General features: G+C 43.1%; 1 protein-coding gene across 2 annotated transcripts; it reads right to left on the reverse strand.

Moving 5' to 3' along the window:
* Positions 1-10,906: 10,906 nt before the first annotated feature.
* On the reverse strand, positions 10,907-48,560 carry chst15 (carbohydrate (N-acetylgalactosamine 4-sulfate 6-O) sulfotransferase 15). Of its 2 annotated transcripts, none has more exons than XM_063002737.1 (9): positions 48,388-48,560; positions 27,571-27,801; positions 24,982-25,323; positions 23,593-23,932; positions 20,217-20,360; positions 15,556-15,712; positions 14,747-14,903; positions 12,667-12,814; positions 10,907-11,337 (listed from the first exon to the last, which is right to left on the reverse strand). In XM_063002737.1, the coding sequence occupies exons 2-9, from the start codon at positions 27,643-27,645 to the stop codon at positions 11,135-11,137; spliced, it is 1,566 nt and encodes a 521-aa protein (XP_062858807.1). In that variant the 5' UTR covers positions 27,646-27,801; positions 48,388-48,560; the 3' UTR covers positions 10,907-11,134. The 2 variants fall into 2 exon arrangements, with proteins under 2 accessions (XP_062858807.1, XP_062858808.1); XM_063002738.1 differs by lacking the exon at positions 48,388-48,560 and adding an exon at positions 28,395-28,544.
* Between the last annotated feature and the right edge of the window lie 23,529 nt (positions 48,561-72,089).

Consider the following 72,089-nt stretch of genomic DNA (forward strand, 5'->3'; position numbering starts at 1 on the left):
CCAGGGTGTTACTGTGTGCCTTGGGCCCATTGAAAAGCTGGGATAGGCTCCAGCACCCCCTGCGTGTAAGTGAGTGGGTGTGGTCAGCCTAGGACTGTGACCTTGCAATTTAAGAATACATTCTGGGTGGCACAGCACGATATTCCACTAGCGCACCGCTCTCAGAGTCCCAGCTCTGCGGCCGGTCGGCTGGGTGCCCCCTAGCGGGCACAATCAGCAGCCCTTGCAGCAGACAAAATTGGCCACTAGTCTGCTGGGTGGGAAAAGAACGGACTAAAAAGGAGGTTTTAGAGCTCCATTTGCAACCCACAACCCTCAGGACCAAATGCTTTGGGCTCCTTTTTATTTATTAAAAAAATGCTTTTCCTCTTTAAGAACATCTGTATGGCTGACACAATGGCCTTCATAGCCAGCTTTGATGAATAATCACCATCGTATGCGTGTGCATATGCATAACAACTTCCACTCTTCACTGAAACAGATTTACAAGCGTAAACGTGCATATTTCACTTCAACGGCTGCCAAAAGCAAAATAAAAAAATAAATAAAACTGATGTTCAAAGGGTTCGGGTTCAAATTCATTCTGATTAATTCTGGTTGGCAAAACACATCAACGTTATCGGCTGATCTAGCACAACAAAAGTTCCACATTAAACTTTTATACATCGAATCAAAAATGCTCCTCAGACACATCTGGGCTGAGATGAAACCAAACGTGGTTTGGTTCGCGTCAGTGATTCTCCCTGAAGATTCGTGCATCTGACCTGCCTGAACACGGAGGCAATTTACACATTAGAAGAGTAGCAAGGTAGAACAGTGTGTGTGTGTGTGTGTGTGTGTGTGTGTGTGTGTGTGTGTGGTGTCAGAACATAACACATCAATTACTGCCAAAGAGTCGGTTCAACTGCCAACTCAACATGAAGTTGCAGAAGCAGAGCCAGCGGGGTGGGCATGGGTGGCACTGAGATTTCTGCCTAAAATAGCCAATTAGCTAACTCGTATCCAAAGCGACTCACAACTGACCAAGGCTCCTCTTGCCCAGATGCCCAACTGCCCTGTATCTCTACAATCAGTACAATATAATGTACTCACTCACTTTCTTAACCACTTATCCAATTAGGGTTGTGGGTGGGGGGTGCTGGAGCCTATCCCTGCTTTTCAATGGGCGCAGGGCACACAGTAACACCCTGGACGGGGTGCCAGTTCATCGCAGGGCAGACAAACACACACACACACACACACACACACATTCACCTACAGGGCAATTCAGCATCTCCAATTAACCTGACTGCATGTTTTTGGACTGTGGGAGGAAACCGGAGCTCCCGGAGGAAACCCACACAAACACTGGGGAGAACATGCACATGAACTCTACACAGAAAGGACCCGGACCGCCCCGCCTGGGGATCGAACCCAGGACCTTCTTGCTGTGAGGCGACAGTGCTCAATATAATGTATTTATTTATAATTGTATCTATCTAGAGTCTATTGGAGATCTTACATGGCAGAGCATCAATGGAGAATTTCGCTCAGTTGAACCTGGACGTTAGAGCTCCGAACCTCAGCACTGTTCATCTCCAAAGTCCAAAACCGTCAGTGTAGAGTCTAGCAAACATAAATCTTTCCACAAACAAACAGGAATGTGTTTTATTGCAGAGCTGTGCATGTGTGCATGTGAAATCAGTCTTTCAGAAGTCCAAAATCCCCCAGAGATTCGCCTTTGAACGTCCTCACATTCATAATCTGCACGACAGACCCCGGCGTGTTCCTGTTTAACACACTGAACATGTATTGAAAGCTAATTCGGTCTGAAGATTGATGAAAGCCATGAAGTTTAGGGTTCAGACCAGAGAGCGAGGTTCACGCAGGAATGCGCTCGGACGTGTGTGTCTGATTAGACGGAGATTTTTAAAGAGGAGCGCGTATACGAGTTGTATTAAGGACCTTCGCGTTATCTCAGAGAGTGACGAGCATCAAGAGCACCTGACTGACTGTCAGACTGGATCATCATGATTTAATACCAGTGAGATCACAGATTTAAGGTACAGGTGCCCGACTGCCGAGCAAATACGTCACTGTGCAGCTTTAAAAGGATTTTGGATCTCATTCCTCTTCCATACGCTCACTTGATGTCTGATACAGTCAGTTATAGAATAACCAGCTCCCTCAGAGAAGCCAGCGCTGGGTAAGTAGGTACTGTAAATTCGGTATAAACACTGACAGATTTACTCACCCACAGCTAGAAGTAATCTACAGCAACCAGTCCACCTTCTGCATGCTCAGTACAGTGCTTACGAGTGCTTAATTTAGAGCTGCCAATACATCTACTGACCAGTTTTTGGGGCTGTATATGGACTGGCATGGATTGACTGGAGGACAGTAACTAGAGACAGGAGTCAAACCCAGGTCCTCAGAATCTTGGGTTTGTGCGGCACCCACACACCCAGGGTTCAAATCCCCAGTGGTGCTATTGGCAGGTCAGACGTCCGCATACAGACAGGATTGGACCCAATGGTTCTTTAATGGTTCTTTAATGTTTCTTCAATGGTTCTTCAATGGTCAGGACCACCACAGAGCAGGTATTATTTGAGTGGTGGGTGATTCTCAGCACTGCAGTGTGTTGTGCTGGTATGAGTGTATCAGACACAGCAATTCTGAGGGAGTTTTTAAACACCTCACTGTGACTGCTGGACTGAGAATAGTCCAACAACCAAAAATTTCCAGCCAACAGCGCCCCGTGGGCAGTGTTCTGTGACCACTGATGAAGGTCTAGAAGATGACCGACTCAAACAGCAGCGATAGATGAGCGATCGTCTCTGACTTTACATCTACAAGGTGGACCAACTAGGTAGGAGTGTCTAATAGAGTGGACAGTGAGTGGACACGGTGTTTAAAAACTCCAGCAGAGCTGCTGTGTCTGATCCACTCATACCAGCACAACACACACTAACACACCACCACCATGTCAGTGTCACTGCAGTGCTGAGAATCATCCACCACCTAAATAATACCTGCTCTGTGGGGGTCCTGACCATTGAAGAACAGTGGCCCAACAGTGCAAACTCGTCAACCAGTCCAGTACCTTACCCACCAGGCTACCCTTGAGTGTGTGGCTTGGAAGTGTTGTGGATGTTCAGGTCTGATATCAGAGTGATGCTTCATGCTTACATGTTACATACTGACTCGATTCTTTCATTCTCAGTCACGCTGAGTTCAGAATAACTTCTGTAATCATTCAGAATTTCTCTCGTCGTCGTGCCCAAATCGATCAACATCGCTCGACAAGTTGAAGCTGGCAGATTCTGTGAAATGCCGACCAAAGCAAAGACTCTGGGTTTTCTTACATTTTTTTTTATGAACTTTAGCCCATCTTTGCTTGTAAACAACTAAGCGTTTTACATCAAGAATCATCAACATCAATAAAATCACTTGTTTTAAATATTTCTTGGTGCATTTCTCACTATTTCTGGTCCTAATTTGCCTTAATTTCTCAACTTTTATTGAATATGTTGCAGGCATCAATGCATCAGATTTCAAATCAGCAGCCCACTCAGGTGGCACAGCGGTAAAACAGGCTAACACACCAGAGCTGATAGTTCGAACTCGTTGAAATGCCATCCGGCTGGGACGAGGCGGCTATATGAACAATGTTGTTCATACAGGGAGGGAAGCCGGATAGGGACTCCGGCTGGCTGATTGATGGCGCCCGCAATAACGCGAGGAATAATGAGGAATAATGCGTCAATCAGGGTGTGGCTCTCCATGCACAAGGCTGATCCACATATGAACTCACCTCACGCAGGTGAAAAGATGCAGTCGGTACTGCTCACGTGTCAGTTTGCGGGGCGGGGGTCAGCACCAGTAAAGAGGAAGAATAATGCAATTGGGTAAAAGATCAGGGGGAAAAGGGGAGAAAAAAATCAGCAAAACTCAGTTACAAGCCCCTGCTTTCTGTTTTGTTTGTATTGACTTCTGCTCCAACTGTTTGAAATGGGGTTTTATTATTCAGCTGAGGAGAGAAACGGGGTAAGCAAGGCCGAAGGAAAGATAAAAACATTCCTGCGTACAGCTGAATAAATGCATCCACCTGGTTCGTATCACAGGGACCGGACCAGATGAGGCATAAAATGTCTTTTTATTTCTGACGGTGCATCCTGCAGCAGGGGTAATGAGCGTCCTTATATCTGTAAAAGTGCTTTCGCATCTGCTCGAAGTCATGAAATCGAAGAGGAGACGAGCAGTGACGAGCAGGACTGCGATCATTTAATTTTGTACGACATAAAAGAATTATCTGGAGACTTCTCTTATATAAATGGATTCCTTCAGGCCATTAGGGGTGCTTTCATTGTTTAGGTATTTATCAGTGGATACAGAATGTTCAAATGTACAATTAAACAGTTAGGCTGCGTCCATTTGGACATTTTTGGCTCCTTGTTTATGGTGGGTGAATTTATTTTACCCCACATCACTAGAAAACTAATGCTACAAACCACACGACATGCTAAATAGTATCGAATAGAGTAATGACGCCAATGGTGTATGAATTTGCCAAGTATTTATTACAGAATAGTGTGATTTGGGACACAGCCATAGATATTTGTAAGCTAACAGCTTTCCTGTATACTGGATATAAGCATTATAAATAACATGATTTACATTTTTGGCATTTAGCAGACGTCTTTATCCAAAGCAACTTACAGCACTGTGACAGTCTGAGCAATTAAGGGTCAAGGGCCTCCCTCAGACACGGCCGGACAGCTTGGTGGCCTGGGTTTTAGTTTTAGTGGCGGCCACCCAGTCATCTTTAATCAGCAAATCAGCTCATCATCATGGGCAGTTGTAGCATGGTGGTTAAGGTACTGGACTAGTAATCAGTTTAAGCCTCACCACTGCCAGGTTGCTGCTGTTGGGCCTCAAACCAGTGACTTTCTGATTACTAGTCCAGTACCTTAACCACTAGGCTACAACTGCCCATGATGATGAGCTGATTTGCTGATTAAAGATTTCTAGGTGCTTGGGTGGACGCCACTTAAACTCAATCCCAGGTCACCAAGCTGTTCGGGCGCTCTACCCAAAATAACAAGTCTCTAAACAGTTGGCTGTGTCTGAGGGAGGGAAGGCTGGATGAAGTATTGGTTCATTACCAGTGCAGCAGTGAATCTGACACAATTTCTGGTCCTTCTTGGACAGCATGGATAGCTCAGGTAGCTCAGCGATTAGGGCACTGGACTAGTACTCAGGAGGTCAATAGTTCAAGCGCTCCCACCAGCAGCTACTGTGGCTCTTAACCATCAATTCCTCACATTGTATTTGGTCACATTTTGGATAAAAGGGCAGCAGGGTGGCTCGTGGGTAGCACTGTCGCCTCACAGCAAGAAAGTCCTGGGTTCGATTCCCCGGTGGAGCGGTCCGGGTCCCTGTGTCTGTGTGGGTTTCCTCCGGGAGATCCGGTTTCCTCCCACAGTCCAAAAACATGCAAGTGAGTGACTATAATTTTAGATAGAATCAAGTCAAAGCTGTAGAGGAAAAATTGACGTTACTTCTGGATTGGGCTGTTTTGGATGAGCTGACAGGAGGAAACTTCCTGAAATGCATGAAGTAGAAGCATTGAAAGGAACCATGTTCATCTGGGCAACACTTGATGGTGAGGGTAAGTTCTTGGTCCCACCAAGCAGCCACTGTTGGTCCTCTTGCCTTGGTTACACCAGGGGCCGGTATGATGACCCACACTCTTATTGAGCTTCCATTTATACACATTGTTCCTCTTTGCTGGTGCTGCTGATCCATGATTGACCCTCATGATCATGATTTTCAGTTTTTGTTACTGAGATTCAGGTCTGGCAATTTTGACCTGTGCTGAACTTCTTCACAGACGGGCTGGAGTTGCTCCCCTAAAGCTGAAATCAGATCTGTCTGATTAGATGAAGGTGGGAATTAAATATTTCAAAACCTTTTGTTCAGGTCAAGCGCTAAAATGTGAAATTTAATTAAAAAAACCTCAAGTGCGTGAGCGTTTTCATTCCTTCAGGCTGAGCGAGGTTCTCCGGTACGGTGCAGCTTCACTCCAGACTGTTTTGTCTCCGTGCAATGATGGAAATATCAGTCGCTTCATCCAACCTGGTATTGAATCATCGCGAGCGTAGATTTTTCACTATTATTCTGATGGTATTTTGACACTTGGCGCTGGAATATTGCACCAGACGGTTTCCAGAGACGTCCAAAGAAAATAAAAAGCAGAGGTAGAAGCAAATTTGGAAAACTGTGAAAGAGAGAGAGAGAGAGAGAGAGAGAGAGAGAGAGAGAGAGAGAGAGAGTTCTGGGGAAGGATGGTGAATTATAATAATAATAATAAAAAACGTTTTTTGTGTTTTTACTCTTCGGTTTGGTCTGTGTTTGGTGTGTTACTGCAGATCATCCATCACAACGTAGAGAGAAATCACCTCTGGAAATGCTAGATGTGCTGACAGACTGATTAAAGTGCCGTTACTAATCCTGCAGAGAATTCGAGAAATACACACAGCTGACAGTAATGGAGCATTAAAAATAATAAAGGTTATATTTTAGTATTTTTGGAACTGGTTCTGCATAATGGTGATACCAGTGAAGTCAGAACTCTTCAGTGTTCACAATTTGAGCTATTTTATCATTTTGTTGTTTGATTTCTGAAAATCTGCTGTATTAGAAATACACAACATGGACAAAAGTATTGGGACACCACTTCTTATTATTAAATGTATGTGTTTCATCCACAACCAATGTTATAAATCAGTTATATGAAGGCAATTATACAATTTTTAGAAAAGGCCATTTCCTGTTCCAGCATGGCTAACTCACTACCATCCAGAGTTCAATTCCCCGGTAGCGTAATCGGCCAGACGATGGACATTAAATTTCACATTTTAGAGCTTACCACCTTCATCCCACCTTCAGATCTCGATTTCAGCTTTAGGGGAGCAATTTCAGCCCGTCTGTGAAGAAGTTCAGCAAAGATCAACTGTTCCAGCATGACTAACCCACTACCATCCAGGGTTTAGCGTCATTGGCCAGTCGATGGCCATTAAATTTCACATTTTAGCGCTTGACCTGAACAAAAGGCTTTCAAATATTTAATTACCCACCTTCATCCCACCGTCAGATCTCGATTTCAGCTTTAGGGGAGTAACCAGCTACCATCCAGGGTTCAATTCCTCGGTCGTGACATCGGCCATTCGGGCGTCTACATACAGACGACTGGCTAGGTGGGATGGCCAAGGCTGTAACTGCCCAGCGTCCAGTGATTCCAAGAAAGCCAGACCCACCACAAATCGAACCAAGATGTATTGACCAGGATGGAGATGCTATTTTTTATTTACCATAGTATGTCCAGCTAAATAGTAACGACCTAGCAACTGTGATCCTGTCCCCAAACAGGCAAAATTACAAGATGGTCAAACAGAACAACACAATCCGTACTGCTAATTATGGTGGAGGATCTGTGAGGATTTGGGATTGTTCACACATGACACATGGACTCCTTAAAGTACCAGGAGATTTTCCATAAACCACGACACTACACCAGATAATCACAACCGATCCATATTTAAAAGTGATTGTTTTATTATTTGTCACACTTCCATAAGAGCTTCATTGATGTATAAGGTCTGGACTGCAGGCAAATCAGTCTAGCAGCTGTTGTAACACTTGGAACATGGATTGGCGTCATTATGTTGATATGACCATCAGATCCTGGTTCGAGGGCTCAACAGTGGCAGCTTGGCAGAACCAGGATTCAAACCTTTAACTTGCAAATTGATAGTTCAGAGCTCTATCTGAACCTTTCGGTTATTTTAGCAACTGAAGAGAGTGATCGATCTAAAATTCTTGTAATCACTCATTGAGGAATGTTGTTATTGATCTGTTATCGGTTATTACAGGTCGAATAACCTAATAAGTATTCAGAATAAATATTTATAATTATTATAAAAAAGTGGATCAGGTAAAACTAATGTCTTGCATTGTTTTGCTGCATGTCCCAACTATTTTTGGAACTCAGGTTTGCACTTTTATTTTACTTTTCTACCTACCAGTTCACCTGACCTTGGGCCACCACACAGAAAATTGTTGTGCTGGAGAACAGCTGGCTCGGGCGTGTTCTACACCTGTATTTACAGACGCAAACTACCACCCACGGTACTCCGTGCTAACCGGTGTTTTTGACGGTTAGCATTAAGGAGGTAAGAGTTAGCATTAGGGAGGCGCACCAGGTCTTTCCTGCCGAAACGCCTGACAGCTAACGTCAGAAATTCAGCACATAATGCGAGCGGCCGTGAGCTTTGTTGTGCTGGTACAGAGGTGTCGGAGAGGAACGCCGCCGAGTCCTAATTAAAACTCGGGCTTTGCAGAGCAATTAGACTGGAATCGTGACGAACGCCTACGCGGTGAAGCTGAGGACGTTTCTCTCAGTCCTCAAGGATTAAACAGAGCAAATCATCCACTCACACACTTCGTCCACTGAGTCTGAGCTAATTGGCTAAAATTGTTGGATTTAGGTATTTACTGTGCTGTGCATAACTCCAGCTCCAGTCCTGATTCCTATAGTTCCTGTAGTTCAGATCCCAAACCGTGACATTACATAAAAAACCTAAATAAATAAATGAATGAACGATTCTTTCTGGCTGCTTTTATTAGGGGAGCCAAAGTGGAGTATTCGTGAGCCCTGGATTCTAAACCCCAAATATTAAAGAATATATAATTAATGAATGAACGATTCTAAAAAATATATAATATTGCCCAGGTGGCGCAGCGGGATATTCCGCTAGAACACCGGCACCGGGATTCTAAACTCCTCGGTTCGAAACTCGGCGTTGCCACCGGTCGGCTGGGCGCCATCTAGCGGGCATAATTGGCAGTGCCTGCCAGGAGGGATGACCGGACTATGTGGGTGGGGTCTTCAAACGCTGTGTAAGGACCCTGATTTGCTGATAGAGGCGCCTGTGCAGAGTGCATGGGTGGAAAAGGGTTCCGTTAAGGGCTGCGTGCGGGTCGGAGGCGTGAGCAGCAATATACCCACCTCGACTGCAAAAAATCGGGGATCCCCCCAGCAGCGGAAGACAAACTGACTACACTAAACTGAGAGAAAATGAGAGAAAAACGCATAAAATAGTCCAGCTGATAATACAGTCGACCTCACCAGTGCAGGCATGAGCAGAATTTGAGCGGCCCAGTTTCTCTTCAGCTGGGTTTCTTCTCATTTCCTTCCCAGGTTTTACGGCACAGGAAATCAGTCTGGAGTGAAATGAGAGAGACGTTCAGCCAGACTTTCTGTTCATGTAAAGAGCTTTTTTAAAACTCCAGTAAGCCTTCAGTGTGTGATGGATTTTTGTGCATTTTCTCCAATTCCCTTCTGCACCCTTACTGCCTGAGGAAGGGTCACAGGGTAGGGTACAACTCCACCAACACGTGAGAAGCTGTTGAGCAGCAGATTCGGACAATGACAGTTCGAGTCTCTGCAGCAGCTAGGAAATGATTCTTCTTCCAGTCCTCCCTCCCTCAGACACGCCCAGCTGAGTCTGTAGAGCACCCGACCAAACTTCTGGACGTTTTCAGGACCTCGTTCCAAACAGCTTCCTTCGTGCGATATCATATTTTGTTTATTACTGTGAGGTGAAAAGGAAAGAAATATCCATGATAAATATATTGAGGAACGTTATGAATTCATCTGCGAAATGAGGACCTGCATTCCTGTGTGGGGTCATTTGTGCGTGACTCTTTTAAATTCCAGCTATGGTATTAGCATTGTGTAGGCTAACAAGCAGCATGGCAAAACAGGGCCAATAAAATCATCAGGAAAAGCTGTAATGGAAATCCAATCCAATCCTAATCTGATCCTAAATGAGAAAGATGGAAGTTTAGTAAAGTCTCACCATCATTTAATTTTTAATATCCGTATAAAAACTGGCAGAACAAACAGTTGGCATCGCATTGAGCGCTTTAACAGCGGGTCAGAGAAGTGATTTTCCAGACCTGGACGGAGGAAATATGCAGACACTAGCATGCACAATATGTCTAAAAGTATGTAGACACCTGGCAATGTACATGCCAAACAAGATTATTTAAATACAGTTTATTTCTACCCAAGTGTATAGACTCAAAGTGGCTCACAGAAAAAAGGTCCTGCGTTCGATCCTGTCCTTTCTGTGTGCAGAGTTTGCATGTTCTCCCCGTGTCTGTGTGGGTTTCCTTTGGGAGCTTCGGTTTCCTCCCACAGTCCAAAAACATGCAGCCAGGTTGATTGGAGACACTGAATTGACCTGTAGGTGAATGTGTGTGTGTGTGTGTGTGTTGACTGGCGCCCAGGGTGTTACTGTGTGCCTTGCGCCCGTTGAAAAGCTGGGATAGGCTCCAGCCCCCGTGACCATGATTGGATAAGCAGTTAAGAAAGTGAGTGAGGTGTTCGATTTTAGGTGTGATTCCGCCCCCTAGTGGAAAACTAGTCAAATTACAGCAACAAAACACACACCCGCAAGTCTACACACTCACTGTAAAGATCACATAAAAGGTGTCCAAATACTTTTGGCCATATAGTGAACGCTGCTGGGTGGTACCATGTCCAGCCACTGTGCCCCCCCTTAATTTAACACACAGGAGTTTCCTGTCTGTCCCAAACCTGAAGTAAGTCACATTTTCGGCATTTACATTTTCAGTATTTAGCAGACACTTTTATCCAGTGACATACAGTACTGTGACAAAATACTGTCTAAGCAATTGAGGGTTTAGGGCCTTGCTTAAGGGCCCAACAGTGGCAACCTGGCATTTGTGAGGCTTGAACCAGCGACCTTTCTATTACTAGTCCAGTACCTTAACCGCTAGGCTACAACTGCCCATAACTACAAAATGCAAAGAAATCTGAGACAAAATTGTTTGATCCTTTCAAGTTTTTGTTTATATATTTTATTTACGTTTTTCCTGTTTAAAAAAAAAGCTATAAAATGAAACCTCGTATAAAACAGTGCGCGAGTCTCTTGGCTTTGATCCCCACTCATAATTTAATAAAATAAATCTTATTTACATGGTGCGACTCCTCACAGGAAGCTGATTGGATCTGTCAGTATCAGTCGTAGTGCAGGACGTGTGTGCGTGTGTGTGTGTGTGTGTGTTAAGTGTGTGTAGGGTGCGTGTCCCACAGGAAGGAGTCGTCGTGCAGCACAGTAGCCAGTTCCCTGTTGAACAGAGAGTAGAACTGGGTGAGAACGCGGCGGGTGAGCGGAAGCATGGGACCCAGGTTCTTATCGGCCAGTCTGCGAGTGTTGGACGCCGGTCGCTCGGTGATCTCGGCCTCCTTCTGCTCCGATAGAGGACCTGTCGCACACAGAGCTGGGTTAGATCTCACACACACACACTATATACGTATATATCTGCGTGTGAAAAGTAAGCGCCCCCTTTCCTATTACTTCTGTTACTGCATAGGTCACATTGAAAGATTTCAGACTGGGTGGTGCAGCAGTGAAACACACTAGCCTACTACCACTAAGATCTGAGATCTCGGGTTCGAATCTAAGCGGTGCTATCAGCCAGGCGGTCGTCTGCACAGAAATGACTGGCTACGTCTAGGGAGGGAAGATTGGCCGAAGTCTTGTGGTGTTCCTCCCTTGTGCCCAGTGTTTCCCAGTAAAACCGGATCCACCGCAACCCTGACCATGATTAAGCGGTTGATAAAAAGAGCGATTCGACAGTTTAGAGCAGCCAATCCTTTTTCTGCAGTACCCAGAGAAAAACCCGAACCTACATGGTGAGAACATGCAAAACTCCTCACGTGTAGTGACTAAACCGGGGGGATCAAACTCAGCTCCTTAGGAATAACGTCCCTGTGCGGAACTCACTATGGTGCAGCACCAGCTTCATTAACACCGAAGCTGAATGGAAATATGAGGAGCTGCTGCCCCCTTGTGGTCTCAGAGAGTAAATACACACACGATTACACAGACCGCGTTGTGAAAAAGTAAATGCCCCCTCTGACACTGCATATTTATCCCAGACATCTTTACAGAGCTGCTCATTTCCTTTAGTTTCCTGCTGTATAACCCGATTACACCTCAGCTTCAGCTAACAGACGGATGACCTTACATTTGGGAATTATTCATTTCCGGCTCCTCTCACGGCACCTGTTCCTCCTCGATCCGGTCCGGTTTTCTGCTTCATCTTCTCCTTGGAAGCCACTTTTCAGCTACAGAACAGAACCACCCTGGACCGGAGAGTTGCTTCCAGGAGCGACATGATGCCCCTCTCGAATTTGGATCCATTCTGTGAAGTGGTTTCTGGTCATTTTATTGCTTTGTTCTGGGTGTCCTTTCTTTACACTTTATCCGGGAACTCGGTTCTTGCGGGCATCCATAATGGGACAGCTGGTTTTCATTTCTGCTCTTTGGTACCTTGTTTGTTTCTGTTATTTTGGGCATTCATTTATTTTCCTGTTACCTTCTTTGTTTGGGGATTTTTATCCACAGTAATGTTCTACCCTGATTAAGCATCCTGCACTTGGGTTCAATTCTAATTCTTGCAAGTGTGGGGCTACACCTGCCACCCCAGTGGATGTGACCCGCCCCAGACTGAATTGATTTCCGATGTGATTGTTAAATGTGACATAAAACGGGCTTGCTGGCTGACAGCGACTGAAAACCACTGTCGTACCCAGCTGTAGGAAGTGGAAGACTCTGTTCATGGAGATGGTCTTGTTGGCCGCGTGATCCTCCAGCCTCAGGACCAACAGCTGATCACGTCTGAAGACCGACAACCAGTCCAGGACGTAGACGGCGTACAGACCCACGTGTAGCCGGACCTACCGGGGTACACAGACAGGCAGATGTGGAGTGAGATGATCTGATAATCTGATAAACACTACACAATTCTAATTCCCCTCTACGATTTATCCGTCACTTATTAATACACAATTAACCCTAAGCTGCTAGAGGAAGGACGCAGACTCGCACTCGCCCCTATGCACCTCGACCAGAAAGCAGTGACAGTATATTGTCTAAGCAATTGAGGGTTAAGGCCCTTGCTCAAGGGCCCCAACAGTGGCTGACTGGCAGTGGTGGGGCTTGAACCAGCAACCTTTGGTTCTACTAATCTAGTACCTTAACCGCTAGGCCACAACCACCAAGCACTTTGTAGTTCTACAATTACTGACTGCAGTCCATCTGTTTCTCTGCATGCTCTGTTAGCCCCCTTTCCAAATCATTCTCAGCAGGGTGGACCAACTAGGTAGGAGTGTTTTATAGAGTGTGTCTGATCCACTCATACCAGCACAACACACACTAACACACCACCACCATGTCAGTGTCACTGCAGTGCTGAGAATGATCCACCACCTAAATAATACCTGCTCTGTGGGGGTCCTGACCATTGAAGAACAGCATGAAAGGGGGCTAACGAAGCATGCACAGAAACAGATGGACTACAGTCAGTAATTGTAGAACTACAAAGTGCTTCTATATGGTAAGTGGAGCTGATAAAATAGACAGTGAGAGTAGAAACAAGGAGGTGGTTTTAATGTTATGGCTGATCGGTGTATACACAGATGGGTCAAATACTTTCACCAGATATTTAATCTGGCCCCACCTGAGTGTGAACATTCAGTCACAGCATCGCCTGTAGGTTACAGTCTGAATCTGAGCACAAATGAAAAGACAGAATCCATTCACGAGCTGTAATTACACATTGATTTCCTGCCTCGTCAGTGACATCCTGTCTAACCAGAAACCTGCCGGCCAGCTAAATCCCTTCCAATCCTTCTGTTTGCGCTGTCGTTTTAATATAACAGCTCAGACGCTGGATTCCTAATCTTTTATATATTTATTTATTTATTTATTTATTTTCCCATTCACCTGAGAAATCTAATCTTTCTTTCATTTTATTTTCTTGTTATTTTATTAGGATTTTAACGTCATGTTTTACGCACTTTGGTCACATTCATGACAAAACACAAGATTCATCAGTTCAGGTTTTTAATATCGAACACAGTCATGGACAATTCTGTATCTCCAGTTCACCTCACTTGCACGTCTTTGTACTGTGGGAGGAAACCCACCCAGACACGGGGAGAACATGCAAACTCCACACAGAAAGGACCCCAAACTCTCCACCCGGGATTCAAACCCAGGACCTTCTTGCTGTGAGGAGACGATGCTACCCACCCAGCCACCGTGCCGCCTGACTGTAATGTTATTTCATGCAGCACACAGTTTGATGCCACCCTCCTTGTTTAATCCAGGCTTGGGATCGGCACTGAGAGCGCACTGACAGCTGCACCTCAGAATGGCTAGACTGTCCAGCCACCAGTCAGATCTGGATCACACGCTGCTCTGTATCCTCACTGGATCCTGACCAGCACAAGCCAGAGATGGGGACTCGAGTCTGCGACTCACACGGTTGCTAATCTGTTGTTGTTTTTTATCTGAACTTACATATTATTTGTTTATTTCTACGCTACATTTACAGTATATGACTCGTGACTTGACTCGGACTCTAGTCTAACTAGACTAGACTTTTGTGACTTGTGAACATCTCTGGCTTGCGAACATCTCTGGCACAAGCTGTTGTTTATTGTTGGTGAAGAACTGTATCACAGTCTCTTACACCATTAAAGCCCAAGAAGACTAGCGCCTGCGCTCCAGCACAACCTAGTAGAGACAATTTTTTTTTGAAGAGACAATGCTAACGTTCTTCTGTAAGGTGTGTGTGTGTGTGTGTGTGTGTGTGTGTTACTCACAGGCATGGCGTTGTTCAGGGTGCTGTTGTACACACAGGCTCTGATGCTGAAATCTTGCAGACAGGCATCGAAGAGCTGAAGAGACTCCCACACCTTCTCGTGGAAATCCTCCAATGATTTATTAGCGATCCCAAAGTACAGATAGTCTGAGTACAACCTGCACACAACACACACACACACACACACAACACTGTAACAAACACTAACTACACCCGGACTGGGGGGGTGCACTATGTGGCCATAAGTATGTGCACACCTAAGCATGAGGCTGCCAGTGATACCACAGCCGATGATATGGAGTCGCTCCCCAATTGCTGCATGTGGCTGTTGTGCCATTTATACAAAAAAAGCATTTTTTTTTATTTATTTCTGCATTTTCACCTTTCACCTTTTTCTCAATTTAGTGTAGCAGTGTTGTTGGGATTTTTAAACGCTGTTGAGACTCCCTGGCCTCTTTATTAGGAACACATACGCTGTCTGCTGGTTTTACATTTAACCTTTGGATTACTAGTCCAGTACCTTAACCACTAGGCTACAACTGCCCTACATGCCTTTACATCCATTACTGAGGTGTTAAAAATCCCAACAACACAGCTGCACCTGCTTTTACCCCAAACAAGCTATTTTTTACAGATGTTCTTGATTTATCAACAGCATTAAATAAATGTTGATGATGATAAATGACTAAAACAATTTTACCTTGCTAACATCACATATTTATACCTCAGCGAAACAAAAATCCATGGAGTTGAAATGTAATGTAAGAGTGCCAGGGATTCATTACACTGTAGAAATATCCGAACTCTGACCTTTCGACAGGGTCCCTCAGGATGGTGATGAAGCGAGCTTCAGGCTGGAGGGCGTGGATGAAGTCCTGAATGAGGAAGGGAGGTTCTGCATCAGAGGTGTTGGTGTAGAAATTGCCCCAAGCATTGTTGTCCCACATAGTGGAAGCACTGGCCTCGCCTGTCAATCGAAAGCTTACAGTGAGCCTGAGCACAAGCAACAAAAAATCAATTCCCCCAGCCTGTAAATACAGGGGTATGAAAAAGTAATCACCCCCTGTCTTATTACCTGTCAATAATCATGTTATTCAAACATGACACTGAAAACTCAAGACCTCAAAGCAAAAAAGTTTAATTTATTTAAAGAACTAAGTGATCCAAGTTTTGTTTACATTAAGTTTTGTTCACGTTAGGCCGCTCAGGTGGCGCAGCAGTAAAATACGCTAGCACACCAGAGCTGGGATTTCGAATACATCGTATCGAATCTCAGCTCTGCCATCCGGCTGGGCTGGGTGGCTATATGAACAACGTTTGGTTGCTGTTTATCCAGATAGGGAGCCGGATAGGGAGCTCATAACTGCTGCAATTACGACCTCTGCTGGCTGATTGATGGCGTCTGCACAGAGTCGAGGAATAATGCTCTCCGTGCACAAGCCTGATTGGCATGAGAACTCGCCTCGTGCAGGTGAAAAGATGCAGTCGGGTACTGCTCACGTGTCGGAGGGGGTGTGTGTCAGTTCGCTCTCCTCGATCAGGGCCAGGGTGTCAGCACCAGTAGAGAGGAAGCGTAATGCGATCGGTTAAAAAAAAAATTGGATGAGCTAAAATGCATTAAAAAAAGTTTTGTTCACGTTAAGCGTTGTTCGTACGTCCCGAGGCGCTTTTACTGCCTCATATCAAACAGTTCGTCTCATTGGAGGTGCCTCGAAAAGGTCAGCGGCAAACTGGGCCAAAGTTCAAGTCAGCCAATGTATGACAGCCCTGGGTTAAGGACCTTGCTCAACGGTCTAACCAGGGCTGCATGGCAGAGACAGGATTTGAACCCACAACCTTTTAACTGATAGCCCAAAACTCTACCCACAAGGGTTCCACTGTCCCTGTTAGTTGAGTCTCTCCTCCATTCTGTAGCTACAAAGGTAATGAACGTATTGATTCAGCAACATGATCGATGCGACACCTGAACCTGCATTTCTTAATCCTCACTGTCTGAAAAATGAGGAACTAGAGGAACAAAACATCTGAGCTTCAAGCAAAAAAGCACCTGGTTTGCTTATATCATTTCTTTTTTAATTAAGGTTTGTTTTATTCATTAAATCTCAATCAACCACTTTATCCTGGTCAGCATTGTGGTTGGTCCTTCTCCCGCATGAACCACCACGAGCCAACCAAAAAAAATCCTGTCCAGCTGGCCGATAGCACTGCTGGGATTTGAACACAGATCTTACTGTTGATGGGCTTTTGCAATAGACAGCTGCACCACTAATTATGTTCACATTATGTTTGCCACAGGGTTTTTTTTTTTGCAGGATTATTTCTTTTGTTTTGATGGCCACTAACGCTGGCACTAATCAGGCGATAGCCGTGCGTGAGCTTCAAGACAACGAGTGAATCACAGCAGGAAATCCTGTAAATATCTGGAGGATGTTTCTGTCAAAAGCATCCAAAATAAACACAATGAGAGCAATCATCGGTATATTTTCATCCTCCTGCTCAGAACAGCAGACACGCCATACTCAGCCAGCCATGAAAACTGAAGGAGGAGAGGAAACCGTTGGACTCTGATGACCTGGATTTAATCCTCAACTTCCATCACCACCTGTGAGGAGTTTGTCGTTTCCTCGCCATGTCTGTGCACCCTGGTTTCTCCCTCCATCCCTAATATGCAGATGGTGGATTGGTTGCTTTGCATAGCTGCAGCACCTCTAGGCACCTCTTTAATCTGGGCAGATATTTACCATGTAAGGAGGAACACGCTATTTCCTCTGTGTTCCTCCACCGCTTGTGTCGATGCTTTAACCAGACACTAGGAGTCGCTAATGCAGCAGCACTGACATTAATCCATCCTTTTTATATCTCAGACATGGCCAATTTGAGCTGTACAGTGCCCGTCAAGACCAGTCACACTGGCAGGACTCGAATTCATGTCTCTGCTGTGGTGGGCTAGTGCACTGGACTGCTTAAGTAGCCAAGTCCCCCAGAGTTAGTTTAGATCAGGGGTTTTCAAACTTTTTTTCAAGCGACCCGCATTGTCCCATGACGATCTGGTCCCACTGTATTTACATGTAACATAAAGTCTCCACGAGAGGGCGTTCACATACAAGTTTGTAAAATTATTATTATTTTTCTCTGCTGCCCAATTTTTTCGCCAATTTGGTGTAGGAACTTCTTTCTTGCACAGAAGCCTCTAAGTCCATGGCTGTGTAAAGCTAGCTTGACTGTGAACAAAGTAAAAATACAATGTGCTGTACAGTGGATTAAATAAGCAGGTTCTATACACAGAATTCGATGGAACTTTCTGTAGCAGTCGATAGATTTGGTGGTGCTGCTGATGTGGGTGTGTGGTTGGTGTATCTGACAGACGTCATCAGACTGACAGGATGCTGATGAGACAGACTCGTGAGAAAAGGATAATCTGATTACAAATACAGCCTGTCCAGTCCTGCCAATATTAAACTTTATACAACAGTTAGTTCCATCCTGGCAGAACGGTGGTGGGGCCTGGGTTCAAATCCTGTGTCCTTCGGATGCTTTCCACAAGTCCAAAGACAAAAGTCATGCCAATTGGAGCTACTTCAAACTGTCCTAAGTGTGTGTGTGTGTGTGTGTGTTTGCCCTGTGATGGACTGGCGACCAGTTTGAGGGTGTTTCCTGCCTTTCGCCCACTGAATCTGACCCACCACGACAGGATAAAGTGATAGCAAATCAAAGGATGAATGAATGAGTTCCAATTTTACGATCCGATTATTTATGATAACAGCACGACTTTTTCACACTGTATCACTCCACTGATGCGTAGCCGAGTCCCGACCAGCTTTATGCACACAAACCTTCATGTTCTGGATTAGTAAAATGGAATTTTACTTTTTCTACGTTTTTCCTTTAATCTGCAGTTATTTGCACTTTGTGTTTCAAACTAATGTTACTTGGTGATGTTCTATAAACCAGCGCCTTTTGTCAGGAAGGTCAGGGAATTGTTATCGTTGCCTAGAAACAACTCTTATTAGGAAACTATTTACATTTACATTTTCAGCATTTAGCAGACGCTTTTATCCAAAGCGACTTACACGGTGAGCGGAACACAATGAGCAATTGAGGGTTAAGGGCCTTGCTTGGTGGCAACTTGGTGGTGGCGAGGCTTGAACCGGCAACCTTCTGTTTACTATCACTGGCCCTACTGAAACTACTTATTAAAGCACGTTTAGCTGAAATTCAGGGCTTCTTTCATTCCTTTTGTTTCTTTATTTAGTAAAACATGTTGTATAAAAGCAGGAGAACATGTGAGAATGTGTGCTATCACAAATTAAATAAATATTAATTTATGCCTGGCATTACGGCATTAGTCAGGCTCAGCCATAAATATTCACCCCTCACTAGGGATGTAACAGTACACTCGACCCACGATGCGATGCGATTCACGATACGATTTTTTTAACTGAAATTGGTATTGGTGCTTATCTTTTATTTATCTAAATAATAAATGCCCTTTTATTTCTGAGGTAGGTACAAACTATGCAAAACAATTTTGAATTAAGCCCAATCAGGGAGAAAACCCTCGAATCTGGCAACCAGGCGTATAGCGCCTGTGACGTCAACCAGGCGAGGTGAATAGCGCCAGCGCCCTCTGCTGTTTAAAGTGAATATCCATTCATTTTACATGTCAAATTGATTTGAATCGTGGAATTTTTGAATCGGTTATTAACTGTCTTGTGGTGCATCGTTACATCCCTACCCCACATCCAACCCACCTCCAAGACCTTCATTTAAACACTAAATTAATACAATATGCAATATAACAGGCTGTCAAATTGTTTCTTATAGACTGTAACTGACTGTACATTTGGTGTTTCATGGTAAAAACTAACTCGCTGACTTTAGCAATCTGTAACCCCTCTCAAAATAAATAATAATTAAATAAATAATTAAAATAAACAAGGAATAGTGCAGTGATTCTTCTCTGTGTTGCTCCCTTGCTCTATGACTTTCTACACAGTTTTTATATTCTGTTTTGAGGGTTTTATTGTGCTAATCACTTTCACTCTTCACTTCACTATTTTTAAACTATGCACGTTTGAACTAAAATATTTAAATCAAATACACTGTTTGTATTTTGTACATTTATTTATTATAGTCATTATTTTCCATTTGTTTTAAGCATTATTTTTTTCCTTTCTTGTGTTTTGGTTAAGTCCCTTGTACTTGGACTTGTGTGATTTCTTTAACCAATCCACCCCCCGACATGCTGTAGCCAATCGTGTCTGTGCAGACGGCCTGCCAGGAGCGCCGCTGAGATTTAAACCTGGATTCCAGCAGTGGTGGGCTAGCATGATAGACTACACTGCCACTCAAGTGCCCTAATTATCATTATTACTATTATTATTCTTATAGTTTTGTTGAGCCTCCTATCGATCATGTCATTAAAACTCTGCTATTGACGATTGTGGACGTGTCAGATGGAGCTGATTTACCAACAATAGTATCGGATGTCCCGCCCCTTCCTGTCATGTTGGTAAATATCTGATCCTGAATCTGATGTGCTGGAAGATCAAAAAGGTCCAGATAATCCTCGATGGGATAGCGGGTGTGAAGGCCGTCGCTGGGTCGGATTATGCCTGCAGTGGACAGTACAGAAGAAGAGAAGATTGAGAACAGAAGGGAACAAAAATAAAGTATAAAAACACATGTGGTCGTAACCACTAATAAATAAACCAAATTGAAAGTTACGACTCAGTGCTCACTGCTTCTTTTATCGTGGATGCTTTGTGGTTTTTCTTTTCCAGATTAACACGAGTCTCACTGAGACAGACGCTCTGGATAATTAGAAAGCCACGTCTCCAGTGCAGACTTTATAGTGTTGTGGATTTGATTTTGAATGGATTTATTATGTGCTACTTTTATTATCAGTCGGCACTTTATCACTCAGAATGACGAAGTGGAAACGTGGTTTTAGAGTTTTTCATTATCTTTGAGATCTGTCTGGAACTTAAATGGACTCCACCTGCTGCAATCTGAATTGACTCGACATAGCTTGGAAAGGCACACCAGGGTCTACAAAGGTCCAACAATTTCACATTTACACTGCATTGTCAGTACCAAGGAAGCATCCACATCTCTGTGATCAAATTCTAGCAAGGCATCAATCAGAACAAGTATACAAAACAACATCTAAGGCTTTGAGGGTTCCAAGACCACAGTGGCATCAATCATTAAGGAATGGAAGAAGTGTGGCACAGCCTTGAACCTTAAAACTGGATATAGCCATCCATATAAACTGACAGTCGGGCAAGTAAAGGCCTTGGTCAGGGAGGTAATAAAGAACCCAACGATCAGTCTAAAAGAGCTCAAAAATCCTGTTGACAAGCTACAGCCTAAACCTAAACCCTATGAAACATTTGTTGACACATCTTAAGATGGCACTTTACTGACACATTCAATCTTGCAGTGCTTGGGAGAATTTGCCATGAAGAACCCGTCAAATCCAGGTAGGCAGATTGTACAGACAGATCCAGGACGACTGTAACTGCTGGTGAAAGGGCTTCTACAAAGTATTTAATAAAGGGTGTGAATAATTTAGTGAAATGTAATTTAAGGTCTTAGTACTGCATTACAGTGGGGTTCAGGTCAGACTATAGACTTATACAATCCTAGTGTGTTTTAAGACAATCAAATATGAACTTGCAAATGTCCAGTAAAGAACAGAGTTCATGGGTCCATCAGTTCTGGCAAGTCCCCCTCTACTGTTCCAAGTTTTTAATCATGTGTACTCTCGCTGTGGTTTGCTGAAGTCCCAAAGTCTTAGGAATGGCTTTGTAATCCTCTTTAGACTTTTAATATAGGTTAAATAAATATATTTACGGTATTCAGCAGACGCCTTTATCCAAAGCGACTTACATTACAGTTACAGTTTACAGTCTGAGCAATTAAGGGTTAAGGGCCTTGCTCAAGGTCCCAACAGCAGCAACCTGGCAGTGGTTGGGCTTGAACCAGCGACCTTCGCCAACAGGACTCCTCAATAAAGGTAAATGTGATGTTAAATGTTCATTTATCCATTTCATTACTTATTTATAATCATTTCTCATTGTTTTCTGTATTAAAACTACATTTATTCTCTACAAAATGTAGCCTTTCAGGAACGCATTCATTAGTATTAAGTAAGTATTTACTTTTTTCCTTATGGGAATTATTTATTCGGTTTTCAGGTGTACCACTGTACTTATAAATAAATGTAATTATTGACAAATGTATGATTATTTAAACTGACTTAAAACTGTGAGCACAATATAAAAACTAATAACTTTGCAGCCCTCTGCATTAAAACGTGCACAAATCAGCACATCTCAGACAGACCAGACTGTTTATATTTTAGGCTATTTAGAGACTAATACAAATGACTTATCGGAGGTTCAAAAGGACGTTTTCTAAAGCCACTGGTCCCCAGGACATTTAAAAAACAGTTAGAAATGTAGCCCAAAACCAAGAATAAAGGGTTTCCACAGGAAGAGCAGAAGCCTTTTATTTTGACTCAGCCATATCCTATTAATTCCTTCCAATCTAAACTTTATTCTCGTTCCAAAAGAAATGTTCTGAACGATGTTTTTATGTTCCTGACTTTGATCAGCGTCGTTCTTCTCTCTGTTCATCGGCTGTCATTAGATTCCGGTACAAAAACCAGAATAATATAAAACCACGTCTGATCTGAGCTGGATGAATTTCTGAGAGCGCCGTGTGTCTCAGCCGATGCCTGAATGCGACTCTACTGAGAAACGACGTGAACTGATAAAGTTCCAGTTCTGCGAGTTCTGATTCTCCTTATTAAATTCAGTACAATGATTCTACAGTCACAGATCCAGTCTCAAAAAGCATCACTCCAAAAGCATTCAATTACATCCAACGTTAGCAATGAACTAAACTGGTGTGTGTGTGTGTGTGTGTGTGTGTGTTTTATGTCACTCATTCAGAAGTGTGTTCTCAATGGAGTCTTAAACCAGCTGCACATTCACAATACAGTGAAAAGAAAAAGGGCAGCTGCAGACTGCAGGTGTTGGTGTGTGTGTGTTGATTTGTGTGTTTAGTGTGCATATTGTATGCGTAGTGGTGTGTGTGTGTGTTGGTGTAAGTGTGTATGTGTACATTGGTGTGTGTGCATTTGTGTAGGTGTGTGTGTGTGCACGTATTGGTGTGTGTTAGTGTGTGTGTATTGATTTCTGTTTGGTGTGTATATTGGTGCTTGTGTGTGTGTTGTGTGTGACGATTTGTGTGTTTGGTGTGCATATTGTTGTATGTGTGTGAGTGTGTGTGTGTGTGTGTGTGTGCGTATTGGTGTAAGTGTGTATGTGTGCATTGGTGTGTGTGTGTGCATTCGTGTAGGTGTGTGTGTGCACATTGTTGTGTGTACTGGTGCTTGTGTGTGTGTATGCATCCATGTATGTATGTGTGTGCGTGCATACTGGTGTGTGTGTACTGGTGTGTGTGTACTGGTGTGTGGCCAATCCACCTTTTGCATGTTTAGGAGAGGTGGGAGAAAATCAGAATACCTGGAGGAAAGCCAGAGGAACAAGGGGGGAACATACAAACATTACCCATGGACGAGATTTCTGCTAGGAGCCCAATACTGGTCAGGGTTACAGTGGGGTTACTACGAGAACATCTGAAACTCCTCACGGAGGCCGGAGTTTAGGACTGAACCCACCCATGTGACTGTGCAACACCGACTTTACCAGCTGTGCCCCCTGCTTGCTACCTACAGTATGTGATTAGTTTAGCTAACAGATAAGCAAATACAGCTACTAATTTAGCACTGCACAAACATCACTTCTGGCAGGAGAGGGTGAAGGAAAAACTCACCAAACCTCTTGCGAGTCCACCAGTGTGGCTCTTTCAGCGAGCTGACCTGGATGTCCGGGTGCAGTCGGAGCCTCTCGTACAGGTCGGTGGTGCCGCACTTGGGCTGGCCGATGACGTAGAAGTAGGGCAGGCAGCGGAGTCGGTACAGTTTACCCTGCCACTGCAACACGTGTTTCCAGAAGCTTCTCCTCAGGAAGTCGAAGGAAGCTCGAGACTGGCGCGAGTAGCGGGCGTACAGGTTCCTCTTGTACGGATTTCCGCTGAGATTCAGCGACAGATTCTCGTACCAGCACGGATTCTTCACAGCTGGCAGGAAGTGGCCGGGAATCACAGAGAACATCTGTTTATGAGGAACGAGACCGTCAGCCAGACAGACAGCGATGACAACAGTGTGCAGACGAGCATGAACGATATTACAGAAAGGACAGTGAGAAAAGTTGAGAATTTAATTCTGAGAAAATAACCAAGCTAAACAGTACAGGGCTCGAGAGGAGATAAAAAAATAATAAGAGCTACAAAAATGTACTGAAATGAACTGATGAGAAAAAAAAGAGAAAAAAGGACAAGAGAAAATGTGAAGGAAAGAAAACAGAAAGTGACAAAGAAAAGGGAAAAAGAAACAAAAATAAAGGAAAAGACAGAAAAATAAAAAATAAACAAAAAGAGAAGAGAAGAAAGTAAAGAAAAATAAAAAATAAAAAATAAATGGCAAAAATTATACAGAATGAAAGGGAACGGAAATAGTCTAAACTAGAGGGAAGAATAAGTAAAAAAGTAAAATAAAATATAAAAGAAAAGAAAATTAAATTAAATAAAAAGAAAAAGATATAAAAGGAAAGCAAATAATAAAAAGTTAAAGGAAATAAAAGGAAAATAAAAGGAAACAATATAAAAGGAAATACAAAATTAAAGGAAATAAAAGGAAAATAAATAAAAGAAAATTAAAGGAAAAAAGGAAATGAAATAAAATAAAAAAAAATGAAGGAAATAAATGGAAAGGAAATAATAAAGAAAGAAAATAAAAGGAAAGGAAATAAAATAAAATAAAAGGAAACAAAAAATAAAGGAAATAAAATTAAAGAATATAAAAGGAAAGCTAATAATGGACATAAATTATAAAAAATGAAATAAATAAATAAATAAATAATCAAATAAAAAGAAATGAAAGGAAAGGAAATTAAAGAAAAACGGGAAAAAAGGACATGAAAGAAAAGAAAAGCAAACATGAGGGGAAATAAAAGGAAATAAAAGAAAACAGCAATGAAAACAAAAGAAATAACATTTTAAAAAGGAAATAATAAAAGAGAATGAAAGAAAATAAAAGTAAAACAGGAAACATTAGGACAAAGAAAACACACAGGTAAAGATGTGATTAAAAGATAAACGTACATGTGCCTCACTCTGTTCCAGCGTTCTCACATCAGGTAACTTCCTGGACGTGAACTCCACATTGGACAGGATTCGCTGCACCACCTGACTCATGTGGGCCGAGTCTTTGGATGATGAAAATCTCTCCCCGGTTCCGGGTTTCATGGTGTGATACGGAGATGCTGTGATGTAAAACGTTTTGCTCTCGCTGCTCAGCACGTATGAGGCCATGATGAGGAAGAGGACGACGAAGCCGAAGACGAAGCTGTAAATATTAGGGCGTCTGAGGAAGGAGAGCGGGGTGGAAGGGTGCTGTGGGTCCCTGTGCAACTCCAGAAGAGCAAACACGCCTGCAAAGTCCAGCTGGAAGAGAGGACATGAGGATTAACGTCTGAACAGGCAGCTCTGTGTGTGTTCAGAAAACCGAACATGCCCTTTCACCCTGTCCTTTAATGGTCAGAACTCTCCCACAGGACCCCCACAGAGCAGGTATTATTTAGGTGGTGGGTCATTCTCAGCACTGCAGTGACACTGACATGGTGGTGGTGTGTTAGTGTGTGCTGTGCTGGTATGAGTGGATCAGACACAGCAGTGCTTACTGTCACTGCTGGACTGAGAATAGTCCACCAACCAAAAATATCCAGCCAGCAGCGCCCCGTGTGCAGCGTCCTGTGACCACTGATGAAGGTCTAGAAGATGACCGACTCAAACAGCAGCAATAGATGAGCGATCGTCTCTGACTTTACATCTACAAGGTGGACCGACTAGGTAGGAGTGTCTAACAGAGTGGACAGTGAGTGGACACGGTATTTAAAAACTCCAGCAGCACTGCTGTGTGAAGAACAGCATGAAAGGGGGATAACAAAGTCAGTAATTGTAGAACTACAAAGTGCAGCTGATAAAATGGACAGTGAGTGTAGAAACAAGGAGGTGGTTTTAATGTTATGGCTGATCGGTGTATATAAGACGAGGAAGACCACGACTAAGATGAATAATCTGTGCAGCCAACCATCACAAAGTGATGATGATGTAATGACGTGACTTTAGTTTTATAGCTTCAGAACAAACGCTGAGCTCTGACCAGGGTGATGAAATGTATCTGGAGTAAAGGGAACCTCACATGCAGCAGGGTTTCATAACGTTGTTAGGAGACAAACCTCGGCACTAAAAAATCCTTTGGAAAAGGCGCAGCCGACAAATATGAAGCAACCGCATGATGCAATCACGTCGACTTGTGGGCGAAAAATTAGTCCACACTACGAAGAATTTAGTCTGTTCCCAAAAAAGGAAGCGTTACCCGACGTTATTCTGGTGTTCCTAATAAAACGGAAGTGTTACTCAGCATTAACGTGGCATTCCTAATAAAGTGGCCAGTACGGTTATACATTTATGCAGCAGACAGCGTCATCCATGCGAGTGGCAGATGATTGGCTGGAAAGTATCAGGTAACAGCATACCTGTGTTGTTTCAGCGGTTGCTGGTCAGCTGTTGTTTTCAACAACAGTGAGAAGTTTGACGCCCGTCTATCTCGTTTTAATTACTGATGAAGAATGGGAGAGGGGTTAACACCCGGTGGCACTCTCTGATTGCGCAGGCATGCTGGAATGTGGGTTGGCGTCATGTTGAGAATGTTACCCAGGGCTCGGACACTAACATCCCCCCCCCCTTCCCCCCCGGGTCGAGCACAGACTCATCGCTGCTCATGAAGGACTCGGCCTTTCCTGGACGCTCCTTTTACATGGAACCATCATCAAGATTTGTTTTGCAACACGCTTAGCTTTTATAATCTGTACAAATCACTGCTTACTGTTAATTATTAGCATTTCAAAGCCCTGTCCCAACTTTTAATGCCTTTACAAACTTGACATTTCATTTTTTTTTCTCCCGATTCAGCGCTGCTGGGGACCCCTATTGCATCCTAGGAGGGTATATTTGCCTGCTCCATACCCCTTCCGATGCGTGAGCAGTCCCTTGACCTCTTCTTTTTCGCCCGATTCACACATGAGGCTCCTCCACTTCTGCACAGGTGACTCGGTCCGCTAACCAGGGTCCTTACACAGAGTTTGAAGACCCCGCCTGCTCATTTGTCTTGTCTTTTCCCACCCAGCAGTCTTGATGGCCAATTTTTATCTGCTGCGGAGCGAAGATTCCAGCTGGGGAGTTCTACATTTACATTTACATTTTCAGCATTTAGCAGATGCTTTTATCCAAAGCGACTTACACAATGAGCAGAACACGATGAGCAATTGAGGGTTAAGGGCCTTGCTCAGGGACCCAACAGTGGTGGCGGGGCTTGAACCGGCAACCTTCTGTTTACTAGTCCAGTTAACCACAGAGCTATCACTGGCCCACAGTGATTTCTAGCTAAATATTCGCGCCCTATCATTTTGGGGCACTCGAGTGGTGTAGAGGTCTATTACCCCACCCCAGCATCGCTCAGACCCAGGTTAGAATCTCAGCAGTGCTATCAGACGGCTGGGCGTCTACACAGACACAAAAGGCTATGTCCGAGGTTGGTGATGGATTGGCGCCCTGTCCAGGATATTCCTTGCATCCGGTGTTGAAAAATAAAACTCAAATAATAAGTAAACACGAGGTTTTCGTGAGTACCTGCCCTGGTCGTGTCTTCCTCTGGTGCTTATCAGTCTCTGAGCTGAGCAGGCTGTAGTTGTGCATGTGGGTCATGATGGGCGCTGTGGATCACACACACACCAGGAGAAAAGGGCGGAGGAGACGGAGGAGGAGAACGTGACGTGAACCTGCTTCTTTAGCCATGAGCGGTGAGGATGAAGATCTGAGCTCCAGGTCTTCTACATCATCTCAGAAATCATCGGATTCTACCTGTAAGGACGAAACACTTCATGAAATACGCCACAAATACAAATCAGAACAATCTGGGAAAAGGAATCCGTCCATCTGTCCATATATATCCTATACCTTCATTTCTCGAACCCCGTTCTTCAAAGATCACAAATTTCACAGATTTTTAAAGTAAAGCGACACATCAGTGATTAAACTACACTCATAAATTAAATGATAGAATAAATGGAAGCTACAACACACAGCACAGCTACCTTCATGGTTCAATGTAAACCCAGAACATCCAGCGATGGTTCGAGGCTTCATGTTCTGTCTCAAATACGAAAATACTCCTCCGAGTTTCCTGCTTTATACTCTAAAAACACACATCTTGGACATTTTGACTAAGCGATTGCTAACTGAATTGCCGTAGGATTGCTAGGATGCCTCATAGACACTTGAAGGCTACACGGATAAAAATGTTAAATCACTAAACACACAGCAATCTCACAGCAAACTGCATATTACACATGAAAACGCTCGTTTCACGGTCCATGACGCGATTCTCACGGCCGTGCATTAGATACGACTTTACTGATAATCTAGAATCCAAACACAAATCCACATCCACTCACCACATCAGCAATTCATCCAAATAATGAAAAACCCAGATGTTAGTTGTCTGGCTGACCAGGAGCTTCTGATATGTGCACGGGTCTGTAGACACACTTCAGAACGTTCCTCGTGTGTTTTACACACACGGTTCCTCCCTCTGGTCTTTGTGAAAGTGCTGAGTTTAGCCGTGTGGAAGGAGTGAGTCAGATTTGGTGTGTTGACCCCACAGTTGTGCAAGTGGACGGACTGATCTAATAATGATACTCGTGAACCCGCCCAAATTATTGAGTCACAGCAAAAGTGCAAGGTCAGTAATTTAGTAAGGGTCATTTTTGAGTGAATGTACGACATGAACACATTTACATTTACATTTACATTTACATTTTCATTTACATGAACACACACACACACACACACACACACACACACACTGCTACAGAGAAACACAATTACATAGAAACAGATACGCACAGTTATACAGATACACACAGTTACAGTTATTCAGATACACACAGTTACACACAAATACACACAGTTACACACAGTTACACAGTTATACAGATACACACAGTTATACAGATACACACAGTTACAGTTATACAGATACACACAGTTACAGTTATACAGATACACACAGTTACACACAAATACACACAGTTACACACAGTTACACAGTTATACAGATACACACAGTTATACAGATACACACAGTTACAGTTATACAGATACACACAGTTACAGTTATACAGATACACACAGTTACACACAGTTATACAGATACACACAGTTACACACAAATACACACAGTTACACACAGTTACACACAGTTACACAGTTATACAGATACACACAGTTACACACAGATACACACAGTTACACACAGTTAGTTATACAGATACACACAGTTACACACAGTTGTACAGATACACACAGTTACACACAGTTACAGTTATACAGATACACACAGTTACACACAGTTGTACAGATACACACAGTTACACACAGTTACAGTTATACAGATACACACAGTTACACAGTTACAGTTATACAGATACACACAGTTACACACAGTTATACAGATACACACAGTTACACACAGTTACAGTTATACAGATACACACAGTTACACAGTTACAGTTATACAGATAAACAGTTACACACAGTTATACAGATACACACAGTTACACACAGTTACAGTTATACAGATACACACAGTTACACACAGTTACACAGATACACAGTTACACACAGTTATACAGATACACTCAGTAATACAGATAGACACAGTTATACAAATACATAGACACACAGTTACACACAGTTAGTTATACAGATACACAGTTACACACAGTTACACAGATACACACAGTTACACACAGTTATACAGATACACTCAGTTATACAGATAGACACAGTTATACAAATACATAGACACACAGTTACACACAGTTACAGTTATACAGATACACACAGTTACACAGTTACAGTTATACAGATACACACAGTTACACACAGTTATACAGATACACACAGTTACACACAGTTACAGTTATACAGATACACAGTTACACACAGTTACACAGATACACACAGTTACACACAGTTATACAGATACTCAGTTATACAGATAGACACAGTTATACAAATACATAGACACACAGTTACACACAGTTACAGTTATACAGATACACACAGTTACACACAGTTACACAGATACACACAGTTACACACAGTTTTACAGATACACTCAGTTATACAGTTACACACAGTTATACAGATACACTCAGTTATACAGATACACTCAGTTATACAGATACACTCAGTTATACAAATACATAGACACACAGACACACACATTTCATACACCAAACTGTTCTGTTTTCATTTCCATCTTTAAAATTGTGAAACTTTCAGTCGCAGGCCCCCCCTCTTGTAAATGATCTCAGATCTGAATTCTTTGTGGATGTCTGTAACATGTTTTCAAATACAGGATGGGATGATAGTCTGTCCTAGTTCAACACTCCTCAGAGACTCTGAAGGAAGAATTAATGGCGGCCGTGTCGTTTTTTTCTGCGAGTGCGTGTTCTTTTCTTCCCTAATAAATAGCACTTAAGTCATCATTTTTTAAAAACAATGGTACACAGAGGAGCCGGGGTGTCAGAAAGAAGCACAGCTGTACAAGTCGCTTCATTAATCATGAGCGGCTCAGTCGTGAAAACGAGACTCTTCTGACATCAATGATTTATTAACAGTAAATGTTTAGGCTTCACAGTCGGTCTTAATTGGAGCTTAAAATTTAAACAGCTCTTAAATAAACACCAGACGCTGTGCTGGAATAATTAAGAATTAAATATCGTGACCTGTAATTAATCTTTAGACGTAAATCTAAAATCTCTGTGAGGGTCTCAGTCACTATTTTACATTCCTGTCTGGCATGTCTGTGCATCTCAGCTGTACTAATGACATTACATAACACAACAGTCGTTTTATTTTCCTAGAACCAAACACCAAACAGAAGGAGGTTTTATTTTTACTGCGCTGTCTCACATCGTCGTGTTTTACAGACTTTCTTTAATGAGAATGAGTGAGCAGAGACGACAGATGTATTTCATTTTACTGCCACTAAGGTTCAACCCACATGATAAATTTGTGTAGAAACGGCAGTGCAGTCACGCCCAGACAGAAAATGAGAGGAAATAAAAACGACTCCAAAGAAAAAAAAGGGGAAAAACTATAAAAGAGGAAGAAACTTAGACAGAAATAAAAGCCAAAGTTTAATTTAATTTCTGCAACTCTGATACCGATTTAGAAAAACTACTTTAAATACCGTTTAAACTCAATATAGTTCAGTACTATTCAGCAACTACTTATCATATCACACTTACATATTTAGCACTGTAGCTTTATGTAACCAAACTTTTACCTTAATCCCAAGCTGAAGCTGATTGGTGTTAGTATGAAGCTGGTCAGTGTGAGTATGAAGCTGGTTGAAGCAGGTCAGTGTGAGTGTGAAGCTGGTTGGTGTGAATATAAAGCTGGTTGAAGCTGGTCGGTGTGAGTATGAAGCTGGTCAGTGTGAGTATGAAGCTGGTTGAAGCAGGTTGGTGTGAGTATGAAGCTGGTCAGTGTGAATATGAAGTTGATTAAAGCAGGTTGGTGTGAGTATGAAGCTGGCTGGTGTGAGTATGAAGCTGGCTGGTGTGAGTATGAAGCTGGTCAGTGTGAGTATGAAGCTGGTTGAAGCAGGTTGGTGTGAGTATGAAGCTGGTCAGTGTGAATATGAAGTTGATTAAAGCAGGTTGGTGTGAGTATGAAGCTGGCTGGTGTGAGTATGAAGCTGGCTGGTGTGAGTATGAAGCTGGTCAGTGTGAGTATGAAGCTGGTTGAAGCAGGTTGGTGTGAGTATGAAGCTGGTCGGTGTGAGTATGAAGCTGGTCAGTGTGAGTATGAAGCTGGTTGAAGCAGGTTGGTGTGAGTATGAAGCTGGTCAGTGTGAATATGAAGTTGATTAAAGCAGGTTGGTGTGAGTATGAAGCTGGCTGGTGTGAGTATGAAGCTGGCTGGTGTGAGTATGAAGCTGGCTGGTGTGAGTATGAAGCTGGTTAGTGTGAGTATGAAGCTGGTTGAAGCTGGTCAGTGTGAGTATGAAGCTGGTTGGTGTGAGTATGAAGCTGGTTGATGCGAGTATGAAGCAGGTCGGCGTGAGTATGAAGCAGGTCGGTGTGAGTATGAAGCTGGTTGAAGCTGGTTAGTGTGAATATGAAGCTGGTTGAAGCTGGTCAGTGTGAGTATGAAGCTGGTTGATGCGAGTATGAAGCTGGTTGATGTGAGTATGAAGCAGGTCGGTGTGAGTATGAAGCTGGTTGAAGCTGGTCAGTGTGAGTATGAAGCTGGTTGGTGTGAGTATGAAGCTGGTTAGTGTGAGTATGAAGCTGGTTGAAGCTGGTCAGTGTGAGTATGAAGCTGGTTGGTGTGAATATGAAGCTGGTTGATGCGAGTATGAAGCAGGTCGGTGTGAGTATGAAGCTGGTTGAAGCTGGTTAGTGTGAATATGAAGCTGGTTGAAGCTGGTCAGTGTGAGTATGAAGCTGGTTGATGCGAGTATGAAGCTGGTTGGTGTGAGTATGAAGCTGGTTGATGCGAGTATGAAGCTGGTTGATGTGAGTATGAAGCAGGTCGGTGTGAGTATGAAGCTGGTTGAAGCTGGTTAGTGTGAGTATGAAGCTGGTTGGTGTTAGTTTGAAGCTGGTTGAAGCTGGTTGGTGTGAGTAAGAAGCTGGTTGGTGTGAGTATGAAGCAGGTCGGTGTGAGTATGAAGCTGGTTGAAGCTGGTTAGTGTGAGTATGAAGCTGGTTGATGTATGAAGCTGGCTGGAGTGAGAAAGGCCCCTTTTTTGTTTCAGCTCGACTACTTGTGTGCCCAAAGGAAGGTCCATGAAAACAGTGTGTAGGAACTACCATGGCCTGCACAGAGACCCTGACCTCAAACCCAACCGTTTTGGGATAAATTTGCCAACAAGCGTGCCTGATGTCACAAATTCCCACAGACACAAAACCTGGGAAAGGGTGATTCCAACAAGCACACGGTGAGGTGTCCACATACTTCTGGTGATTTAGTGTATGAATACCAGCAGTGAATACTGAGGAGTTTCTGCAGTGTTGGCTGTAATCAGAACGCTGAAGCTGAACTAGGAGGTGATAAATGTTCATCAGCATGTTCTCCGGCTGTTTTCCACCCCCTCCCTCTGCTCGCCCCTTTCCCGGCTCTCTCTCTCTCTCAGTCTAATTTGTAGCTCGTTAGCTCCTCTGATTGCGGTGTGTTTCTCAGATGTGTCTCATTAACTAATGAGGTTTCAGTGATATGAACATATGCAGATCTAATAAACACTAAACACACCACATAAACACACACACACACACACACACACACACATCACAGATGTGTGGAAACCCTGGATATGTCCCAATTCCTGATCTGAGCCCTAGTGTCCTTACTGAAGCCAACACTTACATACTTACTTAAACAGGTACACGAGACATTATATTAAGTACAGTAGCTGGTAATTTGGGACGCGCCCAACTTTTACTCCTAGCATTACTTTCAGCTTCACTTTTAAGGGGCACGGACTGGGTGTGGGCGGCACTGTCGCATCACAGCAAAAAGGTCCTGGGTTCGATCCCCAGGCGGGGCGGTCCGGTCCGGGTCCTTTCTGTGTGGAGTTTGCATGTTCTCCCCCCGTGTCTGTGTGGGTTTCCTCCCACAGTCCAAAGACATGCAGCCAGGTTAATTGGGGACACTGAATTGCGTGTGTGTGTGTGTGTGTGTGTGCCCTGCGATGGACTGGCGCCCTGTCCAGGGTGTTACTGTGTGCCTTGCGCCCATTGAAAAGCTGGGATAGGCTCCAATTTATAATATCTCAATTATTGTCTTAAGCCCTAAGGCCCTTACTGAAGTGAACACTCATATTAGTGCACTATAAATGTTCTAGTGCACTATCATTACTTGAGGATTTACAGATGGGCCCTGTTCCAATCTTCACCCCAAGGTCCTCATTAGAAGTGTTTTTTAAATGATAGTTACAAATAATACGTACTATTTAGTACAGCAGAGTGTGATTTGGGACTTGGCCCACTTTAGGATCTATTTTTATCGGTAGCTCTGCTTTCAGGAGACATGAGATTGGCTCTGTCCCAATTCTGTCCTAACTCTTGCTTTAAGACCTGAAGTTTGCATTACAGTGCACATTTTTGTGATGTTAAATACAGTATTAGTGCACAAACTGACCACACTATTCAGTTTAGTATTGTCTGATTCAACTACTGTCGTTACTCTGGGTTCTGTCCATCAGAAGCAGGGGTTGTGTAATACAATTCAAACGTCTGTGTCCTACATCACCCAAAACGCCGGACAAAAGGCAGGAACACACGCTGGAAAGGGGCACCGGTTCATATTTGGGCGACTCAATCTCAATTAAAATCACTCGCTTATACCAAGGACGCAGCTGATCCACGTGGACCTGGGTAAAAAGACCTTGTGTTGAGGTCAGGGCTCTATTTACAGACTGTGCTTTGTGTGTAGGGGTGCAGTCACGCTTGAACACAAAAAGGCCTTTCCTAAACCGTTACCACACATTTAAAAGCTTAAGTTTAAGTAAATATTATTGGTTGAATACACTTGTTAGCAATGAATGTGGCTAAAACACCTAAACATAATTAATTTAGAGGGGTGTCCAGATACTTTTTGCCATATAGTGCATATTTGAGTTCCATGTGGATTTCCAAAATAAGGGAAAATGTGGCCTGTATTTTACGTTTAACCATCATCATTATTCAACACTCAGCTCGTTTGTATTGGTCCACACTTCTGTCCAGCTGGTTGTTGTGTCCAGCGATGGGAGGCTTCGTTTGCCAGGCTGCAGTCGGACGCCCCTCCCGCCACTGTGTGTCTGTGTATAAATGTTTGTGTTACTTTACAGCGCTGTTTACTTGCGCTGAATGTCTGTTCTGCTGAAGCGTGAAATGTAAGTGCTTATAATGGTGTCATAAAAAGTGAAATGTGGCTGCTGCATTATTGAAGAGGGAGGCGAGAGTGTGGTGGCTCACCAAACTACTACGAGGAATATTAAACCACGTTGTCCAGAGATGGAGAACGATGGCAAAATAAATCGGCCACTGGAAAATGACGGGCTGAAATATAAAAGCATGTTCCGGTAGCAAGATGAGTCCGGGGCACTCGGTTGGCTTAGTCGAGTCAAGTCAAATTTATTTGTAATAGTGCTTTTTATAGTAGACATTGTCTCAAAACAACTTTACAGAATCCAGGACCGACAGACCAAAAAACCATGTCGAGCAAGCCAAGGGCGACAGTGGCAAATCTGTTAGTCAAGATGTCAAAGTCTAAAGCAGCTAAAACACGACTCTAGTAACTGGAGTCTGGAAAACTCCCAACCGATTCTTTGGACACAGAGGGAAAAAATAAGGAATAAAATCGGATTAATAAGAGAAACAGACAAAATAGAAACAAGATCAAGGAAGACGGATCTTCATATGCCTGGCACCTGATGGCGCAACCGGCCATAACTCTCCACACTCAATAGCCTGGCTCATGGCATCCTGTTCCTAGTTCACACTACACGATTTTTGCCCTGATTTTCGCTCGCCGACTGGTCGACGCTAAATTTGCCGGCTCGGGAGAACTCGGTGTTCGCTCGGCGATCAAAACTCGGCTCTCAATCGCTAAGTGTGAACTAGTCAACGACTCGATCCGAGCGGCTGAAGTTATATGCCTAGCTTGTCAAATATCTGGATCTGAGTTGCCCGACTGGCAACGAGTGCGGTGTCGAACAGCCAATGAGAACGCAAGATACAGGGTGAGGGGAAACGCAGGGGCATAATATAGTTTATATCAGAATACATCAGCACACACACAAGTTTTATAGTATTTCTGACCTGATCGTTCTCTACAAATCACCAACGCTGCATTGCAAATAATAAATATTTAAAAATATAAAACCTCCAACTCACTATAGAACAATCCCTGCTGTTCGCGTAGCCAAATCTTGATTTTACGCTGCACAACTTTGATCGCTCGCTACTTGTTGACGTGCATTTTTGGACGTGGTATCATTAAACCCCTCGTCACTTCTCGCGTTTCTTTTCGTGAGTAGTGTGAAACCCCCTATCGCCGATCAGTCGTGTAGTGTGAAATACACACCGACTTGAAAGACTCCCGATTACATGAGATCCAGTCGTGTAGTGTGAACTGTACGGCGACCAGACGACTTGGAAAGTCGTGTAGTGTGAACTTGGCATAACCAATAATAGATTCAAATCATGTCCCCACACTCACCCCTTCCCAACGTCCCAACACTTGTTCTCAAGAGCACTAGAGATAAGTAGCCAGGGGCGCACTGGGTCTCCAAACCTGTTTCACACCTGCCTAAAGGTACCAAAAGGACTCAGGGAAAGACACCACTACTGGTTTGGATGTTAGATTTGTATAGTCATGTGATCATTTTGCATCGCTCTCAGGCTGTAAGTCGACCCCACATATTAGCCTGTTGGCCTGCTGTGTTTAAAAACACCATCAACAACACTGACAGCACCAAGATAAGGCCATGATGCTCGAACCCTCCCGCTCAGACACCCAGACACACTGATTAGAACAACTGATCAATCCAGCCCGCTCGGCTCTCGACAACAAATCCATTACACGTGTCGGGAGGAGAAATAAAAACAATCAGGCGGCGGCTTCGGTCTGACGTTCCTCATCCGCTTTATTTTAACAGAATGTTTTTTCATGTTTACAGAAATAGATCCAGAACTGGAAGCTTTCATGTGTTTGTGTTGGTGTTTGGTTTCCATCTCGTTAAATCATGACATTTCTGGCACATCTGAAACGGTTTAGTTGAACCGGGGCGGAACCGGAAAAATCCGTCTGGAAACATTCTTGATTAAATTTGCTATTTTCAACAAATCACTTCCAGCGAAAAACTGAACTGATATAAACTGTTCTGAAATAAAACTAAACAAAATGACCATCATTATCCCGATGGATAACAGGTCAGGGTCAAAGTGATTTAAAGCCTTGCAGGCAGAAATACACAGAGGAGATTGTTTCTTTCCTTATTAAATATAAAAGCCATGTTCGTTTTATTAGAATCAGGTTGAAAGCAGAAGGCCGGGAGGCTGGATACGTAAAATAATTAAAGAATTCCTGTTTTTTATTACTGCTCACGTCGGGATGTAGAAGTGATTTTCTTCTGTACTGCTCACTGGCTTTTTAATAAGGAAATTTAAACGCTACGATGCTTCAAAACAACCACGACCGCTTGTTTAAATTAAAAACAGCACCGAGGCAGATTACGTTCTACATAACGGTAAGCGGGTGACTACAGACCGTGACGTTTACTCAGGAAAAGAAAACAGCAAGAAATCAAACGTCGGGAGATGCTGAAAATCAGCGGTTTAGGGAACTAAATCAATCATGGGCCAAAAAGCAACGTTCTATACAATGACTTACACCGACCAGGCATAACATTATGACCACTGACAACTGATGTGAATAACACTGATTATTAGGGATCATGTAACAATACACTCTACCCATGATGCAATGCAATTCACAATGCGATTTTTTCCAGATTTTTTAAACAAGATGAAATTAAAGACAAAAGTTTCCTTTTATTATTTCCCTTAAAAAAAATCTAATAAAATCTTTTGTTTATCTAAATAATAAATGTCTTTTTTTTCTGAGGTACAAACTATGCAAAACAACGCTGCACATTTCCCTTTTTGTGTAAAAAAAAAAAAACCTGAAATGAAATTTCAAAATAAATCCCATGCCGCTCAGGTGGCGCAGCGGTAAAGTACGCTAGTGCACCAGAGTCGGGTTTCTAGATACAGTGTATCGAAACTCAGCTCTACCTTTCCGACTGGGTTGGGTGGCAGTATGAACAACGTTGGGCTGTTGTTCATGGGCTTAGCGGGTAGAGTCGGAGCATAGGTCCTCTTAACTGGTACGACTGCGGCCCCTGCTGGTTGGCTGACGGCGCCTGCACAGGGCTGAGGAATAACATTGAGGGGAGTGTGACCCTCTGTGCGCAGTGTCTCTCGGTGTATGAACTCGGCTCGTGCGGGTGTAAAATGCAAGTCTGTACCGATTGCGTGCCGGAGGGGGCGCAATTCGGTTGAGTGGCGTCCTCAGTCAGCGGCAAGGGGTTGAACCAGTATAGAGTACATAATCAGGGTCATTGGATATGACTAGAATGGGGATAAAAAAAAATCCCATAATAAATAAATAAATAAATAAATAAATGAATAATATAAATAAAGTATCCTCACTTAAATAAATATGGCTGGAAAATTCCGAACCTGGCAACCCTGTAGTGACGCAAACCAGGCGAGGTGAATAGCGACAGCGCCCTCTGCTGTTTAAAGTGAATATCGATTCATTATACATGTAAACCGATTAGAATTGTTACACATGTGAATCGATTGTGGTGCATCATTACATCCCTACTGATTATCTCTTCATCACGGCACCTGTTCGGGGGGCGAGATATATTAGGCAGCAAGGCAGCAAAAACGGGCGAGCGTGAGGATCTGAGCGAGTTTGACGAGGGCCAAATTGTGATGGCTAGACGACTGGGTCAGAGCATCTCCAAAACTGCAGCTCATGTGGGGTGGTCCCGGTCTGCGGTGGTCAGTATCTATCGAAAGTGTTCCAAACCGGCGACAGGGTCATGGGCGGCCAAGGCTCATTGATGCACGTGGGGAGCGAAGACGACAACAGACGAGCTCCTGTAGCTCAAATTGCTGAAGAAGTTCATGCTGGTTCTGGTAGAAAGGTGACAGAATACACGGTGCATCACAGTTCTGGGGCTGTTTTGGCAGCAAAAGGGGGACCAACACAATATTAGAAAGGTGGTCGATTGGGTGGAGCGGCGGGCTATTGCGCTAGCCCATCATCACTGAGACCCAGACCGGGCGCCTACACAGACATGATTGACTTTGTCTGAGAAGGGATGCTGGTTGGCCGAAGCCCTACAATGAACCGATGCCTTGTCCAGGGTATTCCTACCTTGCGCCCAGTGTTTCCTGGAAAAACCGGACCCCTAAAAATATCCCCTAAAAATATATGGACGTGGCCTAAACAAACAGCTTCTCTGTGCCCTTTGGTTCTTACGCATGACTGGCTCTGAGCTCACCCGGCCGTGTCTGGCACGAATACGTGTGAGCGGAGGAAATTAACATTCCACGGGAAGCCCCGTGACCCTCCCCGTCTGATAGCTTCATTATTGGATCCTCTCTTCTGTACACTTCACGCTTTCATTACCGGCGATGCAAACATGGGCGGTAATTCCACGGGTTCAATAACCCGTGTGGTGTAATAACCCAGAGCGGCTTCCTGAAATAACGTGGCACTGATCACGCGGTGATGAAGGAACTCGAGACGTAGATTTATCTCACTTCTCTTTCTAAGAACCGTACGGAGAAGAGCTGAGCGGAACATCATTAATCACCCAACGCTCGTACCCAGTAAAGAAACACACACACACACACACACACACACGTCTGAGCGCCTTCAGCTCGGTCAGGAAGAAACTCATCTCCCCTCTGTGAATGGTTCTGCCATCCCGGCGGTGAACGTGAAATTTTCTTGCGCTTAAGAGGAACACGGATGAGCCGGAGGAGGAAATGGACCGCTGCAGACGCCACGGCGACCGCGTTGTGGAGTCCCGCTAAAGCGCTTTGTGTGTGTGTTGTCCTGGTACCAGATATCAAAAGACTCCTACAGACGTCGGGTCAGAACTGTTATGGAGCGCATTAGGCGGGTGGGCGTGTCCTATTCCGCCTCCTCAGACACGGATAATCCGGGTTCGGATCTCGGATCTGCTTCCGGTCAGCTGGGCGATCCTCTAGCAGGCACATTTGGCTTTCAGTCTGCTGGGTGGAAAAGACCGGACCTTGGTCGCCCATGGTGCCTGTACAGCAAGTAGAGGAGCGACGAGATCAGGGCGTGGCTCTTCATTCGCGAATCCACCGAAGTGTGAAAGGATAAGAAGGGATTGGTGGACGGCGCACACATCTGAGGGAACGTGTGTCAGCCGAATACACACCCACCTCGTACGCCATCGGGCGGATTGGCCGCGCTAAATTGTGAGGAAATAGATCAAAGACCCGTGTGTGGCGTGTTAAACGATGATAAGCCTCTGTTTTTACCGTATCGCTTGTGTGCACCACTTGGATAAATCAAAACACATTAACGTGAGTAACGAGAACACCGAGCTTCGCGCCCGCCGGACTGTTCTGATGGAGGCTATTAGGTACAGCGTACAAATTTATCACCCGCGCTGTTAAAATTAGCATTCAGTCTGCCTCCGTGAGCATTAGCGCCCTCCGAGAGCAAAGCAGGAAAAAAAAACATCGTTTCCACGTCCATTTGCTTCACTTAAGCACTGAAACTTGGAACGCTTCCTGCGCTGAATGTTTACAGGCCGAATACTTCAGCGTTTATGTTTTCACTTAAGGTCGTTTATGCTTTTTGGAATGTGGAAAGAGGTTTTCCAGCGCTGTAGTGATTAACGTTCCTGATACAGGTGCCTCGGTCAGTCAGACTGAAACTCAAATAAGGACATTCGTATTGCCAAGACGGAATTACAAATTTGTGCTGGTGCCTTTTCAATGGGCGCAAGGCAAACACAGTAACACCCTGGATGGTGCGCCAGTCCATCGCAGCGCAGACACACACACACACACACACACACACTCCCATTCACCTATAGGGCAATCAGTGTCTCCAATTAACCTGACTGCATGTTTTTGGACTGTGGGAGGAAACCCACACAGACACGGGGGGAGAACATGCAAACTCCACACAGAAAGGACCCTGACAGCCCCGCCTGGGGATCGAACTCAGGACCTTCTTGCTGTGAGGCGACAGTGCTACCCACCGAGCCATTGTGCCGCCCATAAAATAATACAGTATATAACAGTGACAGTAATATTTTATGTAGGTAGTAATGAGAATACAACTTTGTAGTGTGTGTGTGTGTGTGTGTGTGCCTCACCTGGTGGCAAATGTGTGTGTATAGTGCTGCTAGTGTGCAGCCCTCTGTGCTCCCCCAGTAGGTGGGGCAGTGTGTCAGGGTAATAAAGTAAATAATGCCTTCAGCTGGTAGATGCAGGTCAGACTTTCTCCCAGTCATTGAAACTAGGAATCTGGCACCCAGGTGGCGCAGCGGTACCTTCCGCTAGCACACCAGCAGACTCCTCGGTTTGAAAGGCGGAGTTGCCACCGGTCTGCTGGGCGCCATCTAGTGGGCATAATTGGCAGTGCCTGCAGGGAGGGATGACCGGAATATGTGGGCGGGGTCTTCAAACGCTGTGTAAGGACCCTGACTGGTGGATAGAAGCACTTGTGCAGAGTGCATGGGTGGAAAAGGGTTACGTTAAGGGCTGCGTGCGGGTCGGAGGAGGCGTGAGCAGGAATAGACCCTCCTCAAGCAGCGGAAGACGAATTGACTACACTAAAATTGGGAGAAAATGCATAAAATATATATTTTTTTAAAACTAGGAATCTTCACATGATATGAAGTCTCAAAGTTTAAGGTTGGTCACAACATTACATGCATGGTCACTGCTCACAACTCCATCACGTATCCGTGTGTCTCACTACATCATCAACAGGTTCTTTATGGCCGAGATCAATATTAACCGATTAAGGTAGCGGACTATTCATTTTAAAGTCTCTGGCGCAGGACACATCATCGGCAGGTTGAGCAAAGACCTTGACTTGCAATTGTTTGCATTGTATTCGGTCACATCTGTAAGTCTGTACCGGGATCGACACAGTAGTTCCAAATAAACGACACATCCTGGGGCTCAGCCCTCATTAGCGCTACTGCGCCACACCTGAGCTCAGCACAACGTTTTAGTGACCTGTTCTTTGTTGTTTTCTTTCTTTTGGCTGCATTTGTTCTGATTATGTTCAGTCACTGCACTTGGGTCCAGATTTCTCACTACTTATTACAAAGTTGCTTTGAGTGAAAGCGTCTGCTAAATGCCATAAATGTAAGGGTAATGAAAGTGTGAAGAACTAAGCGGCAAAACCGCAAATCACCACTTTGCTCAGCGCTTGGCTTGAGCGGTGCGGTAAATCATCATCAAAGTGACCACGACACAAATCTGCATGTGTGGAATAAGCGTCAAATCCCGTCTGAAAGCTCCACATGTATCTGTGTTTATCTGGATTTTCCTCAGTTTCACTTTTAAACTTGTGTTACAGCTCAAGGTTCTGAGAAATTGTGAGATTCTCAGAGAGTCGCTCGGGTGGCGCAGCGGTAAAAACACACGCTGGAACCAGAGCTGGGATCTCGAATACGTCGTATCGAATCTCAGCTCTGCCCGCCGGCTGGGCTGAGCGGCCACATGAACAACGATTGGCCTGTTGTTCAGATATGGGCGGGGCTAAGCCGGATGGGGTCTCTCTCCCATGACTGGTGCAATTACGACCTCTGCTGGCTGATTGGTGGCGCCTGCACAGAGACGGGAAAAGAGTGCTGTCAGGGTGTGTGTCTCCGTACACAACGCTGATCTGCACTGCACTCGTCAAAGTGTAGGTGATGAGATGCATACGGCTGCTGCCCACGTGTCGGAGGGGGCGTGGGTTAGCTTCGTTCTCCTCAGTCGGAGCGGGGATCGGCATCGGTGGAGAGGAAGCATGACGCAATCGGGCAATTGGACGCACTAAAAAGGTGACGTTCGGCTCATTGGAGGAGCTTTGAAGTGGCAAACTGGGTCACAGTTTAACCAGGTGAACTTGAACGGTGCAGTAGCATCACTCAGGGAAGCGCAGCGGCAAAGTCAGCGCATAAGGGGTTTTGCCGCTTCTAAGGCATCTCGTGCAGCTTTTCTCCCCCTTGATACGGCCAATTACATCAACCAGGCCAGTGGAACCGCTGAGAGTTCAACTCGGGTCTTTGCTGTGGTGGGCTAGTAGATTAACCTGTAGTCTACACACACACATAATCACCCACACACTCGCAGGATGAACTGTTAATATTCATGCTGAAGTGTTTACTGTTCTCCAAAAAGGATCCCCAAGAGGGGATACAGTTATTAAGAAACTAAAAGTATCAAGCATAACACACATTAGTACGATCTCAGGAATTCGGGTCAATGTTCTGCGGATGACTGGAAAACCTCAAACTATCGGTCAGCGTGTGGGGGAGCAGCAGAGAAGGACAGATTGCTGTGTTATTCCCAGCAGCTGTGTGGGAGACACGTTTACCAACGGAATGAAACCAAAATGAGCAGTTTCATAACCCGACTATGGAGTGGATCCTGACGAGCGCTAGGGGTAAAGCTAAAAAAAGCAAAGAGCAGCAAACCGGGAACAAAGAGGCAAGAAAAGACATTAAAAAGAGAGTAAAATCCATCTCACACCAAGTCCATTAGTGAGTCTGGGATAGCGATGTACAAACAGTACACCACTCGACCAAGCAGTGCAGCCCACACTTAGCACGGATCCAGACACCATCTTTGGGGCAGCTTGCTCACCCAGGGTGGTTCTGTCATGACAACCTAGCAGTGCTGCAACACCGGCTGAGTTCCTAAAAGATGTCATGTATGCACAGTCATGCAGCAAACAGAACTACAGCAGTGTTCCCTAATTGGCAGAAGCATGAAAGACAGAGTAACTATCAGAGTTTAGCGTTTAATAACCAGAGATCGACCACAGGAGAGTCCGAAAGCCCAGCGGAGTTGAGCGACGTGGCTCTTTTGAACCTCCTTATTAATCTGACGGCTTTAAAGCTCACTCAGCTGAAGGAAGTCTGTCCACTAATGGAAAATTTGACATCTTTAACCGAGTAAGGAGGAAAGACCGCCCCAGTGGAGGCTTCATTAATGATGGAAAAGCTCAGATGAAGCTGGAAAATTGCAGTGACCTGTGACTAAATGCAAAGCATGACCGCGACTTAAAGCACTGCAGAACCGTGACCTGAAGAAAAGTGGGCGTGCTATTCCTGAATCCTGACACTCTCGTCCTCTACAGCATCATGCTTCACCTGAAACAGTCAGGAAGGGGACATGCAGGGGGAAGGGAGAACATAAAATGTGGATGTACACGAGGAACATCTCAGCTGTAATTGTCATCTACGATTCTCAGCCTTAGCTTGTGCCAGAGACTGAATCACAGACGGGATTGTATTCACAGTGACCCATTTCATCTGATGTTATATTGCATTAATAAAGCTAATTTTACTTTATTTTGCAACCATTTCTCCAGAATTGTGTCCAGATCTCTGAACAGTAATCCTGTCAGCACACATGTTCTCTTTAAGCAGCAGGTCAAAACCACTGTATTCCAAACTTGCACGGTTCTAAGTGGCCAGTCTGCTTTGCTGTGTTGCGCTCTGGTCCGTATAAATTAAGGCTTTGATTTAAGGGTCATCTTTTTGTTCACTTCTATGTTTTTCAGCAAGAAGGTCCTGGGTTCGATCCCCAGTTGGAGCGGCCCGGGTCCTTTCTGTGTAGCCACCTTGTTTCTACACTCACACTACACTCACAATTACTGACTGTAGTCCATCTGTTTCTCTGCATGCTTTTTTAGCCTGCTTTCATGCTGTTCTTCAATGATCACCACAGAGCAGGTATTATTTAGGTGGTGGATGATTCTCAGCACTGCAGTGACACTGACATGGTGGTGGTGTGTTAGTGTGTGTTGTGTTGGCATGAGTGGATCAGACACAGCAGCGCTGCTGGAGTTTTTGAATACCGTGTCCACTCACTGTCCACTCTATTAGACACTCCTACCTAGTTTGCCACCTTGCAGATGTAAAGTCAGAGACGATCGCTCATCTATTGCTGCTGTTTGAGTCGGTCATCTTCTAGACCTTCATCAGTGGTCACAGGACGCTGCCCACGGGGCGCTGCTGGCTGGATATTTTTGGTTGGTGGACTATTCTCAGTCCAGCAGTGACAGTGAGGTGTTTTAAAAGTCCAGCAGCACTGCTGTGTCTGATTCACTCATACCAGCACAACACACACTAACACACCAGCACCATGTCAGTGTCACTGCAGTGCTGAGAAAGTGCTCTTATATGGTAAGTGGAGCTGATAAAATGGACAGTGAGTGTAAAAACAAGGAGCTGGTTTTAATGTTATGGCTGATCGGTGTATATCTGTAGTGTAACGTGGAGTAAAAAAGGAAAAAGTCATTGCTGTTTTTCACAAATATTAATATTTTATTCTTCTCAGACACACTAGTTGACTTTTAGATGCAAATGCGTAGGAGTAAAATGGTTAAACTGTCGAGCTCTATAAATATAAACGTAAACTTTAATGTTAGTTCCATTTTCACTTCTGCTGTATCATTTGATTTGCCATTTTCACTGACTCTTGGTGGACTGTAATAAAATACTGATGAAAAACCAAGCGGCTGCTATTCATGCACAGCTGAACCCTTTTAATCCACATCGGCTAACTGTCACGGACGACTCCGCCCTCCCGCGGCCGGCCATTTGTCTGGACACTGCTACAATCACACAGCAGTAACAGCATGTCTGACTAAAGATGCATTGGAATATTAGTAATGTTTGGAATGCATTAGTGGTGGGGGCTTGGGTAATGCAGTGGTCTGTTAAGCTAGCCCATAGGGGCTGGGCTTCTACAAAGAAATAATTGGCTATGTCCAAATGAAGGAGGTGGTTGTTTAGAGTCATTCCTGGTAAAGCAGTTGAATTAGTGTAGAGGCTACATGGCAGAGGGTTAAGAGACTTGCTCAAGGGTTAGGTTAGGGGTCTTGCTCAAGGGTCCAACAGTGGCTGCATGGCAGAGGGTTATGGGCATTGCTCAAGGGTCCAACAGTGGCTGCATGGCAAAGGGTTAAGAGCCTTGCTCAAGGGTTAGGTTAGGGGTCTTGCTCAAGGGTCCAACAGTGGCTGCATGGCAGAGGGTTATGGGCATTGCTCAAGGGTCCAACAGTGGCTGCATGGCAGAGGGTTATGGGCCTTGCTCAAGGGTAAGGTTAGGGGTCTTGCTCAAGGGTAACAGTGGCTGCATGACAGAGGGTTATGGGCCTTGCTCAAGGGCCCAACAGTGGCTGCATGGCAGAGGGTTATGGGCCTTGCTCAAGGGCCCAACAGTGGCTGCATGGCAGAGGGTTAGGGGTCTTGCTCAAGGGTCCAACAGTGGTTGCATGACAGAGGGTTAGGGGTCTTGCTCAAGGGCCCAACAGTGGCTGCATGGCAGAGGGTTATGGGCATTGCACAAGGGCCCAACAGTGGCTGCATGGCAGAGGGTTATGGGCCTTGCTCAAGGGTTAGGTTAGGGGTCTTGCTCAAGGGCCCAACAGTGGCTGCATGACAGAGGGTTATGGGCCTTGCTCAAGGGCCCAACAGTGGCTGCATGGCAGAGGGTTATGGGCCTTGCTCAAGGGCCCAACAGTGGCTGCATGGCAGAGGGTTATGGGCCTTGCTCAAGGGCCCAACAGTGGCTGCATGGCAGAGGGTTATGGGCCTTGCTCAAGGGCCCAACAGTGGCTGCATGGCAGAGGGTTATGGGCCTTGCTCAAGGGCCCAACAGTGGCTGCATGGCAGAGGGTTATGGGCCTTGCTCAAGGGCCCAACAGTGGCTGCATGGCAGAGGGTTATGGGCCTTGCTCAAGGGCCCAACAGTGGCTGCATGGCAGAGGGTTAAGAGCCTTGCTCAAGGGTCCAACAGTGGCTGCATGGCAAAGGGTTAAGAGCCTTGCTCAAGGGTTAGGTTAAAGGTCTTGCTCAAGGGTCCAACAGTGGCTGCATGGCAGAGGGTTAGGTGCCTTGCTTAAGGGCCCAACAGTGGTTGCATGGCAGAGCCCAAATCTCTATTTACTGGGCTACCTACCCCTGTCTGATAATTCCAACTGGCTGAGTCATGCTTCAACCTGATTCTATAGAGCGTGTGTTGTACCGGTATGTTGTACTGGTACTGATATGAATGTAGCATGTGCAGCAGTGTTGTTGGGATTTTTAAACACCTTTTTGCAAATAGTAGGATGAGATTAGTGAGTTTATAAACAATCATGTGTTTGTGTGTGTGTGTGTGTAAACAGGCTTCAAAGGTAAAGATGTGCACTTCCTGGGTGTGTGTGTGTGTGTGTGTGTGTGTTTGTGATATCATTCTCATCATTGTCAGCTTCACTTATCAAACTACAATTCTGCCTATTCTGCACGCATACACACACACACACACTGAGACGTGCAGGAAGTAGCATATTTCTCTCTGCACAGAGAGATATCAAGGGTAAAAAATGAAGGTTCAGATCTCACCACTTCCAGTCTTGTGTTCGTAGAGCACTGTTCTACGCTTGTAAAACTCTTTTTGCTGCTTTAGTAACATCAAGAACTCTACGTAGATTTATGACATCACAAGAGATAATAGGATAGGATAATAATAGCCTATTGATTTTCCCATCCCATCATGTGTACTTATTTTTTACTTCTCTCAATCATTCGCAATGGGACGCCGATCTAGGCTCACTTAACCCGCTTTCCACCTTTGTTCCCATCCCCAGTGGAGAACCAATGCCCTACAGTACACTACAGAACGCGTCCAAGATCCAGAACATACTGTACTGTATATGTACTGTTTATGATGTGCTGTTGTCCTTTTCCAATTACCGAAGGGCAATTCCAACAGCCTTGCTTTAAGAACGTGTCTGGGGGAATTTGTGCATTTATTTAAATAGAATTTTTGAGGTCAGACACCAATGTTGGAAAACAGGTCTGGCTCCAAATCCACATCCCAATTGATCTTAAATGTGTTTAGTAGGGTTTAGGTCAGGGCACTAGATGTCCATCACACCAGACTTGTCAAACCATGTCTTGAAACAGGAAAGGGTATTCCCTAAACTGTTGCTAGAAATTAATTTATATCATCCATACATGACAGAAACGGTAGTTACTCGTTACACAAGGTTTATTAGTTCACAAGTTTAATGTCTAACACAGTCATGGGCAATTTTGCGTGTCATGGACTGTAGGAGGAAACCGGAGCGCCCGGACGAAACCCACGCAGACAAGGGGAGAACATGCAATCTCTACACAGAAAGGACCCGGACCACCTCTCCTGGGAATCAAACCCAGGACCTTCTTGCTGTGAGGAGACAGTGCTACCCACTGTGCCACCGTGCCTCCTCCAAGACCATCTAAAGTGTAGTTCAGTGATCACGATTAAAATTCGATTAATCGTGCAGTACTTATGAAGTGAACTTTTTTTCCAGTGTGCTGGTGCAGAAGGGAGCAGTCTAATAAGCCCTGGTCATTTTGGGATGGCTAAATCTGTTAAGTTTGTATAAATCGTGAATGAATGAATGAATGAATATATAAATAAATAAAGCCACATTCAATCTTGCTACTGCAGTTTTCCAGTAGACTGTATGACAGACTGGAGTTAAAGCTGAGCGAGAGAAACACTGTTGACCAGCGAGCTGGACGGTAAAACCGTTATAATAACAGTAACGACTCACCGTGTAACGATAAACTCTTCAATGGTCCAAACCACCGGAGCCGCTACAAAACTTCCCATTTAGAAAGTGTAATCCCCGCTGTTGTACCTCACATTTCTCCTCATTTTTAAAGATCCAACACAACACACAGTCCGTCCGTCTCGGAGAAGTTCCAGCTCGGTTACCGCTGCCGACACTGAATTCAGCACGCACAGCCTCCTAATATAACCTCGCGTACTACACTAGTGTACTAAACAGTATGCTGAAACAGCAGGCTGGGATTTCAGTATATACACCCTACTGAGTACGCTAGTATGCGAGCTCGCTTTCTCAGACGTCAGCCCTCACGCGACCGCACGAGCCGATTCCGTTATAAATTTGAATATAATTCAAATTGTAACGGTTTTCTGGGGACCGTTACTAATCTTTGTGCTACACTACATGTACTGCTTATAATGTACTACACTATATGGCCAAAAGTATGTGGACACCGGACATCCCATCCCAAAACCATGGCCATTATTATCAAGTTGCCCCTTTTGACGCTTAAAAATCTAGTAAAATGTATAACTTGTCTGCTTTTTTAAGTAAAGAGGGTCTTTAAGCAGTTCAAAAGTCATACGAATGCTACACATTTAGTACATGTAACAAAATGTCTAACTTGTACTGGACTAGTAATCAAAAGGTCGCTGGTTCAAGCCCCAGCACTGCCTGGTTGCCACTGTTGGGCCCTTGAGCAAGGCCCTTAACCCTCAATTGCTTAGAAAATATACTGTCACAGTACTGTAAGTCGCTTTGGATAAAAGCGTAAACCAGTAAGGTACTGGATTAGTAATCGAAAGGTCGCTGGTTCAAGCCCAACCACTGCCAGGTTGTCACTGTTGGACCCTTGAGCAAGACCCTTAACCCTCAATTGCTTAGAAAATATACTGTCACAGTACTGTAAGTTGCTTTGGATAAAAGCATCCACTAAATGCTGAAAATGTAAATGTAAATAAACCAGTAGGTGTGTGATTTCTAGGGCAGTTGTAGTCTAGTGGTTAAGGTACTGGTCTAGTGGTTGAGGTAAAGGTCGCTGGTTCAAGGCCCACTACTGCCAGGTTGTCACTGTTGGACCCTTGAGCAAGGCCCTTAACCCACAACTGCTTAGACTGTATACTGTCACAGTGCTGTAAGTTGCTTTGGATAAAAGCGTCTGCTAAATGCCAAAAATGTAAATGTAAATAAACCAGTAGGTGTGTGATTTCTAGGCCAGTTGGCCCCAGTTATCGAAAGGTCGCTGGTTCAAGCCCCACCACTGCCAGGTTGTCACTGTTGGGCCCTTGAGCAAAGCCATTAACCCTCAACTGCTTAGACTGTGTACTCTCACAGTACTGTAAGTCATTTTGGATAAAAGCGTCCGCTAAAAGCCGAAAATGTAAATGTTTTAGTTAACCTGAGATGGTTAATAGCTAATACTGATATGCCATTTATCATTGGGTAGTAACAAGCTACATATTTTCAAGCGTACATTTGGAGATGAAAATGCGTCCAAGACAAAAAAGCATATTTATTTTCTGTTCTTTCCTAACAAATTTTGAAATATTGGATGTTACAAAATTACCAATCAGTATTAAGTTATTTATCACGCTGAAGAAGCAGACTCAAGTAGATTTTGGAATGTTACTACAGTGCCGAAAGAAAATTATCATAACCTCGTATGGAGATACACACTTTTGTCACATCACACCATGAAAATGAAAATAAATATAACATAAATAAAGTCTAATTATTTCCAGACGTATTTACATTTAACAAACCTCATCATAAAAGTAAGAATATTATTTAATGATTAAAATATTTGGTTTGGATAAGCATCTAGCACCTTAGAGTAACCATTATGGACAAGCTTAGGTACAACCAATCATCTTCCACATCACAGACCAAACTAATCGTGCCAAACCTAAAATCAACAGTAGTGGTATTGATTACTTCATAATAAAAGGTTAAAAATATATGTAGTCAGATGAGACCAATATTGAACTTTTTGGTCTAAGATCCAAGCTGTATGTTTGGAGAAAATCAACACAGCACACCACTAAAAATGTACCATATCTACTGTAAAGTACAGTGGTGGCAACATTATTTAATAGTGATGTTGCTCTGGAACTGGGCAATAAACTACTGCACCAAATGAACAACTCTAAAGATAACCAACAAGATACAGAATTTCTTGGGTGTTGGTTGCTTGGTTTTTGCCAGTAGTTTACAAGCGTTTATTATTTTGACCACATTAATGCTGGGTTTTTGCAGTATTTGCTGCGTTTTGAACAAAAAAAAAACAACAGTGATTACTAATACACCAGCAAAATTGAAATGTCATTAAAATGTCATTAAAAATAATAATAATTATAAAAATTTGGCAGAAAACAGCCCACACCAGTACATCAAAATCCTGAGTGATGAATAACATTGAAGTAAAAACAATGAAACTGCACCCATAGTCTAAAATTAGCACTTAGACTGTTTACATGTAAATCCAGCTGGACATAAAAGAACACTGGTCAGGCTTTTTATGTTGTGTTAGGTGTAACTGCAACAGTTATATTACGTATATGTACAAAACAATCCTGAGTGTTAGTGAGCTATTGATTTTGTTCCAGCTGGAGCAATGTGGGCATTAATTTAACCCACAAGAATTTGCTGGGTATGTCCTTATGAGACCACACAGTGTTCATATGAGGACATCAATATTTCAGAGGCTCTTTGTAGAATCCTACGTATCCTCATAAGAACAATTGGGTGTGACCTTTTATGTATTTCTGTTTTGTACTTATTGACAGGTTTTTTATAATTATCTGGTGTTTTAGAATGCCAATAATGAGCGTTGTGTTAGATTCTATTAACTAATGGATTTTTCAAATTGATTTACTATTAAATCCAAAGCTCCGTCTGACACTGGAAGGAAGGAAACAATGACTCATATTGTGGCTCACTGGAGTTTGGACAGTTTCATATAATAACATAAACAGGAAGAACAAAGCTGGAACCCTGTCAGTGCTTCTGCATCTCTGAAGCTCAATGACCTACAACATAGCAGCACTGAAATATCAGCACTGAAATACTGTCACACACACACACACCTACATACATACACACATCTAAACACACTCACACATACACACACACACCTAAATACACACACGCCTACACACGCTGGTTCTGTACCAGTGACTAATAGCTTGTTTGGCATTATTGGATGTCTTTTTATTGCTGCGTTCATAAATCCAGTATGACTCACTTGTTGTTGAGGTACAAAAAAACTGATCCTCTGGTCATACACAAAGTGTGTGTGTGTGTGTGTGTGTGTGTGTACGTGCCAGTGACAGGCGGGTGTGAATTTTACAAGAACGGAAACTCTCCACATCAGACTCTTGTAGAAATGCCTTCTAGGAAACATCAGTTAATGTAATACACACCCTAATGTGCTATAAATATATCAAACACACACACACATACACACACACACACACGAAAACGGTTCTCACAAGACTTTGAAGTATGTCTGTGGGAATCTGTGCACTGATGTTGGTCAAGAAAGCCTCAGTTGATGTTCCAGTTCATTCCAAAGCCGGTCAGTGTGGTTCTCTTACTTCTTAGCAGTTGTTGTGGCTGAAACACATGAATTCAATAATTAGAAGAAGCGTCCCAATACTTTTGTCCAGGTTAGTGTAGGTTGAATCAAAATCGTTCTCTTCTCATAGCAAACGTCTTCAATTTAGGCCAGGGGCACAAGTGTGTGTGTGTGTGTGTGTGTGTGTGCGTGTGTTTTTGTGAAAAGTCAGGACTTGAATCAGAAAACACACCCACACTATCAGGACCTCGGCGCATGTTAGGACCAAAAATGAGGTCCTGATTTTTCTGACCACGCTATCGTGTTCAGCATGCTCTAAAACGTATCTGCTCTGAGTTTTTTTGATGTCCTAAAATTTCTCTCAGGCCTGAAACAGACTGGGGTGTGGGTGTAGCACTTTTGGCTCACGAGTGTGCACGCCAACTAGTGGACGCTCGAAAAAGTTTTACCCCACTTCAAGATGGCGGCTCTTCCTGACGTCACGAAATAACGCTTGCAATACACAGTGTTAGCAGGCTACCCTGCATTAGCATATCAGGCTATGCTTTAGCGCGAATTAAGGAAAATATAAACATAGCACAGACATATTCTTGTCTTTAAATGTGAACCAATAGACTATTAATCAAAGCAAAGAAGCGACACTAACACCAGCACTTTACTTTTATGGAAACATCAAATAAATTCATACATTAAAACACATGTACAGTATATCACTTGTGTATATCATTTTGTGTAGCCAACACACTGACATTTTGCATTTTACACACACACACACACACACGCGCGCACATATGGATATAGATCGCTCTTTATCTTTTACCTTAGTGCGGTGTGGTTTAAAATTAATTTAGGTTGAGGAGTCAACTTTAGTGATTCCAAAGGCAGGAGTCGGAATCGACTCCTGCAAACTGATACATGCTGGTGAATGGAAGTCACTGGAAGAGTCAACTCGATTGATTCAAGCGGCAGAGTCGAGAGTTGGAGTCGAATCCTAAAAACGGAATCGTTTTGGATGAAGGTGAATTTTCCCGGGAAAATGACGTCATCGTTTGTGATTTTGGGACAGTGTACTGTGTTCTCTGATGAGTACAAACGAGTTTGTGTTTTAAATGTTTTAAAACAGCATAATTTACATTAGTGTTTCGTTTTGTTTTATTAATTACAAAGAAATATAAGGTGTTAGGACTGTTTAAAAGAGTGGAAACAGCATACTGTGTGCTCACTTCTTAGCGTTATAGAAAGAAAGGAGAGAAAACGCTCAATGTAAAATAAAGTTATACAAACTGTGTTAAAAATGGAGGAGACAAAAATGTTGTAAAGGAATGAAGACAAAATGGTATATAGAAAGTGAGAAGGAGAATATCAGTCAGTGATGTAGGAGAGGAACATGTGGATTAAAAGGCCTGAGTAAAGCACACAGTAAGAGAAGGAACTTTAAACATGTATTTAAACTTTAAACATGTAAGTGGAACATGTACAGAGAGGGTAGTGGATTAAAGGCCTAAATAAAGCACACAGTAAAAGTTTTTTAATTTAAGGATATCTATTTTTATTTCAAATTGAAACACTATTTGAGGGTAATAGGAAATAAGGCAGGTTATAATAAATATTATAAGCATGTGCAAGAACAGGGCCTAAACCTTGCAAATTTGATGCTTAATCTTTATGCCCTGTCAGGTCTGTAATACTGTAATTTGTGTTCACTGTTTGTTCAGTAAATGTAATGCATGTTTACTGGGGTTCAGAGTGTACTTCTGTACTCACATCATCAATAAGGATAAAGGGAGGCATATTTATTTCATAATTGTACAGTACACTAAGTGGTTAGATTTATTTGGTCATGAATGAGTATGTTACAAATTATATTTTTAATGCATTTCTTTTAATTCATAGCTTCAAATTGGATTCTGTATGGATGTACGATGTCAAGAAAAACTAGGCGAAGCCCCACAAAAGATGCTGTTGAACACATTCTTTCAGGCACAGATAAACCATGGTTTGAAGAGAGATTTATTAACGAGTATAAAGGTAGGTCTAATTTTTCTACAGTAGTTTTGCAGTATTATTTTAGTCTCTTTCTTTTAAGTACTGTTTAATCGACTAAATGATATTTAAACAGTTTTTTTCTTAGAGTAAATAATGTTTGTTTTTTATGCTAGGCAGGGGAGTATTTGCCCTTGTGCTTATTGAAAAAGGAAGCTTTGTCCTCGAATATCGGGGGGGACCTTATTTCGCAACAGGAGTCCTTTGAAAGACAAAGAAGATACTCAGAAAAACAAAATAGTCTTTTTTAAACAGTCAGTAAACGGAGGTCCTGAAAATGACTTTCTTAGACACTTTTTGGGGTGAAGGCTGATTTTCTACTTCAAGTGTACAAGGTCCTGATAATGTCATTACCAGAAAGTGTGTGTGTGTGGAGTCCTGATATTGTAGCTTAGCGTATATTAAATAAATTGTATTAATATTTAACCATGTTTTAGTTATAAATTGTGTTTTATGACAATAGATTGGTGTTATTAATGCTACTGTAATGTATTCATGTCTTATTTCATTCTAACTTTATAGGAAAAGACAAAAACCAGCAAGTCACCTGCTGAACCTGACTGTTCTGATGGGCAGAGAGGAGAAATCAGAGTGGTGAAGGTAAACATGCATTATTTAAACACAGTGTAAACACACAAAATGTTAATAATTCCACCTAAATAAACACTTTAAACCAGTTAAACAGTCAGTAAACGGAGGTCCTGAAAATGACTTTCTTAGACACTTTTTGGGATGAAGGCTGATTTTCTACTTCAAGTCTACAAGGTCCTGATAATGTCATTACCAGAAAGTGTGTGTGTGTGGAGTCCTGATATTGTAGCTTAGCGTATATTAAATACATTGTATTAATATTAAACCATATTTTGGTTATAAATTGTGTTTTATGACAATAGATTGGTGTTATTAATGCTACTGTAATGTCTTAATAGCTTATTTCATTCTAACTTTATAGGAAAAGACAAAAACCAGCAAGTCACCTGCTGAACCTGACTGTTCTGATGGGCAGAGAGGAGAAATCAGAGTGGTGAAGGTAAACATGCATTATTTAAACACACAAAATGTAAATAATTCCACCTAAATAAACACTTTAAACCAGTTAAACAGTCAGTAAACGGAGGTCCTGAAAATGACTTTCTTAGACACTTTTTGGGGTGAAGGCTGATTTTCTACTTCAAGTGTACAAGGTCCTGATAATGTCATTACCAGAAAGTGTGTGTGTGTGGAGTCCTGATATTGTAGCTTAGCGTATATTAAATACATTGTATTAATATTAAACCATATTTTGGTTATAAATTGTGTTTTATGACAATAGATTGGTGTTATTAATGCTACTGTAATGTATTCATGTCTTATTTCATTCTAACTTTATAGGAAAAGACAAAAGCCAGCAAGTCACCTGCTGAACCTGACTGTTCTGATGGGCAGAGAGGAGAAATCAGAGTGGTGAAGGTAAACATGCATTATTTAAACACAGTGTAAACACACAAAATGTTAATAATTCCACCTAAATAAACACTTTAAACCAGTTAAACAGTCAGTAAACGGAGGTCCTGAAAATGACTTTCTTAGACACTTTTTGGGGTGAAGGCTGATTTTCTACTTCAAGTCTACAAGGTCCTGATAATGTCATTACCAGAAAGTGTGTGTGTGTGGAGTCCTGATATTGTAGCTTAGCGTATATTAAATACATTGTATTAATATTAAACCATATTTTGGTTATAAATTGTGTTTTATGACAATAGATTGGTGTTATTAATGCTACTGTAATGTCTTAATAGCTTATTTCATTCTAACTTTATAGGAAAAGACAAAAACAAGCAAGTCACCTGCTGAACCTGACTGTTCTGATGGGCAGAGAGGAGAAATCAGAGTGGTGAAGGTAAACATGCATTATTTAAACACACAAAATGTAAATAATTCCACCTAAATAAACACTTTAAACCAGTTAAACAGTCAGTAAACGGAGGTCCTGAAAATGACTTTCTTAGACACTTTTTGGGATGAAGGCTGATTTTCTACTTCAAGTCTACAAGGTCCTGATAATGTCATTACCAGAAAGTGTGTGTGTGTCGAGTCCTGATATTGTAGCTTAGCGTATATTAAAATCCAATTTAAAAAATCAATCTTCTATTTTGTTCATAATAAGTTTTATATTTTGTAATTTGATGTTCAGTTTAAATATCTTTCTTCTATTAGAATGTAAATGATGATCTTCAGACCGTAAAGAGCAGTGACATATTTGATCACGATTCTTTTTTGGATACTGATGAGAGGGAAGACCTGACTAAAGCAGAGGTAAAATTGTTGTTTCTACCTAGTGGTAATACCAGACATCCCAAGTTGCAAAAACTCATTTCCAGGAGGTACCCCCGGACCACGCCCCCTTGGACCCCTTACAGTACTGTAACAGTATACAGTCTAAGCAATTGAGGGTTAAGGGCCTTGCTCAAGGGCCCAACAGTGGCAACCTGGCAGTGGTGGGGCTTGAACCGGCAACCTTCTGGTTACTAGTCCAGTACCTTAACCACTAGGCTACAACTGCCCTATATAAATACATAAATAAAAAAATTAAAAAAAGGTAAAAAACCCTCTCGCACACATCAAAAGACTTGGGTGATAACAGAACTTTTAGAAGCTGCTTACAGAGCTACTTAGCTACAGTGGGGCCAAAAAGTATTTAGTCAGCCACTGATTGTGCAGGTTCTCCTACTTAGAAAGATGAGCGAGGTCTGTAATTTTCATCATAGCTACACTTCAACTATGAGAGACAAAATGAGAAAAAAAAATCCAGGAAATCACATTGTAGGATTTTTAAAGAATTTATTTGTAAATTATGGTGGAAAATAAGTATTTGGTCAATAACAAACAAGCAAGATTTCTGGCTCTCACAGACCTGTAACTTCTTCTTTAAGAAGCTCTTCTGTCCTCCACTCGTTACCTGTATTAATGGCACCTGTTTGACCTCGTTATCTGTATAAAAGACACCTGTCCATAGCCTACTCAGTTAGACTCCAAACTCAACCATGGCCAAGACCAAAGAGCTGTCGAAGGACACCAGGAAGAAAATTGTAGACCTGCACCAGGCTGGGAAGAGTGAATCTACAATAGGCAAGCAGGTTGGTGTGAATAAATCAACTGTGGGAACAACTGTAAGAAAATGGAAGACATACAAGACCATTGATAATCTTCCTCGATCTGGGGCCCCACGCAAGATCTCATCCCGTGGGGTCAAAATGATCATGAGAACGGTGAGCAAAAATCCCAGAACTACACGGAGGGACCTGATGAATGACCTGCAGAGAGCTGGGACCAAAGTAACAAAGGCTACCATCAGTAACACTACGCCGAGAGGGACTCAAATCCTGCAGTGCCAGGCGTGTCCCCCTGCTTAAGCCAGTACATGTCCAGGCCCGTCTGAAGTTTGCCAGAGAGCATATGGATGATCCAGAAGAGGATTGGGAGAATATCATGTGGTCAGATGAAACCAAAATGGAACTTTTTTGGTAAAAACTCAACTCGTCGTGTTTGGAGGAAGAAGAAGAACCCAAGAACACCATACCTACTGTGAAGCATGGGGGTGGAAACATCATGCTTTGGGGCTGTTTTTCTGCATAGGGGACAGGACGACTGATCCGTGTTAAGGGAAGAATGAACGGGGTCGTGTATCGTGAGATTTTAAGCCAAAACCTCCTTCCATCAGTGAGAGCATTGAAGATGGAACGTGGCTGGGTCTTCCAGCATGACAATGATCCCAAACACATCGCTCGGGCAACGATGGAGTGGCTCCGTAAAAAGCATTTCAAGGTCCTGGAGTGGCCTAGCCAGTCTCCAGACCTCAACCCCATAGAAAATTTGTGGAGTCCGTGTTTCCCAGCGACAGCTCAAAACATCACTGCTCTAGAGGAGATCTGCATGGAGGAATGGGCCAAAATACCAGCTACAGTGTGTGCAAACCTGGTGAAGACTTACAGGAAACGTTTCACCTCTGTCATTGCCAACAAAGGTTTTTTTTTTTTCTCATTTTGTCTCTCATAGTTGAAGTGTAGCTATGATGAAAATTACAGACCTCTCTCATCTTTCTAAGTAGGAGAACTTGCACAATCCGTGTCTGACTAAATACTTTTTGGCCCCACTGTACATCTTTAGTGCCATGTCCAAACTTAACCAGCTGTCGCATGGAACCTAACACTGACATTCCTACTGGAATGTTATGATCTATAGTGTCCAATGCTGCACCTAAATTTAACAGAACAAGAAAGAATTTATTTCTTCCCTAAAAGCTGTTACTTTGGAGGTAGGGCGTCACGGTGGCTAAGTGGGTAGCACTGTCGCCTCACAGCAAGAAGGTCCTGGGTTTGAACCCCAGGTGGGGCGGTCCGGGTCCTTTCTGTGTGGAGTTTTCATGTTCTCTCCGTGTCTGCGTGGGTTTCCTCCAGGTGCTCCGGGTTTCCTCCCACAGTCCAAAGACGTGCATGTGAGGTGAATTGGAGACACTAAATTGTCCATGAGTGTGTGTAATATAACCTTGTGAACTGATGAACCTTGTGTACTGAGTAACTACCGTTTTTGTCATGAATGTAAACAAAGTATAAAACATGACATTTACATTTTAGGCATTTAGCAGACGCTTATAGATAGATAGATAAATAGAGAGAGAGAGAGAGATTCTTTATTGATCCTTTGCAGGAAATTTCTTTGTTATAGCAGCTCAGACAACAACAACCTCTTGTATACATACAACATTAACTTACAGTGTAAAACAAGCAATAAGATAAAAATGTACAGTATGGTACTATATACATGTAAAGTTTTTTATGGTGTATGCATAGCATACAAAATTAGTATTTATTGAGGTACAGTGTATCACAAAAGTGAGTACACCCCTCACATTTCTGCAAATATTTCATTATATCTTTTCATGGGACAACACTATAGACATGAAACTTGGATATAACTTAGAGTAGTCAGTGTACAACTTGTATAGCAGTGTAGATTTACTGTCTTCTGAAAATAACTCAACACACAGCCATTAATGTCTAAATAGCTGCAACATAAGTGAGTACACCCCACAGTGAACATGTCCAAATTGTGCCCAAATGTGTCGTTGTCCCTCCCTGGTGTCATGTGTCAAGGTCCCAGGTGTAAATGGGGAGCAGGGCTGTGTTTTGGGTACAATTCTCTCATACTGGCCACTGGATATTCACCATGGCACCTCATGGCAAAGAACTCTCTGAGGATGAGAGAAATAGAATTGTTGCTCTCCACAAAGATGGCCTGGGCTATAAGAAGATTGCTAACACCCTGAAACTGAGCTACAGCATGGTGGCCAAGGTCATACAGCGGTTTTCCAGGACAGGTTCCACTCGGAACAGGCTTCGCCAGGGTCGACCAAAGAAGTTGAGTCCACGTGTTCGGCGTCATATCCAGAGGTTGGCTTTAAAAAATAGACACGAGTGCTGCCAGCATTGCTGCAGAGGTTGAAGACGTGGGAGGTCAGCCTGTCAGTGCTCAGACCATACACCGCACACTGCATCAACTCGGTCTGCATGGTCGTCATCCCAGAAGGAAGCTGACGCACAAGAAAGCCCGCAAACAGTTTGCTGAAGACAAGCAGTCCAAGAACATGGATTACTGGAATGCCCTGTGGTCTGACGAGACCAAGATAAACTTGTTTGGCTCAGATGGTGTCCAGCATGTGTGGCGGCGCCCTGGTGAGAAGTACCGAGACAACTGTATCTTGCCTACAGTCAAGCATGGTGGTGGTAGCATCATGGTCTTGGGCTGCATGAGTGTTGCTGGCACTGGGGAGCTGCAGTTCATTGAGGGAAACATGAATTCCAACATGTACTGTGACATTCTGAAACAGAGCATGATCCCCTCCCTTCGAAAACTGGGCCTCATGGCAGTTTTCCAACAGGATAACGACCCCAAACACAACCTCCAAGATGACAACTGCCTTGCTGAGGAAGCTGAAGGTAAAGGTGATGGACTAAACCCAATTGAGCACCTGTGGCGCATCCTCAAGTGGAAGGTGGAGGAGTTCAAGGTGTCTAACATCCACCAGCTCCGTGATGTCATCATGGAGGAGTGGAAGAGGATTCCAGTAGCAACCTGTGCAGCTCTGGTGAATTCCATGCCCAGGAGGGTTAAGGCAGTGCTGGATAATAATGGTGGTCACACAAAATATTGACACTTTGGGCACAATTTGGACATGTTCACTGTGGGGTGTACTCACTTATGTTGCCAGCTGTTTAGACATTAATGGCTGTGTGTTGAGTTATTTTCAGAAGACAGTAAATCTACACTGCTATACAAGTTGTACACTGACTACTCTAAGTTATATCCAAGTTTTATTTCTATAGTGTTGTCCCATGAAAAGATATAATAAAATATTTGCAGAAATGTGAGGGGTGTACTCACTTTTGTGATACACTGTATGTAACCATTGGTTTAATGGTGCATGCATAGCATACAGAAGTAGGTATTTCTTATAAATGGTTTATTTGGATTATTGTGAATTGTTAAACAGTCTGATAGCAGTTATAAGAGGATTTTCTGTAGCGTTCAGTCCTGCATTTAGTCAAGTCAGTCAAGTCAAGTCAACTTTATTTATATAGCGCTTTTTACAGTAGACATTGTCTCAAAGCAACTTTACAAAATCCAGGACCAACAGATACAAAAACCCCTGTTGAGCAAGCCGAGGGCGACTGTGGCAAGGAAAAACTCCCTGAAAATTACAGGAAGAAACCTTGAGAGGAACCAGACTCAGCAGGGCCCATCCTTCTTGGGCATTTAGGAGGAATCAGTCTGTGACTGAAGGTGCTCTGTCGAAACACCTCCAGGGAGTGAAGTGGGTGTGAATTGTTTTTGATAATTGAGTTAAGCTTTGTGAGCATTCTTAACTCTGCTACCTGCTGAACTGAGTCCTGTTCAGACCCCACTATGGAGCTGGCCTTTTTGATCTGGTGGTTTATTCGGTTTGAGTCCATTGTTCTAGCACTCTCACCCCAGCAAACCACTCCAAAGAAAAGAGCACTGGCCACCACAGACTGATAAAAGGTGCACAAAGGGGGCCTACTGATGTTAAAAGATTTCAGCCTTCTTAAGAAGTACAGTCTGCTCTGCCCCTTTTTGTACACCGTCTCCATGTGTGTAGACCAGTCCAGCTTGTTGTCCAGCTGAACTCCAAGGTACCTGTAGCTGGGTACAAGTTCCACCTCAGTTCCTAGGATAGTAACTGGCTCAGGATCCCTCCTCCTCCTTCTAAAGTCCACCACCATCTCTTTGGTTTTTGTGATGTTTAGTTGTAGGTGGTTGTTGCTACACCAGTCCACAAAGTCCTTAACCGTGCCCCTGTATTCCTGCTCACATCCTGCTCTAATACAACCCACGACTGCTGAATCATCTGAAAACTTCTGAAGAAAACAGTTGTTTTCTTAATAACAGAGTTATATTGAAAGTCCGATGTATACAGCGTAAACAGGAAAGGCGACAGGACTGTTCCTTGTGGGGCCCCCATACTGCTCAAGGTTTTTACAGAGACACAGTTTTTAAGTCGCACAAACTGTGGTCTAGAAGATAGATAGTCCAAAACCAAGGAGACTAGAGCTGGTTCCACATTCATCTTCAGCATCTTTTCACCTAGCCGTGCAGGTTGTACAGTCCCTGACAGAAGTTCTGTCGCTTATCCCTGTTGTGGAAACTAAAGCTTATAACCTGACTTTAAATTCATCCATTGGTTTTAGAAATGACTCATATGAAAGCTGAAACCCTCCCAAATGAGGTTTAATTTACCAAAATAAATTTGCTTCACTGCAGAAATATTGATCATTTAATGAACACAGAAAGGTCAGATTTTGGCCAGACAAAAGTTTTGTCGCCCACAAAAAGTAATGTGAAAATCAAACAAATAATTTACTTCAAATACAAAGATATGTTTCATAACATTGGTGAATGAAGTTGTGGTGCTATTAGAGCCATATTTAATATTTTGTGTGACTTCCATGAGCTTTAAGGACTGCATCCATGCGGTTCGACAATGATTCATACAATTTATTGATGAAGTCATCAGGAATAGCAAAGAATGCAGTCTTACATGCCTCCCAGAGTTCATCAAGATTCTTTGGTTTTGTCTTCCAAGCTTCCTCTTTCATCCTACCCCAAACATGCTCAATGATGTTCATGTCTGGTGACTGGGCTGGCCAGTCCTGGAGCACCTTGATCTTCTTCGCCTTGAGGAACTTTGATGTAGAGATGGATGTATGAGATGGAGCACCATCCTGCTGCAAAATTTGACCCCTTTTATGATTGTGAATGTAAGAGGTAGCTAATACTTCTTGATGTTTTAGGCTATTGATATTGCCTTCCACCTTGCAAATGTTTCGCACACCCCCATACTGAATGTAACCCCAGACCATGATCTTTCCACCACCAAACTTAACAGTTTTCTGGGTGAATCTTGGATCCATACGGGCTCCAGTAGGTCTCCTGCAGTATTTGTGGCGGCTGTGGTGTAATTCAACTGAAGATTCATCTGAGAAATCCACCTTCTGCCACTTTTCCAGCGTCCATCCGTTTAGCAGGCTGTGGGCCTTGGCAAATGCCACACGGTTTTTTAATTGCCTTTTGTTTAGTGCTGGCTTCTGGGCACTGATTCGACCATGGAGGCCATTTCGAGACAGAATCCTACAAACTGTTCTAGTTGGCACAGGGACTTGAGGTGACCAGGCCTGGTGGAGCTCTGCTGCAGTGGAAGAGGGGCTGGCTTTGGATTTTCTAACCAACAAACGTTCCTCCTTAGCAGTCGTCTTGCGGGGTCTGCCGGACCTGGGCTTGTCAAAAACATCTCCAGTCTCTTCAAATCTTTTTTTAATTCTTTGTACTTGACGCTGAGACACATTAAAGGTGCCAGCCACCTCTGCAGTGGATCTGGTCTTCAGCCTCTTGATAATCAAGGCTTTGGTCGCAGGGTGGATTTTTGGCATGTTGTCAGAGGTGAAGTTGCAGTTCAAGTGAAGGTCTGGGGTGCTGGGGTTCTTTTTATACACACCCACTAATTAACCGATCAATTAGTGAGCACAGGTGAGGCTGTAAACTAGGATTGGGTGCATTATATGACAAGGCGACAAAACTTTTGTCTGGCCAAAATCTGACCTTTCTGTGTTCATTAAATGATCAATATTTCTGCAGTGAAGCAAATTTATTTTCGTAAATTAAACCTCATTTGGGAGGGTTTCAGCTTTCATATGAGTCATTTCTAAAACCAATGGATGAATTTAAAGTCAGGTTATAAGCTTTTGTTTCCACAACAGGGTTAAGCGACAGAACTTCTGTCAGGGACTGTATAGTATTGAAGGCACATGAAAAATCGAAAAACATAATCCTCACAGTAGTGTCCACACTGTCCAGATGAGCATGAGCCCTCTGTAACGTATAGATGAGAGCATCATCCACGCCGATGTTTTGTTGGTAGGCGAACTGTAGAGGATCCATGTGTTCCTTCACTCTGGGTCTGATGTGAGCAAGGACTAGTCTCTCTAGCGACTTCATAACATGTGAAGTAAGGGCGACAGGCCTGTAGTCGTTGGGATTTGTTGGGTGTCTCTTTTTGGGAACGGGAACCAAGCAGGAAGTTTTCCACAGAGTGGGGATCCTCTGTAGACGCAAGCTCAGGTTGAAAAGGTGTGTGAAAATGCCACAAAGCTGACTGGAACAAATCCTCAACAGCCTGGGGCAGATTCCGTCAGGTCCAGCTGCTTTTCCCTGCTTAAGTCGATCCAGTTTTCACTTGATATGGTTTAAGTGTTAAGGGTGTGGTTACTGATGACAAGGTGGCATTGTGTGCAACAGGTAGAAGGCATTGTGAGGTAGATTGTTCAAATCTGTTGAAGAACAAATTCAGGTCCTCAGCTGTGTCCTGGTCACCATCAAGCAGCCCTCCTTCCTTCTGTTTCAAACCAGTGATCTTTCTCATGCCATTCCAGACCTGACGCACTCCTTCCTGTTGTAACTGTTGTTCTACTCTCTGTTTCCCCTCCTTAATCTCCAACTTCAGTTGTTTTTGAAGTATCTTTGCCTTTTCGCCCTCCTTTTTATAATTTTATCCAAAGCGACTTACACAATGAGCTGAACACGATAAGCAATTGAGGGTTAAGGGCCTTGCTCAGGGACCCAACAGTGGCAACTTGGTGGTGGTGGGGCTTGAACCGGCAACCTTCTGTTTACTAGTCCAGTACCTTAACCACTGAGCTATCACTGAGCATGACATTTAAATCATAATAAACAAACAAACTTTGCAAAATTGTTTGAGTTAGTCAAATTTCGTGGGGACCTACAATAAACTGCTCTCTTCAAATCCATCAACCGATTTTTTTTTTTCCTCATTAGATTTAGGTCAGTACCAGGTCACTGAAGGATAAGATCTGAAAGGTGATTGGTTGTACCTGAGCAACTTAAAAATGGTTACTCTAATGGACTGATTACTTATTCATGCAAGGTTAATAGTTTGTGTTATAATGTGTAAATACAGTTAAAAAAGTAAGACATTTTTATTGTCATGGTATGATGTGAGAAAAGAAAATAATTTGAATAGGGTATAAAGTTTTTTATAGGCACTGCAAATTAAGTCCATATTAATATGATATTAACAAAGCACACATTTCCTTTATCAGGTATCCTGAAGGACAGGAAAAAGTGGAGCAATGAAGAAGTAAATGCTGTTGAGAAACATCTTCTGACATTTATTCAGAGTTGTCGGGTCCCCATAAAGAGAGACCGTGTCTCATGCATCATTGCTGAACCACATGCACTCAGAAATCGAGACTGGACAGCTGTTAAATACTATATCAAAAACAGAATTACCACTCTTAAAAGAAAGCTCTGTTTCTAAAGTACTGTGTAAAAGACTTTAATTACATTTTAGTGGTCACTGCAGTAATTGTAGTACCACAATTACAGGCTGTAGTCCATCTGTTTCCATGTTAGTCCCTTTTACTCTGTTTTCTAATGGTCAGGACCACCACAAGACCAAAGTAAAATTTATTTACAATGAAGCATTGTCTCAAAGCAGCTTTACAATTTCCTATTACAATTACGAGGACAGAGCAGGTATTATTTAGGTGGTGGATCATTCTTAGCACTGCAGTGTCACTGACATGGTGGTGGTGTGTTAGTGTGTGTAGTGTTGCTACGAGTGGATCAGACACAGCAGAGCTGCTGGAGTTTTTTTACGCGGCCTACAGCATTTTAGTTGGTGAACTATTTTCAGTCCAGCAGTGATACTGAGGTGTTTAAAAACTCTAGCAGCGCTGCTGTGTCTGTTCCCATCATACCAGCACTACACACACTAACACACCACCACCATGTTCAGTGTCACTGCAGTGCTGAGAATCATCCACCACCTAAATAACACCTGCTCTGTGGTGGTACTGAAAGTTACAGAACAGAGTAAAGGGGATTAAGAAAGAGAGAAACAGATGGACAACAGTCTGTAATAGTGGAACTACAAAGGGCAGTGACCAATAAAACAAATAAAAAAACAGAATATTAAATGAAAAACATAAAATGCCCATGACTTTGGCACAGTACAGCACATCTGTTGATGTTTTATTTGCACTTTTATGTCGTGTTCAGATATGTTTCTGTTTTATACAGTGAGGAAAATAAGTATTTGATACACTGCTGATTTTGCAACTTTTCCCACCTACAAAGAATGGAGAGGTCTGTAATTTTTATCGTAGAGACACTTCAACTGTGAGAGACAGAATCTAAAAAAAAAATATCCAGAAAATCACATTGTATGATTTTTAAATAATGAATTTGCATTTTATTGCATGAAATAAGTATTTGATACAATGGAAAAACAGAAGTTAATATTTGGTACAGAAACCTTTACAGAGGTCAGACATTTCCTGTAGTTCTTGACCAAGTTTGCACACACTACAGCAGGGATTTTGGCCCACTCCTCCATACAGATCTTCTCCAGATCTTTCAGGTTTCGGGGCTGTCACTGGGCAACATTAAGTTTAAGCTGCCCCCAAAGATTTTCTATTGGGTTCAGGTCTGGACACTGGCTAGGCCACTCAAGGACCTTGAAATGCTTCTAACGGTGCCACTCCTTAGTTGCGGGGCATTGTCATGCTGGAAGACCCAGCCACGACCCATCTTCAATGCTCTTACTGAAGGAAGGAGGTTGTTGGCCAAAATCTCGCTTTCCACGACCCCAATCCATCCTCCCTTCAATACGGTGCAGTCGTCCTGTCCCCTTTGCAGAAAAGTACTCCCAAATTATGATGTTTCCACCCCCATGCTTCACGGTTGGGACGGGTTGTACTCATCCTCCTTCTTCCTCCAAACACAGAGAGTGGAGTTGATACCAAAAAGCTCTATTTTAGTCTCATCTGACCACATGACCTTCTCCCATGCCTCCTCTGGATCATCCAGATGGTCATTGGCGAACTTTAAACGGGCCTGGACATGTGCTGGCGTGAGCAGGGGGACCTTGCGTGCCTTGCAGGATTTTAATCCATGGTGGCGTAGTGTGTTACTAACGGTAATCTTTGAGACTGTGGTCCCAGCTCTCTTCAGGTCATTGACCAGGTCCTCCCTTGTGGTTCTGGGCTGATTACTGACCTTTCTCAGGATCATCCTTACCCCACGAGGTGAGATCTTGCATGGAGCAGCAGACCGAGGAAGATTGACAGTCATCTTGTGTTTCTTCCATTTTCTAATAATTGCACCAACAGTTGTTGCCTTCTCACCAAGCTGCTTGCTATTGTCCTGTAGCCCATCCCAGCCTTGTGCAGGTCTACAATTTTGTCCCTGGTGTCCTTAGACAGCTCTTTGGTCTTGGCCATAGTAAGGAGGTTGGAGTGTGATTGATTGAGTGTGTGGACAGGTGTCTTTTATACAGGTAACGAGTTCAAACAGGTGCAATAAATACAGGTAATGAGTGCAGAATAGGAGGAGCTTCTTAAAGAAAAACTAACAGGTCTGTGAGAGCCAGAATTCTTGCTGGTTGGTAGGTGATCAATTACTTATTTCATACAATAAAATGCAAATTAATTATTTAAAAATCATACAATGTGATTATCTGGATTTTTTTTTTAGATTCTGTCTCTCACAGTTGAAGTGTACCAATGATAAAAATTACAGGCCTCTCCAGTCTTTGTAGGTGGGAAAACTGCAAAATCGGCAGTGTATCAAATAATTATTTTCTTCACTATATATTAGCACATCTGTTGACATTTTGTTTGCACTTTTATATCGTGTTTAGATAATTCTGTTTTATAAATCTATGCATACTACAATGTTGATAGTCTAAATGATAAGCAGCTTTGTTAAAAGCAGTCAATATGTCTGTTACTCTCGTCATGCTGAATGGTAATGTCTTTTACATGTTTATAAAAGGCACTATATTAAAAACTCTGTTTTAAATCATAAGTATTTAGTTGTTTTGTTTTTTATAATAAGAACAAGCTGTGTCTTAATCGTACTCTATTAATTGTTGTCGATGTGGTCCTGAGTTTTCTTTATGTCCCAAATATGTTAGTAGTAACTGACTTTAAAGTGTGTGTGCTTTTATGTCCTAAAAATGAACATAAACCAGAAATTAAGTCCTAAAATTTAACATAAACCTGAAAAATATAAAATTTTTAAAAAAGTAAAAAAATTAAAAAATCAACAGACAGAGATGATATGTGAGCTAAATAAATCCAAAAAATAGTCTTATTTTGTTTCCAGGACCTTTAGAAAGGCAGGTCCTGATATGACTGCGGTTTCTCTTACGTCCCCATTTTTCACATAAACGCGTATGTGTGTGTGTGCGTGTGTGCGTGTGTGTGTGTGTGGGCAATTACCTGTTCTGTTTCCATGGAAACACAACCAGCCTAGATGCTGTGCAGACGTCTAACAAGCTGAACGGCGTCACTTTTGAAGAGACTTTAGAAGAGACCAAGATGTTTGTCCCCGCCGCCTTCTGAATTTCCGAAACGTTCCACATTTCAGCTTTCATGTCGCTCCTGTTTAGAACTGAAAACACATAAACTCTGAACACTGAACTGTGCCCACCTCATACGTTCCTACCAGCTTATTAGAAGCACCAACTCTGTACTCTCACTCATGTATTGAGTATATAAAATCTCCTCACTTTCCTCTCAGCTTTGATGGCTCTACAGTGGACAGAGTGATGACCTCTGGGTTCCTCGCTGTTCACATTATGGAGAACCCAACACCAGCTCAACAGAGCTCAGAAGTGACTTGGTTTTGGAAGTAGACTTCCTCCCACCACACCACCACCACCTATTTTTGGGAGTTGCAAGATGATTGTTGACACATCATCTGTGCTTCCCCACTGTGAATGATCACTGCCACCCATCCCACAAACTATTAAAAGCTTGTAGAGACATATCCAAGAAGACTAGCTGATATAATTGCTGCCAAATGGTCATCTACAAAGTATTAAAGGGTTAATATTTTTGCCTTAAAGGTTTTTCAATGTTTTTTAACTTCGTCATTGTGGGTGATGAAGTGTAGAATGATGGTAAAAATGGAAGTGATATCCATTCAAATTCAAATCCGCAACACAATCAAGTCTGCAAAAAGCCAAGGGGGAGGAATACCTTCCGAATACATTGTAAGCTGGCACGTCCATAATCACGTCGCTTTTTTAATTGAAAAGATTGTGCTACCAAAGCTCTATTTTGACCCTGTACATAATAGAGTCGCTTCTTTATACCCGTCTACAGTTATTCAAGTTGATGACGTGTAACCTCCACACCCGCCCACCCTAAACATAGACACAAATGTCTAGTAGCTATCTCTAACTTCTGAAATCTAAAGCAAATGTGCAAATTCTCTGCATATAAAATACCTGACCGAAATACATTTGGAGAGCTTAGATCTTCAGCTTGTGAGTTATCAGGGCAACACACACTTACTTACTTACTTACTCACACCCTGGGGACATTTTGAGCATCCAATCCATCTTCTGCATGTTTCTAGCCAGAAGAAACACATGGAGAGATGGAGAGAGTGTGTCAAACTCCGTACAGACAGTGACTGGAGGTATGGAATCAACCCAAGATCCTTAATTCCCCATGTGCATTGGTATAATTGTGAAATAAAGTTCACGTTTATTAAAGAAACGAGGCAGTTTTAGGGTACAGTGTGGTTCGGAGAGGTAGAGGAGAGGAGAGATTAGGAGACAAATGAGTGTCTGTGTTTCCAGGTAGTGCCAGATCCACTTCAGCTAAATAAATGTATGCTAAACTGCCCGTGAACGGCTAGTGCATTTCAATAAAGCAGCCAAGAAAAGGCCAGCTGACCCTGGGTTGTCTGCATTCTCCCTGCACCATGTTTGGATACTGCAGCATAAACACGTGAATATGCCAAATTACCGAAAATAACATGGTTCCGAATGAATAAGTGAATGTTCACACTTGTACCCAGTATTCTGGCTTCATTAGAGGCATGTTTTTGTAAATAAGAGTGTTCAGCTATATTATATGAGCAGGTCATGTACCGGGTAATTCTGTGATGTGGCTTTTTTGCCAGCTGATGACACAACCAGCTCTTGTTTGAGGGCATGCATCTGCCAGATGCCCCCCACCACCACCATCACCACGTCTGGTGTTTATAGAGAAACTGCAGGCCTCGTTCTGTCTGCTCAGTCCTGCCGCAATCAAACTGACAAGCTTAAATCCTAATGACTCATTGGGGAACGAGTTACCCAGAATATATTTGTTACTGTCATCTCTGTGCAGAGAAATGTGTTTATTCCCGATCCCCCGGGAGGATGTGTGATGAAAAAGTTCCTCTAAACATCTGCGACTGTAGAGCCTCATCAGAATTACATTCAGCCGTTCAGAAAAGAGACTCGAATGTATCGAATGTTGATCTAAATGCTGCACTCTGGTTAAAGAGTCTGGGCACACAAAGCATCTTTAGCTTCCGTGCTACATTTCAATGCGATGCAAATGAACATTTTAGGCCAATCAGCACCAATTTCCATGCCATCATGTCTCATCAGTGTTAATTTCTCTGGCGGATTCTCCCAGCGTGATGCCAAGTCAAGGCTGAGATACAAAACACTGTGATGTGAGGAGCGGCAATCACGCTGAATGATTCAATCACAGAAATCTGAAGCGCAGAAGATCCGGAAGCTGTTTGGCTCAGAGTGGTTTATCCTAAGTACATTTTGTATTTGACTAAATGGATCTCATGTGTGGCGTCATTTAGAAGTTGTAGGGTGAATTTACACACCCAATTCCCCAAAAGTTGGTAAAATGCAAATTAAAAAGAGAAAGCAGGGATCTGCACATGAGGTATTTTACTGAGAACAGCTCAATGAAGTAAAAAACTGCATGAGCAAATAGTCCAACCATTGAAGAACACGATTACAATTCACCATCTACAGTCCAAAACATTATCAATCTGGAGAAATCGCTGTGCATCAAGCAAAAGGCCATAAAAGCCATAAATTGCTGACGATGTTGTGTGGACAAGATTCATTAAAGCCAGAGCACATGAAGGCTATGGCATATCATACAGACCAACAGAAAGTCTACTATGGCTCAAACTGTGTTTCACAATGCATTAAACCCTTCTTTGTACGGAGCTGCATAGTCGCAGCATAGCTAGTCAGTCAAAGTGCCCAAGATGTCAGTCCTGTCCACCGTTTAAAAGATGTAAATATTGGAACCAGGCATTGGAGCAATAAAAGAAGGATGACTGGTTCAACGAATCGTGTTTTCCCCAGGACTGCCGGGCATATGTATATTATTTATGCATGGAAGAGCTGCACCAGGATGCACTGTAGGACGATCCACCTCACAACATACAGAAGCTGAAGGATCTGCTGGCCTGGTAACGTCCTGGTACCAGATACCACAGGAGTCCTTCAAATATCTTTTCATGTATATCATATCATTTCATATATTAAGTTTTCTGGTTTATCAGTATACTGTATATCTCTGAAAAAACAGTGGTCAGTATAAGCACTTATATTTTTTATCCCAGATAATCTGATTAACGTTAGTTAGAACTAGATATTCCATTCTGTCTACACATTTTTACGGTCTTTGCACACTGACCAAAAGTTAAAAACCTCAGCAGCTCATGTAGCGTGTTGTAAACTGAAAGAATTTGAAACATTCCGAGTGTGAGATGTGAAAAGAATGATGAACAACTTCAGAAATTCACGTCTGCTCTTCAGAAGCTGTGTTTATACAGCAGATCATCCAGAACCACAGACTTCTGCGTTCACGCTGCTCGGTTTCTCCCACTTCAGCTATAAAAGTGGTGACCGTAGCCGACAGAGCAGACAATGTGGCTCGAGCCGGAGTGAATTTGAGTTCCTTCCATCCCACAGAGTGAGAGGCAGGTGCTGAGTTCTGGTTTCTGTTCAGTTCTCAGATTCAACAACACATTTTTGATGGACAAGCTTAGTTTTTGGCTTTCCTTCCAATGGTGCGTCAGTGGGTACTTCCTGTTAAGTGCAGATGTCAACAACTGGTGGGAACATCTGTAAGGCTCTTGGCAAAAACATGCCACTCTGGAGGATTTATGGAAGATAAACAGTGTGCTGAGCAGCCAGATAACCTTGGTTTAGCAGCAGCTCTGGGGTTACAACCAAGAACCTCTGGAGAAGTGATGAATAAAAATGAAACTTATACAGCTGTGGTTACAAAACTGAAGAACACAAAAAAGCTTTTGCAAATTTGAGTTCTTTGTTTTTTTGTGAAGAAGTAATCTTTTAGGTTGCATCTTTGACCACTTCAGTTGGCAGAGTTTGTAAATTTTAACCAAACCTCATAGGGTCGCATATTCCATACTGGACAGTTGTTCCTAATCCACTTTTGGATTGAGAGTATAAAAATGGAGAAGCCTGTTCCAAAAGCATAATATTAGTCTGATTTGGTCATCCCATGTGTTGTTGATTCATTCTCTGGCTGGAACACAATTGCATCCCAAATTTTAAGTATTCCAACGTAATCTCCCTTCTTCATTTACTTTCTGTATTACATTATTCCCACTGGGGCGGCACGGGGGCTCTGGGGCTTGCTCTGTC

The sequence above is a fragment of the Trichomycterus rosablanca genome, chromosome 10, assembly GCF_030014385.1.
Source record: "Trichomycterus rosablanca isolate fTriRos1 chromosome 10, fTriRos1.hap1, whole genome shotgun sequence".
Lineage (NCBI taxonomy): Eukaryota > Metazoa > Chordata > Actinopteri > Siluriformes > Trichomycteridae > Trichomycterus > Trichomycterus rosablanca.

Bases quoted from the DNA above. Each gene is read 5' to 3' on its own strand.
- chst15 (XM_063002737.1), bottom strand. From the start codon at position 27,645: ATGACCCACATGCACAACTACAGCCTGCTCAGCTCAGAGACTGATAAG. The intron at 25,324-27,570 runs GTACTCACGAAA...CCTCTCTTCCAG, and splicing joins GGAAGACACGACCAGGGCAG to CTGGACTTTGCAGGCGTGTT. The intron at 14,904-15,555 runs GTCAGAGTTCGG...TGTTGTGTGCAG, and splicing joins CTGAGGGACCCTGTCGAAAG to GTTGTACTCAGACTATCTGT.